The sequence below is a fragment of the Cynocephalus volans genome, chromosome 1 (assembly GCF_027409185.1).
Source record: "Cynocephalus volans isolate mCynVol1 chromosome 1, mCynVol1.pri, whole genome shotgun sequence".
In the NCBI taxonomy this organism is placed as follows: Eukaryota; Metazoa; Chordata; class Mammalia; order Dermoptera; family Cynocephalidae; genus Cynocephalus; species Cynocephalus volans.
Window position 1 is genome coordinate 85,630,075 of NC_084460.1, and position 72,089 is coordinate 85,702,163.

Below are 72,089 nucleotides of genomic sequence, written 5' to 3' on the forward strand. Positions count from 1 at the left end.
AAAGCAGGGAGAGGGCTGCACCTCTGCAGACGCATGTAATTGGAACATTTAAAAATAGTTCTGTAAAGAAAGGGAATGAATCGTGAATCCACAATGTCAGGCTCAGGAATTCCCGATTCTGGAGAACGCTTCCTGATTTCTCTCTTTCCCTGAGAACTGAACCTAGACCCTGTCCATTTTCTCGATTGAAGACTCAATCCTTGTCTCACTTTTCTTTCCTCACTGCCTTTTCCAGAGCCTCATGCTCCAGACACTCTCACCCCTGGATCTTCTTTTCCAAGATCCCTTCGTGACTCACTCCCTCACCGCCTCCTTTAAGTCTTTACTGCCCAGTCTCTCTCTCTCTCTCTCTCTCTCTCTCTCTCTCTCTCTCTCTCTCTCATATCACACACACACACACACACACACACACACACACACTCCATAATCTCAATTCCCTATGCACAAGAAGTTGTGTTTATAATGTGTCTGTGTCCCCTCCCCACTCTACTCCCAAGTTTAAAGATCTTTGTTATGTTCACTGAGTATCCCCAGAATGACTAGGACAGTGCCTGGCACACAGTACGAGTTTAATAACATTTATTGAATGAGTAAACTATTGCTCAAACAAAGCACCTAAGATGCCTTCACCATCTCAGCTTTCTTCCACTTCATTGTGTCAATTTCCAAACTTGAATTTACCCAACACTCATTTTCTCAGCCTCTGATGCTGTGGCTTCTGCTATTTTCAGGCTCCTGAGAGTTGCTGGAGAAAATCACAGATGTCTGCCCAGTGGATCCACCACAGTATCACATTGCCAAACCTCACGTGTGTTTCAGTCATGCCTGACAATCCTTCTATTTATCTCATGTTGCCTCCCCACCAGCAAATTCCACATGTGATGTTCTGAAACCCCTTTCCTTTTTGGATTTGCGTACTGGCAGGTTTTTGGCTTACCCACAGCCAATGTTCAGACTCCCACAATTGTTTTCGTTTTGGCAATAGATTCTTTCCAGCCCTCATTTTGTTTATGCTCTTATGGTCCTCTCTTTTCCTCACCCGTTTCTAATTTACGCAATCTCGCTGCATTTTAAGTGGATTCACAAGCTGCCTTTAATCATCTTTTTAAACAGGTTGTTGACAAGTTTTTATTTTTAATATTCTTAGGTAATTTTATTTTTTTATCTATTTTTTCTTTTTGTTTTTTTAAAAATTTTTTTCTCTCATGTAATTTTTTAAACTTCTTTGTAAGCTTAATTTTAACGGCCGCATGATATTCTATTTTATGATTATGTACTTAACCTTTACTAATGTTGGATATACATAGATTTTTCCATTTATTTCATTATGACAGAAACTTTGGAACATAATATTTATTTTGCATTTCTGCAAATTCCTTAGGGTAGATTCCTAGATTTATTTGGATCAAAAGAATTAAAAGCATTTACTTGGATCAAAAGGTACAAGCATTTTAAGAATCATGATAAATTTTGCCAAATTTCTTTTCAGAAGGTTTCTCTGATTTGTGTTCCTACTGTCACAGTCGCCATTTCATTATACCCTCACCAGAACTAGGTATTCTCATTTTATAATTTTTTCCAATTGGATAGATGAAGAATAATTTTTTCCAATTGGATAGTATTTCATTTTACCTGTATCTCTTTGATCATTTGTGTATATGACATTTTTCACATATTCATTAGCTATTTGTACCTTTCTTTTTGTGAATTTCTTATTAATACTTTTTCCCCATTTACCTACTAAGGTATTTATTTCCTTGATCATTTCATCTGTGTTCTTGATCAACTTCATGTAATAATTATGTGTAGCTTTTACTGGAAGTAATTTTCCAGTTTGATAAACATATGAAAATTACCAGATTTTCTGGATACAACTATAAAGAGTTTTCATCCTGTTTGTGCTTTTCTATACGTGCATACAATTTTAAAATCTTGTTAGAACTATGCATCTCAGCCATTGCTTTTAGTCTTATAGAGTCTTCCCTGATCCAGAAATTTGATATTGTCTTAGCTTCTGTTTTTAATAGTTTAACATTTATAAAAATTATTCTTCATATATAGGCACATATTATGATATAAATTTTCCTCCAGCTAGCCAACCAGTTACTCCAGTCTTGGGGTTTTAGCTGGTCAACAAATAACAACCCTTCCCCCTCATGAGTTAGAAACCATTAGATCAACATACAGCGTGGGTAGGTATTGTCTTCATTTCTGATTAAAGCTGAATAGAATGTATAGCTTCAGATAAGCAGCCAAAATAGTCTGCTAATATACCTTAACCCTGGATTAAGCTGCCTTGCCCACCCAATCCCAAGCATGCTATACCCCCAGGAATCCCCTAAGGCAGGGGCAGGAACTGCCTCTTTAAGGGACCACAGAACAGAGGGCAGACCAGCCTAAATTCTCTCTGCAGGCTGACATATCCAAAAGGGAGAGGAGTGGCTTGAGCCATGTATTGTATTTCTTCTAAATTTAATCAGATATTTCCCTCCTCCTGAACGAGGGAGGAGAGGGGGCTTGGGAGAGAAGCTGGAAGTGACCCTTGTTGAAGATCCTGTACACAGAAACACACACTCGGGAAAACAATTTCTCTCCTGTCTCCTCCAAGCTCTCTCCCACCCCCCTACATACCTACCACCATTCCCTGGAGAATCCTTCCCTTTCTTCCTGTTTCATGACACCGTCTTAATCATCATCAGCTTATATATTCTACAGGCTATTTCTGGCCTATCTATTCTGTTCCTCTAAACTATTCTAGCAGTAGAAACAAATCAATAACATTAGTGTTATTTTCTGTTGTTTTACTTTCTGGGACAGCTAATCTCTCTCTACCACCCTCTTTTTTCCCGCCTCAAAATGTGTTAGTTATTATTGCCTGTTTGTCCTCCAGATGCACTTTAGAATGATTTTACTATATTCCAAAAATAACCCAATTGGGAGTTTGATTGGAGTTGTATTATAACTGTAAATTAACTTGGTAGGAATTGGCATCTTTATAATATTCAGCTCTGTCCAAGAACACGGTATGGCTCTATTTATTGAAGCCTTCTTTTATATCTTCTAGCAAAATCTTGCCACGTATTCAGATAAATCTTTCTATACTTCTTGTTAAGTTATTCTAAGGTATTTCATCGCTATTGTTGCTATTGGGAATGAAGTACTTTTTTCCATTATGTTTCCTTTCTGGCTATAGTCAGTATCTTCTAGACTCAGGAATTTTCACATATTTATCTCTATGTGTGTATGTATCTTTCACATATTAAGTCATTTTTTCACACTGTTATTAACGCCAATGCTTTCTCATAGAATCCCCTCGGGTTTTCTTTCCAATGGGTGTGCTGCATGCCGTCCACTGGTGTGGTGAGATAGGGGGTCCTGGTGCCTGGTGAGATACTCACTGCCCCATTAAGCAAGGAAGGTATGGGGTGGCCACTTGCAGTTGGTCACCTACAATCACGAAGTTCCTTGAAGGTCCTCGAGAGAGCCCTCAGCAGAGTAGTTCTCACTGTGTGTGGTCATTAGCAATGAGCACAGCTAGCCACATTGCACTTCCTGCTTCGTGGCCACATGTTAAACACAGTCAAAGAGGTGCTCTACCGCCAAGACAGCTCCTTCAGTGCCAGCAGCAGAGTGCACCTCTGGGCAATGTGGTCATGAGCTATGGAGCTGTGGGAGGACACTGGGTTCCCAGATCACAGCCCAGGGTGCAGTTGGTTAGGGACTCAGAGAAGACACTTGGAATCTGTCCTGACCCTAAGCAAATACTGCCACTTATTTTGTGGTTGATAGATATTTTTAGAGACATCCAAGCCACTTGCAAGGTGCCTGCTCCAATAACACATGCTTTTTCTTCACATTAGTGTTCCGTCATTACTTTGAAGTACATGGTAGGAAAAAGTTCTGTTTTAAAAAATCTATTTGAATTATCACAACAAAGTTCAGTATCACATTTGTCTGTAAAAGGATGGAAGAGCTGTTAGATTTCTTGGCAACTATTATAAATTTTAAAGATGAAAAAATTAAATATTTTAAATTATTATTATTAAATATTTCAGCAATTAATATGAATAAGCTTTCTCATTCATGTTGACTAACAAAGGATGATCATTAAAGAGTCAACATCAAGAAATGTTTATAGCCCTCTTGAGCATATAATCTTATATTAAAGTTATGGCCACAGAAGTAAGCCTAAGTTTCTAGGTAACCAATTTGAGAATATTTCACTTGGAAGTTTTATATAAATGTGATATTTAATATCTTCCCTCATACTTTACACTTTATTTTTATCATAATTATATGATACAATAACATAATAAATTTTATCACTAAGCCACAGAAAATTGCCTCCAAATCCCCTATGGTTTACTCCAATATATCTTACAGATACTACCATTTTATTCATGTCGAAAAGGTTGACAATCACTGTCGAAGAACAGCAATCATGTTATCTGCATATCAGGTACTCTTGCATCTTCCTTAATAATAATTAGATTTTTAATTTCTGACTTACACCACTGCATCAGCAAGAACTTACACACACACACACTCACAAACGCTACCACAACAAAAAAACACCTGTGGGTTTGAGCCAATCACCTACTGTCCTCTGCAAGGCCATGTGCCACCAGCCATCTCATTTCTCTCCTGGATCATTATTCTCTTCCTCTCTACTGCTGCTTCCCTTCAGCTTAAGAAACAGGATCAAATTCTCCACCTTAAAAAAGAAAGAAATATTCCGTTGGCTATGCTTTCTGAAGCAAGTCTCACCACCACTCTTTGACAAAAATGTTTACACTGACTTTCTCCCTTTCTAACACTCTTAATTACTCAATTCAAGAAAGTCTGTGTCCTCCTCTGGCCATGCTACCAAAATGATCTCTGATGATCATTCACCTTGCAAAGCCCTGTGGTCTCTTCAGGGTCCTCATCAGCTGACCACACCTCATCTTTGCTGACTACACTCCTCCTTTTTAAAAAACTACTATTTACACTTACTATGAGTCAAGGAGTGTGCTAAGTGCTTTATTAGATCCTCTCATTCAATCCTTATGATATCCTCATTTTTAGCTTCATTCTACCCATTTTAAAGGTGAGGAAACTGAGACCCAGAAAGATAAATAAAATTCCCCAAGGTCATACAACAAGTAACGGACAGTACTGGGCATTCATATGTCTCAAACACTTTTGATCTTTGGTTGTCTTCTTTGACACCTTTTTTTTTTTTTTTTAATTCTGTACCTCTATTGCTCATTTTCAAAATTCAGGAAATTTTTAGTCACTATTCTTCAAATATTTTTTCTCAAGTTTATTCCTTCTACTCTCTTTCTGAGATGCTGATGATATGGATTTAGACCTTTGGTGTTTTCCCACAGGATAGAGAGGACTGCTGCTCCTTCCACCCCCACCTAGTCTTTTTTCTCTCTATTATTCAGATTGGATAATTTCTATTGATTTGTTTTCAAACGTACTGACTCTTTTGTTATCTTCATTTTACTACTCAGTCCATTTGTAGAGGTTTTTATTTTGTTCATTGTATTTCTCAGTTCTAAAATTTCCATTTGCTTCTCTATATATCTTCTATTATTTGCTGAGACTTTGTACATTTCCATTCATTTCAAGACTGCTTGTCCTTACTTCTTGGAGCATTTCTACAATTCTTACTTAAAAGTTATAATTCCAAAATCTGCGTCACCTCAGCCTTGGCATTTGTTGCTTATCTTTTCTTTGTATGCTGAGCAATTTTGGGTTACATTTTTGACATTCTGGTTGTTATGTTATGAGACTCAGTGTCTCATTGAAATCCTATAGGGAATTGTGATTTTTTTGTTTCAGCAGGCATTTGACCTGGTTGGGTTCAGGCCAAAAGTTCCAACCAGCTTCTGTGGATTGTATTCATAATGGCAGTTCAGTCTTCAAAGCCTTCACAAGGCTATTTGATCTGCCCCATGTGTGTACCACCCTATCTCATAGTTCAGTTCTCATAGTCTCTGGTAGTCTATGCAGGGTCAGATTTACAGATGTGCAGGTTTTTAGCTTGTCATATGGCCACCCAGGTAGAGTTGATTTTTCTCTTGCTACATGATATCATCATTGTATTAAGTTCTGGTTAGTGTGATGTAAGTAGAATGAAGTATGCAACTATGGGTCATACCCTTGAGGGAAAGGAACATGCTTTCCCCTTCTGTTGATCCCCTTCCCAGTGGCTCAACTGCAGATATGATGGCTGGAGCTGAAGCAGTAGACATGTTGGCACATGAGGTAGAATCTGCATGTTAGGACAGAGCAAGAAGATGAAAGAAACCTGGACGCCAACCCCATGTAGCCATCAATACCCCCCGGCTGTTTTCACCTAAGTATAAAAGTGAGCTAGATAAATTAATGTCTATCTTAAGCTACTGCGATCTTTGCCTTTGCCTCTATAATAACACCAGTGTTTACATCCTTAATATTACAACGCAGACCATCTTTATGGCCAGTTTTCCAAATAGAAAAACAAAAAGTATAGTGGTACTTTTTGAGAAATCCTACATGCACAGTCCAAATTTCTTGGCTACTTGCCGAGTGACAACACTTCTCTCATTTGGAACTTGCCATCAGAAGAGAATGGCATGGGCTATGGGAGCAAGATATTCCACTCCCCAAAATCATTTACACATTAGCACAAGAGAATTAATGCAAGCATAAGACATCTTGCAAAATTTTTATATCTTACTCTCTCTTGAGAAATAATGGATGCTTGCTACTTTGTGATATTTTTATTAAAAAATAGAGTAAGTTGACCTTTCAATATCTAAGTGAGAAAAGAAAAGTTGTAATTGGATGTCTACTGAGAATCAAGTTGGTTATAAATAAGGGATTATAAGATTGTTCCCATTTGGAACTTTGAGACAAAAGGAAAAAAAAAACCAGCAGTAACATTATTTATTATTTAATGTTACCTTGAGTCAATAGCAAAGGTGATTCTGTGGAAAAAAGCATTTTGAATTATATTTGTCTCTCAGAGCTCTGAATCTTTCATTCACTGCTCAATAAAAAGAACCAAGTACTTAATTTATGGCTTGGCAAAGTGAGAGAAATTATTTGAATTCCCTTAGAACACTTCAGGTGAGTACTGAGATAGTGTGATTTTAATTTAGCTGCTGAGAGGTTTGATTGTTTCCTCATATTTATACAACTTTTCCTATTTTATTTATTGTAATAACTTCATATTTTGTATTTTGGGAAAAAAAACAGTAGACATAGCATTCTAAGTGAAGGATATGACATGATATCACATTGTCCTGCATTTCATGGAGGAAATTATATCCTAGAAAGATGCATTTGACAGGCTAACAGAAGTCTGGGAATATTCAAGAGCTCACCTGTCCGTATTAAGACTTAATCTCTCTCTTCAGCAAGAAGCTTGCCTGGTTAGATAGACTATGTTCAGCAAGAAACTGGAATGGCTTCCTTCTATAGAGCCTGGGGTTTGTGGTGCCCGAAGGACCAAGTGAAGAGAAGATTTTTCGTCAGAGGCCTTTCATTCATCCTTTTGATAATAAAGAGAATCAAGTGTTAGTTACTGACCCCACTTTCTTACAAATCATTCCCTTGCTGAAGGGACAGGTAAAATACTACTGCTAGACCTGCAGTTGGGAAGGGATACGGTCGGTCAAGACACCTCAAGACCTCAAGCCTTTCACAGTGTGGCTTCCCAGAAAGAAGCTCCCGTGTGTTCATTGCTCTGTTGAAGAAACTAGCACTGCCAGGGGCACAGTAGGTGCTCAATAAATATTAAATACTGTTGAATGAATAAATAAGTAGGTTCTATGGATAATGTAAGAAAGCATGAGAAATATTTCCTGCCTTCAAAGAGATTACCAGTCATACATACATAATACATAAATAAAAATAAACCAGTTTTCTAAGAAGCAAGGGATTCATGCAGATAGTTAGTACCGTAACTCTTTGGGAAGGTGGTTCTCTAGGGTATGGGTGAAAAAGTCGAATGTGAGATGAGTCTTAAGAGAAGGCAAGGTGGAGGGGGAAAAATTCCAGAGAAAGAGCAAGACAGGCATTAATGCATAAGGTATGGCTGTAAGATGCTGGTAAGATACAATAGCAGGAGAAGAAGGGAATGGTTGAGGATGAGGTTAGAAAGAGAAGCTGGGCTGTGTGTGCAAGGCCTGAAACTGCCAGCTGAGAGACTGGACTCTCCTATGTGTCACAGGGAGCATGAGGTTTGCTGCATTGGAGGAGAGAGACAGGAGATGGCAGAAAGACCAGTGAGAAGGCAATTGCTGTCTAGTCTACATGACATACAAGGGTCTAAGTTAGGGCACTGACATGCGCAATGGATAAAAGGAATTACAACAGCGAGAAGCACTGCAACCCTCTCCTGTGGGGGCTGTGAATCACTGGGAGTGAGGTCTGTTAACTGGCTGCTTTAGTATAGGGTCAGCTAGAATAAATTAATTATAAAGTAGAAAAAAACTTTCTTCACTTATAAAATAGCTCTATTAGCTTTGTTTAAAATTTTTTAGAAATGTACAAGTTCACTTATTTTTAAACCGACACAAGAGTATACAGAAACAGTAAAATATACCCCAAATCCCACTCCTACCCACCAAGGTCACAGTTATTATTTTAGTAAATACCTTTCCACACTTTTCTGTATATACAGATACATACAGAATATGATAAGATCTTATTATAGTGCAATCATTCCATATATGCTGTTCCAGAATCAACTTTCTTCACTTGCTAATATTTCATAAACATATTTCCATGTTAATATATATTGATCTACGTATCATAATGTCCATTTGCCTTCATGAGTATTATAATGTTACATTAGTGGATAGTTAGGCATTTCTCTCTGTTACCACAAACAATCCCATGATTAACCTTGTTATGTACATCATTTCTCATGTGTATAGTTACCTCTTCAAAATAAATTCTAAGAAGAAGAATTGGCTAGGCCAAAGGTATGTATCATTTTATATTTTGATAAATATTCCCAAGCTGCCCTCCAGAAAAGTACATTCAATCATTTATTCACTCAATAACTATCTCTTGAGAACCTGTTGTGTACCAAGCATTGTTCTACAATGGTCAATAAAATGGCAAAGTCCCTGCCCTCGTGGAGTACACATTGTAGTGTATATCTATAGCAAGACGACAGCAGTAAACAAACAAATAAGCATAGCTAAACAACTGAACTTATAACTGTCAATAGTGGTAAGTGCTAGGAAAGCAAAACAAAACTGGGTAAAAGGCTAGTGAGTCTTGGGAGGAGGTATGTTTTAGACAAGGTGGTCGGAAAGGGACTGAGAAAGAGACGTGATCAGAGACCTGATGATGTGGGGGCAGTTGGCACAGAGAGAAGGAGCGGGAAGTGCAAACACTCTGACTTGGAAACAAGCTTGGCACGTCTAAAGAGCAGCCTGGAGGCTGGTGCCTCTGGAGAGAAGCAAAGAAGAGGGGAAGTCATGGGAAGTGCATTTGAAAAGTCAGGTCAGACCAGAGAACATACGTTGGAGGTGGTGAGGGGCTTCTCAGCAGTTTGTGGAGGTGCTTGGATTCACTAGGATACTAGCCGAAAGAATCTGTGTAGAGGATTCTTAAAGCAAATGTACTTCACAGGGCCTGGTTTTCCAAAGCCTTGCAGTTTCAAATATTGACCTTGCAAAGGACTGGAAATTTTCCTCGGGCTATAAAGTCTCTAGTGTAACATAAAGATTTGTGGCACAGCAAGGTTGCTGGCTCAAAGACAGACAAATTACTGATTGATACGTAAAGATACTGAGAAATTACTGTAAGAAGGAATGTTTGCTAAGATCAAGCTTTTGTTGGTGGATCACTTACTTGCCTTACTGGAATGTCATCTGGCTTGTTTCACTGAAAGTTACCAGCCTATATTGTTAAACTATAAACCCACCTATGTTCTCTTCCTGTAACTTCCTGGTCTGGAAAATAAATGCAGGAAGGGAACCCCAATTCAGGGTTAATTTCCCAAGGAAGGGGTGCCTCTAGCTTGAGGGTTCTGGGGGAGATTAACCACTTGGGGTCTCTCATTGCTCAGAAGAGATGTGCTTTGAGTAATCTTTGTGGCTCCATCACCCAGGGGAAATGAGGTGACAAATCCATGGGGGGCAAAGCAACAAATCTGAGATTCCAGTCTACTAAAAGGAAAAGGAGATATGGAACCAGATCTGCTTTTGTCTGTTTGTTGTTTGGTTAGTACTTCTCAGTCTGCTCTTCTGTTCACTAGACACTGCTTACAGGATGTCTTCCTCCCCACCCTTTCCCACCTACACCCGGAGTCTGGCAAGAATGGAACACAAGCAATATCCCTGGAGATGAGGTGAGATCTCCTTATGTCATTATGCACTAGTCTCATGGCTATACTTCCTAACTTCAATCAGATTTGAAAGCTCCTCTTGCCAGCCTCTTAACTAAACTGAGAGACCCTCTGCTCTGTCATCTTAATAAAAACTCAAGTAACAATGTGGACTTATCGTGGCTGACTTGTATTAATTTTCCCCACACCATTTGACACTGAGTCTTTAACATGGAAGTTCTGTAAATATTTGCCAGATGAACAAAAGAATGTATCCACAAATTTTCTTTGAAGGCACCTTTACAAGTGCTGTCTTCTATTAGTCTGATTAGCATCAAATTCAGAGGATATGTTCTGACCAGTTCTGAGCTATTTGATTATACTTCCTGAGTCCTGCCTTTGGGTGTCTTCTTAGCATCTACTGGGAAGTCTCAGAGAATTAAAATGTGCCAAAGGAAAGCACGTTCAAATCTCAGCACTTGCAGATGGTGCTTAGGACACAGATCAGAGTAAACACAGGGCTTCACTCTGCCCCCAAAGTATCTGCCTGACCTGGCGATTTCTCCTACAGATATTGCAGAAGAAGTTACAGAGGAAAAAACAGGTCTAAGTAAGAGCAAAAGAAATTTTTAAAAAAACTAACCCCAGGAAAAAAGGTGATTTTCTGATATTGGAAATGGCAACCTTGGTTAATTTGCTGTTTCTCAGTCTGAACAAAATTAATAATACATTTTCATCTGGTTCCAGAAGTAATTTATACTGATTGTAGAAAATTTTAGATATACAGAAAAGCATAAAGTAGTAGCCATGTTGACATTTTGCCGGGGTTTTTTCATTTTACAGAAAACTATGATCATACTATATATATAGTTTAATATTTTTCCTTTTCACTTGACAACAAATTGAGCACTTTCCTAATAGTATGGTTTTTAAAAATATTATTATTAATAGAAACATAATATTCTAACTATGCCTTTGTCATCATTTATATGATGTGCCTATTGTGAACAGTTAGCTATTTTCAACTTGAGGTATAATGTGAAACATGTTTGGCCTTTGTCCCAAAAGGAGCTCCTAAATCTCCTGTAATTTCCTGAGTGATAAGGGCGATAGGCACATCCTTTCTTACCATATTTGCTTCTTGTACAAAGTTCCTGAAACCCAGGGAATTTCCTGAGTGACAGGAGTGTCTCATTTAAGCCCTTTGATCACCCTTGAGCTTATGCTAATGAGTTGATTTAGGGTGGGCCCCTAGATGGCCTCAAGATGGGGCCAGTCAACAGAAAGTCCAAGTGATTAGAGGACTGGAGGGTTGAACTTTCAGCCCCACACTCCAACCTCCAGGAAAGAAGGGTGGGATGCTGAAGGGGAAGCTCTATAAAAACTTTGAACAACAAGATTTGATGAGTTTCGAGTGTGCCGGATACAGGCAGGTGCTGAGAGAGTGCCTCGCCCGCAAGGGCGTGGGAGCTCCGCACTTCCACCGCCCCGTACCAGACCCTATGTACCTCTTCATCTGGCTGTTCATCTGTATTCTTCATAATATCCTTTATAATAAGCCAGTAAATGTAAAGTATTTCCCTGAGTTCTGTGAGCCTTCCCAGCAAATTAATCAAACCCGAGGAGGGGGTTGTAGGAAATCCAGTTTGTAGCCAGTTGGTCAGAAGTATGGGTGGCCCAGACTTGTGACTGGCATCTGAAGTAGGGGTGGTCTTGTAGCACTGAGCCCTCAAACTGTGGAATCTGCCGCTATCTCTAGATAGATACTGTCAAATCTTAATTGAATTATAGGATACCCAGTTGGTGTCCACTGGAGAACTGGTTGTTGTGTAGGGAAAAAAAGCTGAGTTCACAGATTTGTTCTGTGTTGATTTTGTTGGAGTGAGTAGGACTGAAGCCATGTTGGCACCTAAAACCACATGGGCCCTAAAAGATTTTTAAGAAACAGTTTTTTTCTTGGCATGCATTTCTCTGATTTCTCTCTTTTCCCACGTTTATTTGATATTTTGAACCTTGGTTATGGAGCAAGATGACATTATTTACATAAACGTGAAGTCCTCTTCCAGCCAGCCTGAAGCTGCAGACTTGCACGTACTACCCAGACCCTGAGATAAGGAGGGGAGCAGAAATCAGACAAGGCCTTGGCAAGACCTTGCACCTGACTCATAGACATGGACCCCTCATAGCTCACGTTTCCTTCCCTCCTACTTTTTATATCCCACATTCCATTCCCTCGTCCCCCTCTTTAAAAACCCCTCAGTAAACCTGAGGTCTTTGAGATGGCTTTAGCCTGGCTGTTTTCCTTCAGGTTTACTGGAGAGAATTGTTTGCCTAACATCTCTCCTCAGATCGCTGGTATTTCTGCATAGAAGCTGACTTCCACTTTCACCAACATTTGACTTTTGTTTGTTTATGCTTTTGTCTGGGGGTAGGCAGCCACACCTGTGAGTTTGGTATCAATTTTGTGGAGCCTCAGCCAGGAGTTGAGTGTGCCCTGTAACAATTAAAAAAGTAGAGAGGAAAAACCATTTGTGTTTTTCCTCTTACACAATCTATATGGCAAAGTTTTGTAAATAATGTTACATTAACATTCTTACACATAATTATTGTCCAAAGCTCTCATTAATGCCTTAAAGTGGAACCTTAGAAGTGGAATTATTTAGTGAAAATGTATGCTATTTTTAAAGGTTTTTGATAAGTACTTCAAAACTGCTTTCCAAAAGAGTTGTCTTAATTTATACTCTCCTACCCTCCAGCATCCCCCTAATTCCATTATATTTTAAGCAAACAGCAAAAATATGCTGGGTTCAAGTCCCAGCTGTACCGTCTTAGGAAAGTTATTTAACCTCACTAAAGCTCGGTTTCTTTGTCTGTAAAACAGTGATAGTAATGGTATTGAGTTCACAGGGTTGTTATGAGGATTAAATAAAATAATAACATAAAATTGTCTAGTACAGTCTCTGGGACATAACACGTGGTCAATAAATGTTAGCAACTGTTACCAGTAACCTGTAATATCACTCCTGCTCAGAGTAATAATTGGGTGCAAAATCCCCTAAATACAGTTAGAAAAAGTACCAAGCTTCCCTGTTTAATAAAACTGTTTGACAGCTGAAGTCACTCAATTATTGTGTTCACCCGTGAGGTCTCAGAATTCTAAAAATAGTAGCCTGTTTGTAACAACTGGAAATAAAGAAGATCTTCTGAAAGGTGTTTTCCACCACCTATACATTATTTTTTAAATGATGTATTTTTCTTTATTATTCCAAGAGAAACAGGTTTATTTAAGGGGAAATGTCAGGTCTGCCACTGGCCAACCCGAACAGCCCTTGCCTCGCTATCAGTCTCTCCCTTGGTGCTCCTTCTGGTGGGTGAGTGAATTGCCCGGATTCCTCTTTCCCTCCGGTCCCCATTGGAAGGAGACGGGGGAAGAGAGCCAGAGAGGTGAGCACACCACCAGCCCCAACCAGCCCGTTAAAGGACACTCAAACGTGGCGGGGGTTCTGTCCAGCAGTTCCGTTTATTATCACACAAGCTCTTGCTTTTTTTTTTTTTTTTTTTTTTTTTGTCTTTTTCGTGACCTGCACTCAGCCAGTGAGTGCACCGGCCATTCCTATATAGGATCCGAACCCGCGGTGGGAGTGTCGCCACGCTCCCAGCGCCGCACTCTCCCGAGTGCGCCACGGGCTCTGCCCCAGCAGTTCCGTTTATTATCACACAAGCTCTTGCTTTTAAAGGCAAATGGGGAAGGGAGGTTTTTACATCCTCCAATCAGCTTAAAGGTTAGGAGAGCATGCATCCTGTCTCAATGCCTAGCTATTGCAATCACGCAGTGTTCACGAGCACGGAAGCGCTATTTGGCCATTAAGGGCTAAGGCAAGGTTCCCAAAGACACTCCCACCCTACCTCCTCCGGGCACCATCTTAGGCTGCCATGTTAATACGCCCTTGTGGGCCCATAGTGGCGCCGCTTGTAGTGTCACTTAAGGTGGCATTAGTTTTTAAGGCCCGACAGGGAAATGGCTCCAATTTGGAAAATACGCTTTTCCAGAAAGAGATGAACCAATGTAATAGCTTCATAGGACGTCATCATGAGGAGGCCTCACAGGAGTCAGTCTCTGCATTTGGTACTCATCCTCCCAAAAGAGATCTATGCTGCAAGTCTTTTAAAAAAAAAGTGTCCCTTAGCAATTTAACTGAGAAAAGACATTCCAATTAATTTGAAAGTCTTGCTGGAACTCTGTGTAGAATTCTGTAAATGTTTTGTTCAGCAGTCCCCAAACTGAATTGATCAGTTTCAATTTTGGGTTGAGATGATCCCAAGGTAAACAGAATCACTGGTAGGAAGCTGTTTGTCAGATGGATGCCCTGAAACAACTGCATGAAATTGGTTTAGCTCTATTTAAATACAAAATAGATCATTTTCTATTGCCGTGTGAAAATGCGTTTGCTTAATCTTTTTATGGAACTACATATTTATAGGGCATGAGAACATCGTATTCAGCTTCTAGAGAGAAACCACTCAGAACAGTTCCAGGTCCATTGTCTAGAAGGGTATTACTACCAGGGGGGATAAATATGCAGAATTTGCTCTTCTAGACTCCTAGGAGTTCGTTGACATTGGGTAAATTTGTGTCTTTATTTAGGAGAGAAACACTGGGGCATTTCATGCTATAAAAACAAGAGGAAATGAAATTGTAGGATATCAGAAAAGGTCCCAGCTGCTTTCACCTGGAATTTCTTCTGTAAGAATCTACTAAATGAAAAGCCTTGGTCTGACACCAAAGTAAGCATATGGAAACAGAAAACTGATTCAACGCTTCCCTTTCTAAAGTACAAATATGCCCAGTGTTTTCCTGTCCTATTTTCCTTCTCCTTACTCTGAGATCAGTGTCTTCAGACCCTGTAAATTTCTCACGAAGTGGGTCACCAAATAAACAGAGACATATGATAATAAACAGTTGGGTTTAAGCTGTCTTCCTGGCCAACTGTTTTGGCCAAAAAAGTAACTACTCCAGTGAGATGAATTAGGGAAAAATTCTTAGAGTTGCCCAGAAGCTGAATGAGAAAAAGTCACCACTTCCTCAATGCTGCAATAAGGATCACAGCTTGACAAGCAAAGCCCAGGTTAGACTTTGCCTCCTTGGCCTGTACTATGCAACTCTAAACTTCATTTTCACAAATGCCATATGTGTGGCTTAATTCCTGCAGTAACATAAGAAAAGCAGCAGGGACAAGTGGTAAAACACAGCTTTAAACCTCAACTCTAATCTGGGCACCAAAACATTTTTATTTTGAATTTCTATGTGCCCATATCTGTGCAAGGCCTGCAGGGTGTACAAATAGAGAAGGATTTTATGAGTTCTTGAAGGATGCTATGGTGTAAAGGTTTTGTTTGTTTGTTTTTCATGTTTCTCAGTGCTTGTCATAGATTTGGGGGCAGGGGGAGAAAGACTGACATACTGCCTTCTCAAAAGTAAGAACTTGTTTGAAAGTCTACCTTTCTGTTAGGAAAGTGACTTCAAGAGTCAGACCCCATGCATTCAAATCCCATTACTGCTTCTTACTGGCTATATGACTTTCAGCAACTAAATTAGACTCCCTGTTCTTCAGTTTTCTTCATCTGTAAAAACAGGGATAACAATAGTAATACTTTCGTCTAAGGTTATTATTATTGCTCTATGTCCATCACAGCTCTTCTAGTACCAAGGAGAGTATATTATCTAAAAAAGGATACCATCAGTTGTGTTATTATAACAGAATTCCTGAGACTGGGTAATTCATAAAGAAGAGAGGTTTATTTGGCTCACAATTCTGGAGACAGAGAAGTCCACATTTGGGTAGCTGCATTTGGCAAGGACCTCGGGCTCCTTCCAATGATGGTGGAAAATGGAAAGGGAGCCGATGTGTGCATAGAGATCACATACCCAGAGAGGAAGCCAGAGAAAAGGAGAGGTGGCTCTCTTAAACAACCAGCTTTCACAGGAACTAATAGAGCCAGCACTCACTCACCCCCAACTCCAGGGAGGGCATTATCTATTCATGACGGATCTGCCCCCATGACCCCACTAGGCCCTACATCCCAACACTGCCACTTTGGGAATTAAATGTCTACATGAGTTTTGTAGGGGACAAACATCCAAACCATAGCAAGTTGTCATAATCACTCTGAAATTAAAGCCTCAACTTTGGAACTTTGAGCAGACACTGTATTTAAAAGGGCTGGGTTTTTTTTTTTTTTTCTATTTCCAGCCATGATGGGCTAGCTTGTAGCAGGAAAATCCTCACGTGAGGACAACGAGAAGGGCCAAATAAAAAATCTTTTTAAAAAATTCTGAAAGCATTGTGGAGCTATCAAAGCAGCCAGAATTTGAAGGGTCAAGATCCCCGCAAGAAGGAAAACTCCATGAGATACACTTGACATTCTGCACTTTATTATGCTTATGATCAGTCATTTGTTCATGAGTATAATGGGTACAGGTGAAAGGACCAGGAAGCTGAGCAGCAAGGGGCAGTTAAGAAGCAGAAAAGGTAAGCAAAGGCTTTGGGAGACTCATTGGAGAGGGAAAAATTGAAAAATTGAAGCTCAGGGCCATCAAGGCAACCAGGACTTCAGATGCCAAGATCTTGAAGAAAAGGAAAGTGCAGAGAAGTCATTCAAATAGAATGAACTGCTTTTTGCCTCTACATATTTGCCAGTTAGTAAGCAAAACAGGCCAAGAGTTAGAGAGGCAGAACAAATCGTGGCTGCTAAGAAACTGAGAAACTAAACAGAGCTAATGACAGTCACACAGTGCTAGGTAAATAAACATTGGAATTCAGAGCCCACCAAAGCAGAGAAGCCTGGGTAGGCACCTCCTGCTTTCAGTAGGAACTCATGGGACTACACCCTAGACATCAGGGTAAATAGATATAGATTAGCATTTATAAGCATTGATACTCAGCCTCAAATGAGGAATTAGTCCCTGATTGGTTTAAGGATTTCTACTTTTATTAAGACTTCCTGCCAGAAGCTAACATGATTGAGAACCTCTACAACTTTTCATATGGAATGTCTAGCATTCAGTAAAAAGTTACCAGGCGTACAGAGACAGGGCAAGAGAAAAAATACATAATAGAAATAGGCACACAGATAATCCAGATCATCAAATCCAGATAATAAAAATAATGGAATTATCAGACACAGGATATAAAATAACTTTAAAATGTTCAAGAAAATAGATTACAAGATGAAGAATTTCACCAGAGAACTAAAATCTATTTTTTAAAAAGCCAAGTAGAAATTCTAAAACTGCAAAATACAAAACTACAATAATTAAAATTAAATTTTTAATAAATGAACTTGCAATATTTTAGACACCAGTGAAGAAAGCATTCATATTCTAGAAGACTGGTTGGTAGAAAATATCCAGATGGAAGCACCTACACCAAAAAAAAAAAAAAAAAGGAAGGAAAAAACAGAAAATATTATTTAAAAAACATGTAGGACATTTTGAAAAGGTCTGACATGTGTAACTAGAGTTCCAGAAGGGTAGGAGAATGAGATTGAGTTGGGAGCAATAGATACAATATTTAAAGAGTTAATGAGTGAGAATTTTTCAAAGCTGATTTAAAGGTGTCAAGCTATGAATCCAAGAAATGCCAAAACCCTCAAGCAGGGTAAATATAGAGAAAAATACACCTAGGAGTGTAACAACTAAATTGCTATGGGGGAAAAATAGATAAAAAGAAAATCCTATCAGCCACCAGATGATGCTTCCAAACAAATTACCTTCAAAGAAGCAACAAAGAGACTGACAGGTAGCTTCTCAAGAGAAACTATGGAAGCCAGGAGATATTGTGGCAACGTCTTGAAAATGCTGAAAGAAAATAACTGCCGAGCAAAAATATATTTCAAAAATTAAGGCAAAACAAAGATATTTTCAGACAAACAAAAGGTGAGAGAATTTGTTGCCAGCAGACCTGTGCTTTAAAAAAATCAAAAAGGCATTTATTCTTGAAGCAGAATAACAGTATGTCTGCTGGAAGAGCATGTAAATGTGCTATGAATGAAAAACACTACAAATTAAGCATGAACGAATGACTGTAATGACTGTATAAAACAATTTAAATGACTGTTTGGGCACCTTGCAAAGCTAGTGCCAGCAGCCTGCTTTTCAAGTCTCTTGCTGAGAAATTTTCATTTCTTTAAAAAAAAAAAAAAAAAAGCTTGTCCTTGACTAGAAATATTCTATTCTATCTCCTTTCATATTAAGGGCCCAAAGAATAGGGCTTATGATGGGACCCTGAGGAATTATTAAAGTCCCATCAGTCACTGCTTAGAGATCAGTGCTACAAAAGGAAACCAGCAGCCTGCTAAGACCAGGCTGCTTGTGATACAAGGCTCTACCCTCTGCCTCACTGTGTGTACATTATCCCAATAACTCCTCCCAGCAACCCACCAGGTAGGGGTTTTTTTCTCCCTATTTTACAGAAGTTCAGAATGGCTAAATAAATTGTCCAAGATGACACAGTTATAAAGTGATGGGAGCTGATTTTTAACTTAGGACTGCAAAGTCCATGATCTTTTCACTCTACAAGGCACAGGCCAGAAAGGTTCTAGCCAGAACCTAACTCTGTATAATAGAGTTAAATGTACATAGAACACATACAGAATATTTGCAAACAGAGTGAGAAGATGGATGGGTGGATGGATGGAGTCAGACAAAAAAGCCTCTGGCTTGGGAGTAGAGGGTTAATCCACTTACAGACATGATGTTTGTGTGGTAAGTTCTGCAAGAATGCTGCAACCTAGAGGAAATTCTGCATTCAAATCTGTCAAAATGGCCCTAGCAGCTGTCTTAGCAGTTCACATCACCTAGTCTTTTAAGATGTAAATAAAAACAAAGCAAAACAAAAACAAATAAAGCTATAATGTATTTGCATGTTAAATAATTCAAAAGTACAGAGTATATTCAATAAAAAGCAGATTTTCCTCCTACTTCAAAGATCTAAAAATCTCCTTCTCTAGAGGCAGTAGTCACTGATTTTCTATGTTCTTATGAGTGTTGATCTATATATACATTATACCTGCATCTATGTGTGTATATATATTTTGTGTGTGTGTGTGTATATATTTACATCTATATGCATAAATTTTTTCTCTGCACAAATGAAAGCATATTATACACTGGTCTGAATCTTGATTTTTCACATGACTTCTTACATAATGAAAATCTTTCCTATCACACATATAAATCTTCCTCAATCTCTTTTTTTTTTCTTTTTTGGAAATTTGAACATTTATTAGACATTTAATGATATAAAGGAATTACTGATAATTTTTTTAGGTTTATCATATTTTGTCATTTTGCTTTAAAGAGCCCTTATCTTGGAGAGAGTTATTCTGAAATATTCATAGAAGAAATAACCCAATGCGTGAAATTTGCTTCAAAATAACACACAAGGGGTTGTGGACAGTTGGCGCTCAGAGCTGTTCAATAGAGTTCAGGAGAGCCCATTGTAATATTCTGTGAATAGTTGTGGATGTTGGAAACTTTTCATAATTCAAAGGCATAAAAAGGGACTTGGCAAACCTGACTTCCACTCCTCCTTCCTGTCCCACTCAAACTTCCCCTGGGCCAACCTCACAATTTGGGGAGCACTCATGTCTGAATTGTCCCTGCTCCCCAGCTCTCTGCAAAAACAGTGCCAGGCAATATCTGAGGTGAGGGAAATGCTTTAATGGGGTCCAGCCAGCAAAGTCACACTTCTCAATGGCTCAGTGACTTGTGGCCCTTGAGCATGTGGCAATGGATGACCTGGACTCTGGTCATCATGCTCAGGTGCCAAATCCAGCCGTACTTGTGTAGTGTTTGACAGTGATCAGCTACTATTGGTTCCGTGCACCTTGCCACGGGCCCGATGCGGGCCGGGGAGAGCCCAGGCATCCGTGGGCCCCAGCCAGGCTGGGGGGCTGGATCCACCTGCCACCCAGAAGCTCTGCTGGCCTACCCGCGGGTCCTAACAGGGCCCAGCCAAGAAAGCCATATCACGCCATCCCCACCGGCCTACCTCAATCTTTTATGTGTAAGTGCAAATAGTTTTTTAGGATAAATTCCTAGAAGTGGAATTGCCAAACAAAGTGTATGTGAATTTTTTATTTTGATGGCTATTGCCAGCTAACCCACCAAATAGACTGTAGTAGATTACACTCCCTCCAACAAAATGTGGCAGCCTGTTTCCACACACCCTCACTTGTTCTATAAACCATCAAACTCTTTAGCTTTGCAAATTATAGGTTAAAATCATATTGATTAATTTTGATTTGTATTTTATTATGAGTACAGCTGAGTATTTCTCATGTTCATAAGTAATTTTTATTTACTTTGAACTGTCTTTTCATATTCTTTGACTATTTTTGCATTGCATTGTTGGCCTATTTCTTACTGATATTTGTATTTACGAGAGTACTTCAAAAAGTCCGTAGAAAAATAGAATTAAAGATAATATGAAAAAAAAAAATAATACGGATCTTTCCTTGAACTTTTTGAAGTACCCTTATATATGATAAGGACATTAGCCTTTGGTCTGTCATATACTGTTGTGAATGTTTTTTCTGGATTATCATTTATCTTTAAATGTTGTCTATGATATTTTTTCTCAGAGAAGTGTTTGATTTTTATATAGCCAAATTTATCAAACTTTTTCTTTAGCATATCTGGACATCAGGTGATCTTAATCATTCATAAGATTGCAATGCCGAAGAGCTGTTTTTTATTTAGAGAGTTTGTTAAAATGAATCAAGATGAAGAAAATTTGCAACAGTATTCATAAAATCTTTATTCTAGAGCATCAATAAGCAATAAATGACACCTTTCCTGAATTTTTTTCTTGAAGCCCATTGTCAATATTTTTGAAGTTCTTCAAGACAGTAGAAATTTCACATGGATGCTGCCTACAGAAACTGGGTTGTGAACATTTAGGACTCTCCTCCCCTTCCATTGGGAAGTTGCCACTTAACATTTCAAAGAGTGCAAAGATGCAGTTGTAGAAAAAACTGGTTTGTGGGTGCCTTAATCCAGAAATAATACCTGTATTTCACACTGTAGAATGATATGTCATATTGATGACACTCTACCACCTTACAAAATTCTTACCTGTTCATTATGTAGTCTGATCTGAATGACAAAGCTGGGATAGCCAAGGACTACCGTCTCCATTTTGCAGATATGAAAATTAGGAAGGCTGTGGCTTGTCCAAGCTCACACAGCTACAAGTAACAGACAGGGGCTAGAACTTAGGTCTTTGGATCATAGGTCTAAAGTTCCTTTAGCTCTACAGCCTTTCTGGCTCAGCTCACACAGTATCTTTCCTCCCACTGCTGAAACACTTCCTCACCAAAGAAGAAAGTGCTCTGTAGAACCAGGCTCCTCAGCAGGTCAGCTGGGTTGGTATTGAACAAGGAACATAAATCTCTGTTTGTTACCCCTGACAGGCCCCCTTTCAGGATGGGAGCTGAACTGGACCCCAGATTGTCTGATGCCATGTGGGCACCAGCTAATTTATGCTCAAGTTCAATAACATCTATGGACTAGAACTGCAGGAAAACTGACAGCAGATCTTTGCTGTGTCATGAGGCACCCTAGTGTCTACAGTCCTGACCTACACATGCAAATTTAGTCTCAACTCATCACCTGCCTCTTCAGGGTCTCACTTCTTCTAAGGAAGAGCTGCCAACCTAAATTAAGGAACCAAAGATATAGTCCAAAGTCTTCTGTTCAGGGTCTCTGACTATGAACTTGTCTCCTTACCAAGAAGAATAACGGTAAAGGTAGACATACTGAGCTACCTTCTCACATAGGCCAGTGTTTCTCTCCTAGAACTATTAATATTTTGGATCAGATCATTCTTTGTTGGGGGCACGAGGACTATCCTGTGTACTGTGGGATGTTTAGCAGCATTTAGCAGCATTTCTCTACCCACTAGATGCCATTAGCAACCCCCATCCTCCAGTTACAACAACCAAAAATGTCTCCATACATTGCCAAGTGTCCCTTGGGGAGCAAGATCATCTCCAGCTGAGAACCACTGATACAGACCCTTAATATATTCTGCCAAATTCTTGAAACGACCCTTGACTCCCAGTGATGCAAGATTCCTGATTGGCATGTTGCTCAAATTGAGTGGCAAAGGAGTGACTAACAGAGAAACTACCTGAATGTACCAAATGGCAACCAAAGTTTGCAAACAACTGTCTTGATCTTGAGTTATCTGCTTAGAAGGATGTCTTTCTTTATACACCTTTTGGAGAGATAAAAGACTTCGAGTGAAGAGGATTGAGTTGATCTCATTCTTCAACCCATTGATCCCTTCTCCTATACACGTGTCTACACGTATTTATACATTTTCTTTATCGTCATTCATCATTCTCATTCCCCCTCACTCCCCAGTGGGATCTATCCCAACGTGTTTAACATATGAGGGTACTTCAACAAGTTCATGGAAAAACACAATTGAAAGATAATAAGAATCTTTCCATGAACTTTTTGAAGTATGCTCGTACATCCTTTTGTTTGTGTCTTTGTATAATGTGTACTATTTTGAATATATTCTTCTCATGTAAGTAAATAAAGGTCTATAATCATGTATCCACAATTCTTAAACTTATGCAGCTCTGGACTCCAAAAGTTTTTTCATAAACACAGCAGCAAAATCTGACCGAAGTAAAGTTATTTGTGTGTCTTTGTCCACTTTGTGTAACTATTCCTACATTTTGCTGCAGAAATATTGTATCATGGGATGCTGCCTCTTCTCTTTCTAAAATCCAAATTTTTTGAATTCCAAAACAACTCTGACGCCAAGGGTTTTAATTGTCTACCTACAATATTTTATGCAGATCTTATTCTGTTTTCACCTTTACATTTTTATCCAGTATTGTATTTGTAAGATATGTCCATGTTGCCATACGTACATCTAGTCCATTACTGTAACTGCTGTAGAATACTCTGTGAAGTGGATCCCTTCTACCTCCTACTCCCCCAGTGGTGGGCAGCTAGATTTCTTCCAGCTCCCCACCACTACTAACAATGACTTAATGAACATCACTCATGTCGCTTTTCGGGCCTGTATGAAAATCTTTGGGGGATACACACTCAAGGTAGAACGGCTGGTTCACTGGCTGTGCATATACCTAATCTGACCAAGTAACACCAGAATGCCCTCCAAAATAGCTGTGCTGTACTACTCATATTGTCTGACAGATTCTGGAATCCCACCTTTCCCCAACACTTGTCAGCATCCAATGTTCTAGTTTTGCCAGTCTAAGAGATATAAAGTGATATCTCACTCTTGTTTTCATTTGTATTTTCTGATCACAATATATCTGATAATTTTATTGTGCACATTAACTTTGGGGTTTCCTCTGTAAGTTGCCTGTTCATAAGCTTTGCACATTTTCATTAGGATTTCTGTCTTTTTCTTGCTAATATGCAGGAGTTCTTTGTACGTTCTCTTATTGGTTTTATTTATTTATGTTTGGCAGCTGGCTGGTGTGGGGATCTGAACCCTTGACCTTGGTGTCACCAGCACCATGCTCTCCCAACTGAGCTAACCAGCCAGCCCCCTCCTATTGGTTTTAGACACTGAAAAATATCTTCTTCATCTTGTCAGCTGACTGTTACCTTGATCCATGGTTAACAGGAATTCACATAACAGAAATCCTTAATTTTTATTCAATCCAATTTATTGATGTTTTGCCTTATGGCTTGGGGCTACTGATGCTTTTAAGAAGTCCTTCCCACTCCTGGGTGAAAAAGATGTCCTCTACATTTTCTTCTACTACTGTAGCAGTTGTACTTTTCACATTTAGTCTTTAATTCACTTCCAAGGGGATTCACCTCTGTATGTTGTTTCAGGTTGGATTCCAGTTTTATTTTTCACCACACACTGAGCATTTTCAACTAAATATTCCATGCTTCCTCATATCATCTGTACCTTATACTAAATACCCATGTATGCAAATCTGTCTCTAATTTTCCTATGGTCCATATGTCTGTCTTTTGCCAATACCAGTATTTTTATCTCTATTACTTTTAATTATGTCTTTTTGAACCATGTCTATATCTGGTAGGGCTAGTCCCCCTTATCATTATTCCTTTGCAAGTTTAACTTAGCTATTCATAAACTTTTACTCTTACATATATATTTTAGAGTAGGTTTATTAAGTTTCTCATAAAATTTATTTGTAGTTTGTGTTGGGGTTGCATTGAATATGTGAATTAATTAAAAGAGACTTGAGTTTTTGTAGATATGGAGACCTTCCACCCAAGGGTATGGAATTATTTAGTTAAATCATTCTCTGTTCTTGATCAGACTTTTAAATTTTTCCTCAAAGACTATTCTATAGTTACCCTAACTCATGTAATAATCACAACAACTCTATATTGTAGGTACTTTTAGTATTGTCATTTTCCAGATGAGGGAACTGAGCCCAGACACAGCAAGTAAGGAGCAGAACCCATACTCAACAGTTTAGAGTCCATACTCTTAACCACTGCACTGCTTCTCTGTCTACAGGCAATTATGTTACAGGTTGGCTGCTCCTGCGAATGGCCTCTTCATTACTGTATTTTTTGTAATTTGCTATCAAAGATGTAGAAAAATTTGGTTGATTTTTTAAAGTTGATATGTGTGTCTAGTGAAGTTGCTGAATTCTCCTATTAGTTCTAGTAGTGGTCATGTGTGTGTGTGTGTGTGTCTGTGTGTGTGTGTGTGTGTGTGTGTGTGGTTGAATTTTTTGTATATCAACTTTAAATAATGGCAGTGTTACCTTTTCCTTCCTGATGTTTAAATCTCTCATTTATTTTTCTTTCCTTACAGCATTGGCCTAGACCTCCAGGACAATGCTAGACACTATGTAGTAGCAACCTGAGGCAAAGAATGTCTCTTCCAGAAAAGTAATGTTACCTCAGAAAAAGTTTTCATTTCATCTTGGTTACAATATGTGCAGCATATCAGAGAACTATTTCACAAAAGTGTAGGTTAGAAACTGTGTCTGGTGGCCAAGAAATCCATTCTGAACAGAAGCCCTGTGCTCATCTATGCAGCAGAAATTACTTTTTCTTAGGAGATGGCCCTTCCAGGGAAGAAACAGCTCAGTTGTGATAAACTTGGCTTTGTTCTGATATAAGTACATTTAACTCCACCCTAAACCCCTGTGGCACAACACAACTCTGCACCTGTCATTTGCTTCACACAAACTGCTAAACATGATTGCTTCTGACAATAGCTTGGTTTGTATCCCTGTCGGGAAATTCACAGGCAGCAGCACTGGAAGGGGCCTTACAGATCCACCGTCTCTTTGACTTTACACACATCTAAAAGTCCCCGTGGTAGTGCCTCTTCACATTCCAGCAGATGGTCCACCTGGAAGGGCTGATGCCAACAACTGAGCAGGGCCTGAGACAGACCCTACAGTTTTCTCCTCATGGCCTTGTCACCCCATCTTCAGCAGAGGTTAGCTCTTATGGTGGCATGTCAAGGCTTACAGGGACCTCATCCACCCAGACGTCAATAGGGACCCAGAGGAGAGAAGAAGGAAGCACCCACTTTTCTCTCTTTTATCCCCAAAGTTTTCCCCCTCTCTAAGATTGGTGCTTCTGCACAAAGGTGTGCCCGGGGCAGCTCCGGTTGTGTCTGGGTGCAGTCAGCTCCCTCAGAAGCTCTGAGTCAGTGACCAAACACACCCTGCCCTCCGACACACACCCAGGCTGACTAACACTTGTGGGAGAAATAAGTGAACTGAAAAGTCCCACAGGAACCTCAAACCCAGCACATCCAAAATGGAACTTTTCACCGTCTCCTCCAGACTTACTCCCCTTACAGCAGCACCTGCTGCAGGAACTGGAACAGCTCCTCTCCCTCCCACCGGAGGGACTGCCACACCTTGGCCCATCCCAACAGGAGAATCCCCCCTGCCCATCCTCTGCTCTCCATGGTGAGGGGGGACTTGGCTGCACCTTGCCAACTGCTCCCTCTGCTCCACTCCTGACCCTGGGATCCATCCTCCACACTCCTGATGAGGGGATCTTCCCATCAGGCAAATCCAATCATACCTCCCTGCCTGAAACCCTGGAAGGTTCCCCACCACCCTCAGGACAGAAGGCATTACCCTCCCAGCAAGGCCACATCCAGCTGTCCACCCTCAAACCCTGCCAAGACCCTCTGATCCCCACCCTCCTCTGCCCCCCTGACTGTGCTTCGGATTGATCCCTGTATTCTCTGGCTAGGAGCCTCGTCCCATCCCACTGGAAGTGGCCTAATTCCTGCTTGTCCTTTAACACTCAGGTCGGGGACCCCCTGCCCTTGGGAGCCTTTGCTGCCTCCTCCACCTTATTCCTCCTGCTGAGCAATGTCCTCTCTCTGCGCCTTTCCTCGCAGGACCCTGTGCACCATGCCACGAAATCCTAACTGTCCTCTCCTGGACACTTTCAGAAAATAGATTAAGAGAGTAGTTATGGCATCGCCAGGCAGTTTTCATCCCTTTTCGTACTTAAGAGAAGACCCGTGAACAAAGCCCATTGAGTCACATTTGGTGTGGGAGTGCCCCCAAAGGGTCCTGGTGTCCTGCACCCGGCACACAGGGGGCCATCTGAATGAATGGATGGTGAATGAACTATTTGTCCACCCAACCCAGAACTAGGCGGGAGGTCCCCGTGAGGGCACATCCGGAATAGAGGAGATGGAAAGTGGGTGGCACTACTCGTGCGCTGGCGGGGCGGGGCTGGGTGGCACAGTGGCTGGGGCGGGGGGGGCTTCCAGCAGAGAACGGGGGACCGAAGGTGGGGGCGGAGGCGGGGGCTTGGGCCTGCGCGGGGACCCCGCGCTGCAACTCCGCGCGAATTTCGCTTTCGCTTTGGGCCGAGCCGGAGGCGGCGGGGCCGTCCCGGACGACTGCAGCCGGGCCCCCAGGAGTTAATTCGAAAGCGCCGCAAACCCGCGGGCCGGCCTGACTCCCCGTGTCACCGAGAAGCTGATGTAGAGAGAGACAGAGAGAGAGAGAGAAAGCAAGAGACCAGAGTCCCGGGAAAGTCCTACGCGCCGTGGGGCAATTATAAAAATGTGGCCCCCTGGGTCAGCCTCCCAGACACCGTCCCCCTGCTGCACCCACCGGTGCGCGTCCAGCTGCCCGCCCAGTGTCCCCGCGCTGCCGGCCCAGCATGCGTCCTCTGCGCAGTGAGTAACTGGGCGCGGCCTTGGGTGGGGAGGGGTGGCCTCCAGGGAAGAGGGGGCAAAACTCGGGACTGGCTAAGGGGAGACTGGAGGACAATTAGCAGTCACCGGCAAAAGGGAAAGAAGTGGAGGGAGAGGAGGATTGGGCGCTCACCATGCGCTAATAGGGCATTGTGCCCACTTCACAGATGAGAAACTGAGGCCCAGCTGGGAAGTTTGTTGCCTAAGGTCCCTCAGCTACAGTTACAAAAGGGTAGATCTCAGCCAGCTCCAAAGGGAGGCTTTGAGACCCCACCGTCTCCAAACCACTGGGTCCTATGTCTGAGTTAGTCACCTGGTCACCTGGCCTTGCCTTCACTTTTCAAAAAATGGGGGCTGTCCGTGCACTCTGAGTCCAACACCATGTCGGAGCTCATCAGGGCCCTCACAGCCAGCTGGCTTCTGGCTCTAGAACAGAGTGCTGCCGTGCAATAGCTTGGTTCATCTCTCAGGTGTGGAAGGAAGGTGTTGTTGGAAATGGGGTGAGGGAGGCTGTCACCAAGAAGTGATGGGTGGGCAAGGATGGCCAGAATGGCTGCAAGGACCCAGGCTGACCGGCTCAGCCCTCCCCTCACCTCCCTCCCAGGCCTCCTCCTTGTGGCCACCCTCGTCCTCCTGGACCACCTCAGCTTGGCTAGACACCTCCCCAGGACCACAGCAGGCCCAGGAATGTTCTCGTGCCTTAACCACTCCCAGAACCTGCTGAGGGCCGTCAACAACATGCTTCAGAAGGTGAGCTTTTCAGTGCCCTCTTCCCGCTTGGCAGCCTCTGTGCAGGAAGGGCTTCTCCCAACCCATCCACTGGTACCTCAAGGAACTGTGGTGGGGGAATTGTGGAAGTTCATCAGTAACTGTCAAGGCAGGAACAGGGAACTTTACAAATGGCCCAACTATTAGCTAGAGTCTCAGTGAAATTGCGTCTGCAGAGAAAGCAAGAGTGGTAATAAATTATAATGGTGTTCATTGGGGCTGTGTCTACACAGAGGAAAGTGAATATTTACAGTGCTCCCTGAAGCCTGCCAACAGAGATGGAATTGTGTCAGTTTCTTGGACATCACTTGTCAACCCAGGAAACAGTTATTAGGTGTAGACTGTGCCTCAGAACCTACAAAGATGAATTAGATTTTGCCCTTCCCGCTGCTCGCAGCTTCCAGTCTGTTGACTTAGTCTGTTGTCAAAGCAGCACATCTCAGGGACGGCTGTGACAGCACTTCGCCCTTCGTTTTCTGCTGCAAGAGTTAGCTACTTTCACTCAGCTTCATTCATTTTATTAGGTTTCATATTTTAATGCAAACATTTTTTTTCCTTTTTAAAACTATTCCCATAGTTATTGCTTTTGCCACAAAGACTAAAGACCAATATTTTAAAAGATGTCCTTTTGCCTTCCTGCTCTCCAGTAAATCTTTCTTATTTTCTAGTTTATTTCCTTACGAATATGTTGAAATAAGCTCAATGCCACTAGGCCTTAGAAAACTTTTTTTAAGTTTTTTTCCCTTCTAATCTTTCATAATCTACTGCCAATTGCTCCTCACGGTTCAATCAATGTAATTAAAAAGGGGGATCACCAAGGAAAATTGCAGCGATAAGTGCTTTGTTTCCCGAAGAAAGGTATAGCATGGATAAAATGTAGGAGCTCCAATTATGTGGATGCTTTATGTGAAAAAGCTAAGTCTTCTGCTCCCAGTTATAGTACTAAAGGTCAAAACATTACAGAATTCAATTTGATATTTTTTATATCATTCCTTTGTCAAATTTGCCAGAACAAATCAACAAGCTGCCAGGCTGCTGCAGAAAACAGGTAGCAAATGTATGTGATTCACAGACCTTGTCCAGCCCACAGATTTGTAGAGTTTGGTCCATTTTTGTTGTTGTTGTTGTTGTTTGTGTTTTTTTTACTATTTTGAGTTTTTGGTTTGATGCCATTGAAAAATTGGACATCTCATATAAGATTTCACATTTCTAGCTTGTCTTGAAAAGATCTGAAAAACTGGAACACTGGGGCCACATCAGCAAATGTAACTCTTTACAACCTGCTGGAATAGTGGTTGTCCAGGTCTGCTTAAACACCTCCAGAATGGTGTATTAATTTCCTATGGCTGCTGTCACAAATTGCCACAAACTTAGAGGCTTTAAACAACACAAATTTATTATCTTACAGCTCTGGAGGTCAGAAGTCCAAAATGGGTGTTACTAGGCCAAAATTAATGTGTCAGCCAAGCTTGTATTCCTTTCTGGAGGCTCTAGGGGGGATCTGTTGCTCTGCCTTTTTCTGCTTCTAGAAGGTGCACACATTCCTTGGCTCATGGCCCCCTTCCATCTTCAGAGCCAGCAGTGACTAGTCAAGTCTTCCTCATGCTGCACCACTCTGAACTGACTCTTCTGCCTCCCTCTTCCACTTAGAAGGACCCCATGATTACAGTGGGCCCACCCGCACTGTCCAGGATAATCTCTCTACCTTAAGGTCAACTGATTAGCAACCTGAATATCGTCTATACTTTAATTCCCCTTTGCCATGTCACATAACATAGTGCCAGGTTCCAGGGGGTTGGGAGTGGCTATCTTGTAGGGCAGGGGCATTATTTACCTACCACAGACAAAGATTTTACTACCTGTGCCCGAATGTGTTCTGCACTTTGAGGCCTTGACTCATGGCTCCTGCAGTTCCTTCTGCCTGAAATTCCCCTCCTGTATCCTTCAACGTTCTAATCCTCTTAAAGCAGATGTCCCATCTCCAGTGAAGCCCTGGCTGCCCTGTCTGCCCCACATCGGCACCTTCGCACCCTTCTCAGCACGTCTTGCCTGCTGACACGTCTCCTAGTGGCACTTGCCTATCTCCACAGTACACTTGGAATCTGGAAGGGCATAACACCGTCCTCTTGTTTGTCATGTTCTTAGTACCTAGAGTAGTGCCTGGCACACATCAGGCTTGTAGAATGGAAACATGATCTCAATCTTCAATGTTGACTTCTTAAGATACATTTCATAATTCTATTCAACAATGCTTTTCAATATACTTGTAAGATGACATTTCAGTGTGTGTGTGTGTGTGTGTGTGTGTGTGTGTGTGTGTGTGTGTGTGTACTACAAATTAAGTCTCAACTTGTCTTTCTGGTTTGCATGTTTGTTATATCCATCAAGCTGTGACCTTAACAGTTCCCCCTTTAGAAGTTATTCTTGAAAAAGATATTCATAAAACACAGGTGCTTTGGCAAAAGAAAAAAACTGCTTTCACCAGAAGCAAGTGTCACACTGTGTTGTAGAAGCTGATTGGCACAGCCTGTTGAAATGATTTATAGTGCTTACATAATGGAAAAAGATGTCATCCAGAGAAAGATGTCCTAAGCAAAGGGAGAGGAGGGAGGGAAAGAGAAGGGAAACGGCCTATTTCCTTTAACCTTATGAAGATACCAGATTTCCTACAGGTCAAAGAGACAGAGATCAAGGGAAGCCAGCTCCAGCTTTGCTGGGTCCTGGGGAACCAGCCTCATGGGGAGCTAGGTGCCTTATTTATACTATCAACTGAATTTCTCCTTATGTTTTTTACAGGCCAGACAAACCCTAGAATTTTACTCCTGTACTTCTGAAGAGATTGATCATGAAGATATCACAAAAAATAAAACCAGCACAATAAAGGCCTGTTTACCACTGGAATTAACCACGGTACAGAGGATTTTTCTCCCAAAGCCTGTAATACAGTTAGAACTGTGCATCAAACATCAATGCTTCCAAAAATGTGGATATTTCTGGTGTACATTATTATACAACTTTAACAGGCCTCACTTCAGAAGTTAGATTTGGAAAAAAATTATAAAAACACATATGTTTTTTCAAACAATTTGAATATACTTAACACTCCTGAACCATACACATAAAAATGGTTAAGATTGTGACATTTATATGTTTTACCATAATAAAAAAAAACCTTTGAGATAAAAAGGCAGAAAGATTTATATTAAGAATTCATATCTTTGATATGTGATTATTTTTCCCTCTAGAACGAAAGTTGCCTGGCTTCCAGAGAGATCTCTTTCATAACTGTAAGTCAGAAAACTAAAGGTTTTACTCCGTATGACGAATTCATACTATTGATGTCCGATTATTTTTTCTTCTAGAATGGGAGTTGCCTGGCCTCTGGAAAAACCTCTGTTATGATGGTAAGACGCACACGCTTTGTTCAAATGCTGTGGAGAAAACGTTTTTAGCCCATCTCCATGGTTTCTTCCCCATTTTGTCATGCCTCCCAGACCCTGTGCCTTAGTAGTATCTATGAGGACTTGAAGATGTACCATGAGGAGTTCAAGGCCATGAATGCAAAGCTTTTGATGGATCCTCAGAGGCAGATCCTTCTAGATCAAGACATCCTGGCAGCTATTGATGAGATGATTCAGGTAAGTTATCAGTGAGAGCACCTTCTTCACCCTGAAGAGAGCCAGCCAGGGTCTTTAATGAAGAGACGTAATATTAGCCCTTCCTGGATTAGGAGAGGCCTGGAATTCCCCATTTTGAAGCCCCCCGCAGAACTGCATTTGCAGGGAGACAGGCTTGATGGCGCCCTCTACAGGAAGGGTGTGCATGAGCAGATCATGTGAAGAAAAGCAGCCTCCCATGTGTCAACTACATGGTAGGCACCAGGCTCTCTGCAAATGTTTTCATGCATTTTCTTATGTCATCCCCACAACAACCATATGGAGTCTGTACAAAGGAGGAAAGTGAAGATTAATGGAGTTAAACCACTTGTCCAAGGTCACACAGCTTGTAAGGGGCAGAGAATTGAAATCCCTTCTAAAGGATCCCACTACACTTTCTTTCTCACTCACTTCCAAAGGCTCCAGGATATGCCTGCAAGAGGCCAGCATGCATATCTACAAATATTGCTAGAGAAAACAAGCAGAGCTGGTACCTGGTTATGACCCATTTTGAACCAAAATGTGAACAAAATGAAAGATTGACCTATCACCTGGGGACAGCCACAACGCTACTCATAGGCAAGAACTTGCTTTGTAATATTCTGAATCACCATAGCACATGATGCTAATACAAAACGTAGAAATAGTCACATAAGAGAGGGTGAGTGCCTTGGTGACCAGAATGTGGGGTAAAAATATGGCAGCAGAAATCATTATCTGAAAAGTGATTGGTTTACTGTTATTTCATTATTTATTTTATTTTATTTTATGTGTTCATGTGTGCATGCCAAATTACTTGTTTGAAAGGCAGTGAACTTCATGCAAGTATCAAGGAATGTTACCATCCAGAGAGTTGTAGTTAATATTTCATTTTTTAAAGACCAAGAGTCAGGCTATGTGGGCACTGGAAATCAATTCTGCTAGTATCTAGCAACTATGCCCAAGCTACTTAACCCTTCTGTGCCTCAGTTTCTTCCTCTGTGAAATAGGATGACTTTACCTACCCTACAATTTTTTAGCCTTTTTATGAGGAACACGTGAAAGTACTGATCTTTGTGCAAATATAAGGTCTGTAATGTGGAAATGGGAAAAGGTCTGTAATGGAAAATCCATTGCCAAGTTTATTTATTTAATACAAAGTCATGTCTTTAGTAAATAGGACTGTTACTGAGAGAAGGTTATGATCAACAGCAATTTATCACCTCTCTGTTCTGAAAAAGACTGGGATTTTTAATGTAACATATATAAAAATCAATTAGATATTGTTGCAGATATCATCTCAACAGAACTGTTCCTTTCTAAAACGCAGCCCCCACAGATGATTTTCTAAATAGCCTTAGGGGTCTTTTCAGAGCTCTCTGAAGATGTGCTTGGATAATGAGTGTGTCTTCCCTCAGGTTCTGCCTGGCTAGCTGGCTGGGGTAGATTTGGGTCGGATTTAGGAACATAGTGAGGAACTGAGTTGCAGGCTCTGAGACATGTATTGGCTTCACCCATATTTATGGATGAATATTTTAATTTTGGAATATCATATATGTCATGCTCAATATTCATTTTCTTAGGCCCTGAATTTCAACAGTGAGACTGTGCCACAAAAACCCTCCCTTGAAGAACCGGATTTTTATAAAACTAAAATCAAGCTCTGCATACTTCTTCATGCTTTCAGAATTCGTGTGGTGACTATCGATAGAGTGATGAGCTATCTGAGTTCCTCCTAAAAAGCTGAGATCCCTCCCAACCTTAAAGTCATTTTTATAAAAATTTGAACCGAAGAAATTATAATAGGATGTGGGTTAAGAACTGGGGAGGGGGAGGCTTGACTTGTTCTACTCAAGCTCGTACAGAAATCCTCATGCTTACATTTACGTTAACACACCCCTCAAAATTTGAAGGATGGGACTGTGACTTTCACATGAGCCCTTAGATCAAGTGTCTTTCACATTTACTATGGATAAGTTGTTTTTAAGTTTTCATGAGCAAATTGCAAAAAAGGGACTATATCCTCCCTGAATGTGTTTTCTTTCCCTTTAATAGAAGAGCAAGAATTTATAAGCTATTTATGTACTAAAGTGTTAGTAGAAACAAACATTCAAATGTTATTTATTTTTAAATATTTATTTATATAATTATGTGTTCATGAAAGCATGTGAACTAACATATTTATTTGTTATATTTATTTAAATATTTCTTATCAATGGATTTGTAAAATATCTTTTTTAAATGTTCTAAAAATAAAATGATTAAATGAAAGTAATTCTCATATTTTTTCTAATGTGAATTGGAATACTTTAAGTGTTTAAATATGCATTGCAGGGAAACTGAAAACTGATGGAATTTTAACAAAATGACCTTGGAAAGAATGCCACAATATTCTCATTCATTTCCTAGTTCCCTTAATCTCACTTTTAAAGGGAGCCTAGTAGCACTAGATAAGCTTTAATACAGGGGCAACTGAGCGAGTTATGGTTTTTGAGAATAAGCTTTGTTACTTTTGTTTCACATCTGACTCTAAAAGTAAGTTGCACATTAGACAAATACATCATAATATTCTTCAACTGGGAAAAATGTCACTAAGAGGTCATCTAGTAAATTATTCCCATTTGTGTCACGCTTTAGACACTGAGGGGGAAGTCATTTATAAATTCCAACCAGAGAAGCTCTCTGTTTTCCTAAAATTATACAGAACTTTTGCCTGAACCACATGGATAATTGCCTTGCTTTGGCTTAAGAGATTTACTCTCAATGAGCTAAACGTTAAATTCCATCTTTTTAATTCTCTAAACCATGTGAATTTCAGAAGATTCATGACTTAGTCTTTTCTGTGCTGCTATAACAGAATACCTGAAACTAGATAATTTGTAAAGAACAGAGATTGATTTCTTACAGCTCTGGAGGCTGGCAATCCAAGGTCAAGGGGCTGCATCTGGTGAGGGCCTTCTTGCTTCTTCATCCAGTGGCAGAAGGCAGAAGGACAAGAGAGAGAGCAAAAGGGGCCAACCTTTTTCTGTGAGGAACCCGCTCCCGTGATATGGCATGAACCCATTCATGAGGGCAGAGTCCTCATGGCCTAATCACCGCAGAAAGGCCCTCCCTTTTAACACTGTTACAAGGGCAATTAAATTCAACGGGAGTTCGGGAGGGGACAAACCATATTCAAATCATAGAAATTTGCTTAACACTACTATATAATTTCAGTTCTTTGAAAATCCTGTTCCTCCTTAATATAAAAAGGCCATAAAAAAAATATTTACAGTGACCCCCTTTCTTCAGTTACTCCTCCCCAGCAGATCCCAATCCTTATCCCTGTGCCCCAGGCAAGGAATATGTTTGGCCACCCCAGGTCCTCCCCTGTGTGGCAAACTGACTCACTTTTCAGATTCTCAGTCCACTGGATATTCAGATAGAGATCATCAGAAGCCAGATCCCATCACATATCTCCTTTCTGGAACGATTCCTCCACAAGCTCAAATGATCTGCAAGTGGTTCACAGACCAGGGTTTCTTTCCTTTCAGGTGTCTAGCTTGTGGTTGCAGCAGCTTTGACTGTGGGAAGAATCTAATGCGGCTGTAGAATTGCTGCCACGCCCCACTCGGAATGGCTACTGCTGGGCGTGTGGGCCCAGAAACAAGGAGGGGTGAGATTGTTGCTTCCATGGACTGGGTTTATACGGAGGAACACAAGTGTTACTTTGGTTCTAGAAATTACCATGGGATATGCTTCAAAACACGACTGGCCCAAGAAACATCTTCACAACTAATTCCATTCTTTATACATTATTAGTTTTCCACTTCTTTTTTCTTCTAAGCCTGGGTCTGCTATTTATAAATGGTATAGCATGACCTCATTGTTTAAACATTCCCTATATATTTCCTCTTCTGAGAAGTGAAGATAATGCCAGAACCTACTCAAAGAATCAGAATGAGCATTAAGGGGGACAACTCACATTTGAGCACTAGCATTGTGCCTGGCACATAGTAAGTGCACTGTAAACATTAGCACATTTTGAAAATTACCATTAGTCTTTGGGCTTGGCAACTGGGCCAAATTGGTATGATCCACTTTACTACTATTTCCTCATCTCTGAAATTCAGAAAACCAGAGAACCTAGTTCACGGCATTATTGTGAGGATTAAATGACACAGTCCAGTGCTGGCAATTGCTTGCTATCAATTTATTAAAGCTATTACGTTTGTTTGTTTGAAGAGCTCACCTAAACCCTGAACTTCCGCAGCACTCAGCATTTGGAGCATGGACACGATGAGAGGCTGCCTGGTGCAAGATGCAAGGGCAAAAAGGCAGGGTCCCTGCCTTCTGAGAACACAGGGCGGGGAGCAAAGTAACTTAGTCAGACCAAAGCCCCCATAACAACACTCCCCGGCCACAGCTGATTAGAGATTCATTTGACCAACAAACTACTTTATTTAAAAGGAGATAAACTGTGAAAGTGTTTATCACACCTGAAAATGATTAAATCAAAGAACTAACATGAAAAACATTAAGCTAGTGTCTTCCAGATTCCCAAGCTTGCTTGAAAAGAAAACACTGTTATAAATGTGTAGAGCATTCTCCCTTCTGAAAATGAAACTCCACAGGTTAGAGCAAACAGCAAGATCAGACTTCTGCAGAATAAAGATGATTGACTAACCAGATTTACATCAGGATTGGAACAAATTAGATCTAAATCCACCAGAGGGTTTCAGGGTGGAGCTGGAGGTCCCAGCTAAGAATCAGAAAGAAACTTGGAACTCAGAGCCCAGAATTAAACCCCAGGACATCTGATGTATTTTAGCATCAGCAGCTGCAGAGCCATAATCAGAACTTCCCAACGCCTGGTATGTGGGCAGTGAGGCCAAGAACTCCTGTCACCTGAAACACACAATCCCAGCAGTAAATCCCTGGTTACCCAGCTGGGGTCAAGCACTTCAGCAAGCCATGTGCTGCTCACCCAAGAGGGACTTCCAGAAAACAGGCAACAAGATAGGCTGACCGCGGAAAACTGCCATTCTCATAAGAACACATTTGACAATTAGCAAACATGGTGGCCTCTTCAGAGTGGAGTAAAATGTGTGTTCACTTAAAAAGCAGGGTAGGAAACTTTTCCCCTGAAGCAATATGGCAAAATAACCAAACAAGCTCCATGACGTCCAGAAAAAACCCTGTAAAGAAAGATGTGCAGGTGAGAAACTAATATGAACCTCCCTGATTTTAAATAAAAACACATCTTCCCATCCCTTTTGGGGAGTAAACTGTAATGATTCCTTAAGTGAAAGGGTTAGGGAGACTTACAGGTTGTTCCAAACCTGTGCAAACACTTGGGTGAACTAGTTGACTCTGGTTTACACTCAGCTTCAGTCCAGACACCAGAGAGCTCGGATGAAAACCAGCTGTTGCCCAGAAAGCCAAGGGAATAACAATCAAGGAAGAAGATGCTTTAAAAAATGACTTGTACATAAATAATAGTATGAAAAAGACATGAGCATCATCGAAAGGTTGCTCTATTTTTCTTCCATTCATTGTAATGTATGGCTTCTTCAAATTAGTTACACAAAACATATCCAAAATGTTAATCACCACACGCACAATGTCTGTTAGCAACAATCTCTACATGCACCAAAAAACACATTTCACAAGTTAACAAGAGCCAGCGTGGCCCAGCATTCCCTGGCGCAAGTCTTCTTCAAGAAGAGAAGACAGCTTCAGCAGCACCAAGGGAAGACTGTGAGTAGTGCTCTTCACTTCCCCCCACAAAGTAAACGATCCCAGGGTGAAGCCTAAGTGATTCCTCGCAGAAGGTGGTGAAACTCGAAGGGACTCTCTGCACACCCGGTTGAACTTCTCCAGTGACAGAAGGAGACCGTCTCTGAGCGTGCACACCAAGGGGGCCACTGCAGGGGGCAGAGAACCACAGTCCCTCTAATCCCTTGAGGCTGCTGCATCCAAAGACTGGAGGGTGGGAAACCTCAGCAGCCCTCCTGGAAGAGCAGGCCCCTCACCTACCACGTCTGAAAAGCATCCAGAGATCCCAAAGCTGTCACTTTTGATGTAACTTTTTAGGATCTTTACACACTTGCACATTCTTTAAGGGATAAAAAGTCTAAGAAGAATTCCAAATGCAGGTAGAACCTCTCCCAGACTTATCCTGGAGTCTGAGAAGGAACACTACATTCGTAACCATGGTAACAGTATACAATAACCCAAGTTTTGAATTGGTTTGAGCTCGGGTATAACAACGTGCTAAGTCCAGCCACATAAAAAAGGGGTGGGTGAGGGGACAGAGTGCTTAAAGACAAAGGAAGGAAACTGAGGTTTTTGGATCAAGACCAGAGACAACTGCCTCTGCCCTCTTTGGGCTCTGCTCTCTCCCTTCTCTTTGCCGCGAGAGCGTCACCGGCGCCACCCAGTGGACCCCGGGCACTGCTTCAGCGCAGGGAAGGCCCAGAAGGCTCAGTGCTAGCTCATGTCTCAAGCACCAGGAGGACATCGTCTGCCCCTCTCTGAGCCTTACTGCCTGCCTGATACATTACCTACTTTATCTCCTTTCATTCTCAGCACAAGCACAGGACACAGGAGCTTTGCATGCATTTGGCAGATGGGAACAGAGAGGCTTAAAGTTAGGTGAAGAATTTACTTACAGTCACAGAGCTAGCTAGCACTTGAGCTGGGAGTCGAACCCTGCCTCTGACTCCCCTGCACAAATCGTCTTTCTTGAGGTGATGCAGCCCCCAGCTCACTGCTGCATTTGCATAATTCTCTGAACCCGAGCTTAGAAATAACCAAGCAGCACTGTCTGTGGTAGACATTGGCTATGCCCAAAGACGCAGCTTGATCCCAAGTAGAGGACTAATCGAAATAAATTCTGCTCACCTTCCAGCCCACCTTGGACTTCCACAGAGATGATGTCTTTCAAGCAGTTACAATACATACATTCTGGGCTGTGGCATTACTTTGCTCCTTTTCTTGCCACTTCCTCAGCATCCTAAACTTGCATGTGGGAACATCTTCTGTCCTCTCCCTGATACCATCAGTATCAGTAATCTTCACTCCAGGTCAGCAATGGCCACTTTTATACACTCTTCCTTTCCCCAGCTTCCCACCAAGAGTAATGCACATAGTAACTATTAACAAAGTTTTAATCTTTTTCTCTACCTAAAGGAAGATGAAGCATTCAGTAGTTCCTCTCAATACCTCAGTCATTATAGTAATTCACAATAAAAATATTCTGTCCTTATTAAAACTGAGTATACCGCAATTTGTCACTTTCACCATTATTGAAATAGATTTAACTGCTAATATATTCACTGCTTTTCAAACTATTTTAAGGACTAAAGAGTACAACAGTATTTCATATGATAACATTAAACTGTTAGGGTATAAGTTCACAATGAAAATTTAGGTAATGAGACTGTTTTACAAGGTAGCATAATTTACAATGAAATGAAAAGATCAAACACCAAAAATAATTTATGAGGCTCAAAAAGAAAAATGCACAATATTGCCCTTGCCCACCTCTGTGTCTTTATCTAAATGTTAGCGGCAAACACAAGCACTACCTCAGTGGCTGCTAAAGAGGACAGCAGGAGATCTCAATCCTAGTCTGTATTATACCATTTCTTGACATTGAGAGAAAAAGCACGTTCCAAAAAAAAAGTCATAGCAGTCAAAGTAATATCGCTACTGTATCTGATTTCTAATATCTGTTGATGTCTTAGAAACAGTGTCATCAACAATCACAATTCCTTGAACTTGTTAAGACAAGTAAACAGATATGAGGTTGATGGGAGGGAGTGGGGAGAGGGAGGGAGAAGGGAAAATTTGGTATGGGCCACAAAAATCAACCACATTGTATACCGATAAAATAAAATAAATTTGAAAAAAAATAAATAAATAAAATAAGATACATTCTGCTTGATCCTATAATTCTACTTATAAAAAACTATTCTGCAGAAATGCTATTTAAAAAAGAAAGAAACAGTTTCATGCACTTAGAAGGTATTATTTTCAACATGCAAACCACTGGCTCCATAAAACTCCTAGCCCTATTACTGAGCTAGTGTTTCTACTTTCTCGTTTTTTTAGCTGATTGTGCTACAGCGCAGCAAAGCGCACTGGTTGCAGAGTTTCAGTTAAGAACCTTCAAGGCATTACAAACACCGAGGTGACCCTAAGGGAGAGGTGAGAGGAATATGTCCTGCCCTTCTTCAAGGACCCCAACGCCTAAGCTCATCGGCAGCCAACAACTTAATGATGTGCATCTAACATTTGTACTTGGACTCTTCCCCACTTCCGAGGTCTCCTCTTTGACAACTTTCTAGATGGAAGAATGGGTTCTAAGAGATGGCACACGCCATCTAGTGGTTTCCTGACGCGTGGCGGATTGCTGCCGGCTCTGCTAAGGCTGCTGCAGTGAAAGGTGCTCGGGGAACCCATTAAAAAGGGAAGGTCTCAGGACCACCTCAAAACCTGCTGTATCGGATTCTGAACTTAAATTTTTAACAGGATCTCAAAGTCATTCTGTTAAGGTTGAGTCCTGACCATATTTTAAAAAGCACCACAGTGATGTACAGAAGCTGAAACTACCAGAAGAGTGACTCGATATCTCAGAAAACATGGTAAAAATACCCAAAGAAAAGTTAATCTTCATTACTTTGTCGATTTAGATGCCACATTTTCATCTCCAAATAGGCTGAAAATCCTTAATCTTCCTGAGCCGGACGTGGCTCCAGGAAGACTGGCCCAGCTGCACGGGCGCAGGATGAATGTCCATGGGGGAGACGCGGGGGGATTAAAATTCCAGCAGGTGGAGGAGGCAGGAGGGTGGGTCCAACTCATTTACTGTCCAGTTACTGGCAGTCACCACTCAGCTGCTTTTCCAAATGGTTCTCTTCTGGCCACCTTGAACCCAGTCACCTGAACAAGAAGCATCAATTAGCAAAAGGGGTGTGAAATGTGAATTACAGAAATCAACCTGTGAAAACGTGTGAAACTCTAGAGTCTTGGGGACCTCTGTAAAGTTCAGATATGAGTTTGGGGTTTAACATGCCTTCCAACCCTTTGCCTACCACTGCTGTGTCTTATGCAGTACCCATATGCCAGCTGAAATGTGATTTCCTCCGTATTTTCTTAAATCTGCAACTACTGCAAACAGTCATTGGTGTCACTTGCCTTATACAGAAAAAAGCCATAAAAATTAAACACTTTTTATTTTAAATATGTTTATAGAAATTTGATCTAAAACAATCTCCTATAGCGTCATTCTGTACTTTGGAAAACACTGTACATGAGAATTATTTCTGGACACCTCATTGTGATTCGACACTACTTTGCATGTTTGAAATTTAGCCCCCTCTTTTGCAGGTGTCTACATCTCAGGCAGGACTTCCCAGGTCCCTTTAGTGAAGATGCCTTAATAAAGGTGAATAATCTCAATTAGCCACTGGCCAGAAAAAAGAGCAGAGACCAGAAACATCTTATCATACACAGTATCATTAAAGGAGTTTCTAAAAAATTGAATTTGAGGTCTTATAAAGTGGTTTTTTAAATGACCGTGAAATTCATTATTAAATAATCTGGAGGAACATCTGTTATTCTGGTTGCTACAGGTAAAACACATCTATTATCATGGCACTTGCTATGATTAAAAAGTAACATCTTTCAGGTTTATTTATTTGAGCAAACCGGTGAATACCAGGAAAACTAAAACAATCTCCAACATACAGAGTCCCAAGTAGGACTCTTTTACAGGTCAGTAATTATACCTTGGATTTTTAAAAAAGCCTGTTTTAAACTGGCTAAATGAAGGGTAAAACGTTGAGAGTAAGAGTCAATTATTTCTATAGAGAAGGCTCTTCTTAAACAAGAACTGAGAATTCCAAAACAATTAGACAGGGTCTCATTTCTGAAGCTAAAGACATGATAGGAAATACAGACTCAAATGAACATAAGTCTGCATGTTGGAAGGACAGACATCAGCATATGACAGGCACACAGCCCTCCTCTCTGTCATCACTGGTGGTCACCAAATTCATCTGTCCACATGTAACCTAATGGAAACAATAGAAATAAGTTGAAAAGGATTCAAAAGTTATTTAAATGATAAAGAGATGTACAGGATACTAAACAGATCCCTGATGGCATTACATTTATGCAGGAAAGTAAACATTCTGGATGATGAAATAGAAGAGTGGGTTAAAACTCCTTTAATGTCCAGCTACTTAACCACATGTGCTGCTTCCTGGAAAGATACAGTCAACACTGCATTATGTGTGATACTGGGAAAGGGGTGAAGTATCATAATCCTAGATGCAAATGACACAGAAACACTCTTATTACAAACCTATGGCGTTGGCAGGAGGGACCTGAGTGCCATTCGCAGATGAGGACACTGCAGCCCACAGTGGGTTGGGACTAGCCCATGCTCCCACATGCAGTTAATTCCAGGCCTGGAATACAACCCGTGTGACCTCACTTCCAACCTGCAGCTTCTGCCTCCCTTTAGGTTCCAAAATGTGTTCACTGTAGGCATGTGTGTGGTTCTCAGAACTTCCATCAAAGAGAGTCCGAGGTCCAGCTCAGATCTGCTGCAGGAGGAGGTGAGGGGGGCATCTGGAGCTCTCTGCCATGTGCCCCCTCCCACAGGCGGTCCCCATGGGCTGCAGCCCTCTCCAACCTCTTCCCCACGGCAGGGGAGGATGTTTAGGGGGGGTTGCCACAGGGCTTCCCAGCACCAACGTATGAAATGGGAAATGTGGTTCCTCACCAAGGCTGTAACCACACAGAGCAGGTGCTGCCAGTTCAAGGCCAAGTAGGCAGGGCCAGGCTAACTAGACGGGTCACCAGCGGAGTGCAGATCTACTCCAGGGCATGGAAAAGACCTTGTCCCTTCACATTAAAATATCTAAGAGCCAAACTTCTGTGCTGTTAGAAGAAAACCAAAGTCAACTCAGCTGCTGGCTGATCGCACCCACTATTTAAAGTGTCCCCACACTGGCTGTACCACCACCGGGCTGGCCCCTGGGAATTGGACTGTGGGTGCCCATGAAACCAGAGCAGGCACCTCTGTTCCAGCAGCTGGGGCTTCTGTTTCTCCTGGTCAAGTCTTTAAATGTGATAGTGATGGGACAATTACTATATTTGCTTTTGCAGCCCTCTCTACCCCCACCTCCAACCCCCCCGCTAAACCAGAGTTTTTAATTCAAGATACAAAACACTTATCTTCTCACCTCAACGGAACACTCATTCTACTTTTTGGAATGAGTTGTTGCTGGATTCTAGAATCGCAAATAAAAACCAATTAAGACCTTTAAAAATAAATTCTTTGGGGTTTTTTTGTTTGGTTGGTTGGTTGATTGGTTGGGGTTTTTTTGGGGGGGGGGGTTGTTTTGTTTTGTTTTGTTTTGTTTGACACCTGGTTAGTTGGTCTGGGATACCACATCGGACTTTGAGATTTGGGAAACTCCCCGGGTGATTTAACATTCAGCCACGTTTGGGAGCCACTGGTTAAGTCTATCATTCTTACAGGGTTGCGGGGGGGTGGGGGGGGTGGGAGGTGGAGGGGGTCACACAACTGTTGAATCAGATGAGAGCTGTGATCTCTCGTCCCAGGCACCTGCATTTAGATACAAAACCTGGCAGAATTTCTGGGGTTGACAGAACCCAAGAAGGAAATGAGGGAATCCCTGGGGGTCTCGTAGTCTCCAGGTGAAAAATCTCCAGATTCATGAGGGTGCAGCCCTCAGTCCTGATCACGTCCTAAAGGCCCCACCTCTTGGTACTGTTGCACTGGGGATTAAGCTTCCACATGAGTTTAGGGAGGGACAGAGACATTCAAACCAGCGCACCCTTCCACTTCAGAGAGGCTCCAGCATTAGTGTCACCAGGCCGGGCACCCGCAGGGCGAGGGCGCCGACATGCCCCGTGCGCGGGCAGGTGGCCTTGCAGGGGCACTCGCGCGTTTCCGTCGGAGTAGCCCAGCTGCCCCCGCCCTCCCGCCGCGGTCACCTGCCTCTGCATCAAGGTCGGCCTCCGGGTGCACGAGCCTCTCCGCTACCGGCCCGGGCGCCAGCCAAGCGCCGAGAGCGGGTGGGTGCAGCCCTCGGGCTGGCGTCGGGGCGGTGGGGCCCAGTGTCCCCGCGGGCGTGAGGGGCTGTGCCCCTTCAGTAGCCCCACGCCGGGCTCTGCCCTTGCCCTCTCCTGGACATCCCCGTCGGGCGGCTGCAGCAGAGCGTCCTTCGGCCGGCGGTACCTGTCCCGCCCGCAGCCCCAGCAGGGGGAGGCGACGCGCCCTCGTCCGGACCCCCAGCCGGGCCCGGCAGCCGCACCTGGTTAGGGCGGACGCCTCTCCAGCCTGTGCAAAGGCAAGCGGGAGTGCTGGGGTGGGAGAAAGGGCACCTTAGGGGGTGGAATTTCTGAGTTCTACTTCCAGCTCCACCCTTTCCCAGCCTGTGTGGCTTTGGCCAGGTGACTTAACACCTCTGAGCTGTAGTCCCTCATGTGCAATACTTGTCCAGCGTCATTGCTGGGAGGAGCTGGTGCAGTCAGGGGTTTTGAAGACGCGCTGGGAGCTCTAAGGTCCTGTGTATACGCGGGGATTGGGTCCTGCTCTGTCTCCAGACTGTAACTAGCTCAGATAGGCGGAGACCTCGCTATGTATTCACCTTCAGTTTAGATTTCGTTTCACTGCAGCCATGACTTAATAACAATAGTTGGTTTTACATATTTGCTCATGTTTTAATGTAATCCACATTTTTTTCAAGAAGCATGCAGCAAATGCCCTCATTTAATATTACCTGAGATCTAAGGTCTGTTCTTTCAGTCTTACAATTTGCAGCTCAGAGATTTTACTGTGCCATGGTGCAGGGGTTTTTTTTCTTCTTTTTTTCTTTCCACTATGACTGAGGCCTACAGTACAGTGGTGTCTGGAAGCTGATAGGCATGAGGTGGCATTTATATTTCATGTCGGTATTGGAACTGCAACGAAGTTCTAGCTGGTAATAATGATTGAGTCCAGATCGAAAGGTACTGAGCTTCAAGTGCTTTTAAGTAAACATGTAGGCCCCCTTCCTCTACTGATCTGCAGTCACTAAACTGCATTGAAAACTTTTGGGTGCAACCTCTCAACAGGTTACCTTATAACAACCCAGGTGGGAAAGGCAGAGAGGATGACAAGCTGTGGAACTAGCGTCCAAGTGGTGGCCAGTCTGGTTCCTCCACTTGGGTTATAAAAGTGGAGCTGGCTTGTGGGTGGGCTGCCCCATAACTGTCAGGGGTTGTTTCTGTAGGGAGTGGGTGGCTGTCCTACATGCCACCTTGTTAATGTCATCTTGGGCACCTCTCACTCTCATCTACTTCATGGAGAAAATAAGGGTTTTCCACAGAGTTTTTTTGGGTTTTAGCAGAAATTCCAGTATCTCAGCCAATGTACAAATGTGTGGGAATAGAGATAGGCAGCTGTAGAAAGAGGAACGTGAAAGTCCTAGTTACAAGAAAATAATAAATGCCATTTTGCCTTTGAGGACACAGAAGTGGGTTTTAATCAGACACATTTTGTACAATAAGGAGGCTAACTCCCAATTCATGCTGTTGCCATTTTTAAATTGAAAAACCATGTTATAACAGGTATGCGTCTCTAGACAGATGGAACGATTGGATTGTTCTTTTGTGCCTTTCCCTGAGAACCATATTTTAGCCTTTCGTGTTTCTTGTTGCATCTCCCAGCTTCGGGTTCACCAACCCCCACCCCACCCCCAGGCCTTTTGAGTAGGAATTTAGGACTGGAAATTGAGAATACATATATTTCCTAGAGTCGTGGAACTTAGGAAATGACAAACACTTGGTAAAGTTTAACAGTGCACTTATGAACGGTCAAGGAAGTTTATGACACCTGGGGGTCCCCGACTACCGTAGAAGGGAAGGGAAAGGGCAAACAGTCAGTCGCTGCTTTTGCCATTTTCTTCCTCAGTTTGCTACCAGGGTTGGGATTATGGGGTGGAGGGTGGGCAATGAGAGAAGGCAGGGTACAGGCAGGCACTCGGGCTTTGAAGTTTTAATGGTCCAGAGTCAAATGCTCCATTTTTTATTCGCTAGCTGTGTGACCTGGCGGAAGTTAATCACCATGGGCCTCAGTCTCTGCATTTGTAAAACGGCCTTCTTAGACTTCTGGGGATGATTAAATGAGAACAAGAAGATTTTAAGTACCCATAGGTGCAAACAATATCGTTGTTGTTTTCTTCCTGCCTTATTATTCATTCATCAATAATTCCTATTCAGTGGGCCCAGAAACACTGTTTTTAGAAGGCACCCTACACAGTTCTCATGCTGGGGTCTTCCCATCACCCTTGGGAAATGCTATTTTTGAAGAATGAGCAGGAGTTTGGGCGTTAAGGGGAATAGCAGGGCTGTCACACAGTTCTTGAGGCCATGCACAAGCTAGTGCAGGGGTGCCCCAACATCATACTACATGTCCATAGTATACCCAGAGTTGGGGTCCATGACCTGCAAGGCCACGGAAAGTGGCCTTGGGGGAGGATGCAGAGTGGAGGGCATTTCAGGCAGAGTGCTGGTGGCTGGCGGGGATGGGGGGACGGTCTGTATTGGTGTGAGTGTGTCTGGTGTGATGCAGGGTGTGTTGGGGACACTGAAGATCTGCTGTGGGGGAGCACACAGGATGGGAGACAAGGGATGAGGGCTGTAGATACTTGGGTGTCATGTCAAGGAACTTGCACTTTACCTGGAAGCAGTAAGAGCCACAGAAGGACATAAGCAAAGATGTGACCAGACCACACAGATGAAGGATGAGCCAAAAGGGTGGGGCAGTCAGTCATTGGGGATTCTGATAAACCAATCAGGTGACAGCCAGCGAGAGAGCTTGAACTGAGGCAGAAATAGAGTGTGTGTTGGGGAGGGGACAGATTTGAGAAATGTACAGGAGGTTCAGGAGGACCTGGATTGGATGCTGGATGGGGAAGAGGAAGCAGCAGCTGGAGATGACCAGCAGGTTCCAGGTAGGTGACCAGTGTGTGATTCTCAACATAGGCTAGTCAGGAACAGCAAGTGTTCGTGAAAAAAGAAAGCAATGATTAGTTAAGTGCTGACCGTATTGAATTGTGGGTCACATCAACCCCCAGGAAGCTGGAGCAGATGGCGCCAGGAGATGGAGCAGGCTGAGAGGAGAGGTGGGAGGAGAGAGCAGACCAGGCCAGAGGGCACGTGGAAGCCACCGAGAAGCCTGCCTCTTCGTCTGTGAGAGCCACCACTAAGCACTGAAAAGAGGGCGCACTGGGTCTGCCAGGCCCTGGCTTTAGCTGGAGTGGTTTTGGTAACATGGGAAGGCAGAAGCCAGATGGCTCTGCCTTTAGGAGGGAACGGAGAGCAGGAAAGTGGAGACCAGGAGTTCTTTAGTGAGCATTGTGTTCTCATTTTTTATTTCCCTATTTCTAAGAAAGCAATGGTTTTGCTGACCTTTTAGCTCCTTCCAAAAATGCTGTTGAATTTCAGAATTAATCTGCAACCATTGCAAGAGTAAACTAGTCTTTTTTGCTTAAAAAGAGTTTTAATTTCTTTTGAATTTTTATTAAATTTTCCAAACCTCATTACTGTCAAAGGGATAAAAACACAAGTTTAATTTTAAGTCGCACAGAGCATCACAGGTTAAAGGGGAGGAGTTGCTAGCAAGGGATACTGGGTTTTTCTTCCTGGAAAGCATTTGAATAGTTTATGGGAAGAAATTATCATTAGATTTACTCTTACTCTCTGTCCATGCCATGACATTTGTAAGTGATTTTGGTTTCTTGTAAATGACTGTTATTTTTAAAACTTATTTTCATGATGTGTTCTGAGTCTGTGCCATAGCTTACCTAGCTTAGAAGTCTACATGGAAATTCCTTTTGTACACCTCTTTTTGTTCATTTGTTTCATAGTTTATGACAGGTTAAAAGCATCTTTTGATTCAATTGAATTAAAATATAAGGCAAAAGAGTTAATTGCCATGGTCCATATTGTAGTCCCCTGTTGAAGCCGTCAGGTTGTTCAGAGTCTTCCTCAAGCTTTGAGGGCAGATAGTGCTTTATAGTTTCCAACAGTCTATTTGCACCTGGTGTCATTTGAGCTTCACAAAGGTGCAGCTGAAGAAATAAATATGCAAAGCAGACGGGTGATCTGCCCAAGTCAACGCCCAGGTCAGCAGTAGGGCCTGGCCCACAGCCCAGTCTGCCCCCGGCTACCAATGCCACTTTCTTTCCATGCATGGGACAAGCAGCAGTTGGGATCTGAGAGGTTGATTCTCGGTCCTTCCAAGCTGATCAAGCCATGGCAGATACATCTGGGGAATCATAAGAAGCAAACTGCAGCCTTGCTCAGGAAGTGGTATTCAATTTGAAGGGTTTGCTGGCAGTAGTGAGAGTTTGCTGCATAATGAAATTACCTGGGTTGCTTTTAAAAAATGACTGTGGCCTGGGTCCACCCCCAGAGATACTGGTTTATTGCTCTAGGAATGGCCTGGGTATTGGCTTGTTAAAGCTCTAAAGTGATCATAATGTGCTGCCAAGATAAAGAACCACTGGGAGAGGGAATAACACATACTGAATGGGTGAATCTACCCAGGAAGAGGACCGGCAAGGGATGGTCCCAAGAGCTCTTCTTAAAAAACACGTTGATTGATGGCCAGTTCCATCACTAACGGTGTGCTTTCTCCTAACCAAATTTCTGGCCTATAAAGTGAGGATAATCTCCTAGGGTTGCTCTAAGGGTCATATATAAGAATAGTTTTGGGGTGCTCTGAAAGTTGTTGGACTCTGTGTAAGTAAAAGGTGTTCTTAAGAGTTTTATACGATTGATAATTTGTTTTATAGACATTGATCAGAGTGCCTATTACGAAATGCAAATCAAAACAACAATGAGATGCTACCTCACTCCAGTTAGAAAGACTATTACTATCAAAAAAAAAATAATAATAATAAGACAAGTGTTGGCGAGGATGTGGAGAAAAGGGAACACTTGCTCACTGTTGGTGGGAGTGTAAACTATACAGACATTATGGAAAACAGTGTGGAAGTTCCTCAAAAAATTAAAAACAGAACTACGTACCATATGATCCACCAATTCCACTACTGGATATATACCCAAAAGAAACAAAATCAGCATGTCAAAGGGACAGCAGCACTCCCATGTTTATTGCAGCACTATTCACAAGAGCCAAGATGTGAAATTAACCTAAGTGGCCAACAACAGATGAATGGGTAATAAAAATGTGGTATATATATATATAAATACGATGGAATACTATTCAGCCATAAAAAAAAAAATGAAATCCTTTCATTTGCAGCAACATAGATGGACTTGGAGGACTTTATGTTAAGTGAAGTAAATCAGGTACAGAAAGACAAACACCACATGACCTCACTCATATGTGGACTCAAAAAAAAGAAGCTGATATTATAGAGGCAGAGAGTAGAATAGTGGATACCAGAGACTCGGGAGGGGTTGGGGGAAGGAAAAACAGAGAGAGGCTGGCCAACAGGTACAAAATTATAATTAGATAGGAGGAATAAGTTCTGGTGTTCTATTGCACAGTAGGGTAACTATGGCTAACAGTTAAGTTTCATATATTACATAATAGTTAGAGGAGAGGCTCTTGAATGTTTTCACCACAGAGAAATGACAAATGCATGAGGTGATGAATACATTAACTACCCTGACCTGATCATTACACAGCATACATATGCATCAAAAATCAGATTGTACCCCATAAGCATGCACAATTACAATGTGTCCATGAAAATAAATAAATAAATAAATATATTTTTTAAGTCCCTATGGCAAGTCAGCCTGGGATGAGAGCTCAAAATTGAAAAATGAGCAAGTCACAGGCTTTTTCTTCAAAAGACTCCAGTGCAGTGGGAGAACTAGTACATATATGTAAATAAACAATTTTCACATAATGTGGTACTATCATATGGGTACAAAGTGCAGTGAGTTTCCAGGAGAGCTTCACACATGTGCTGACACATCACAAGTGGTTAACATGGGTGATGTTTGTTCCAGGCTTGAGACTGGGAAGAGCCTTCCTGGAGAGGGAAGTGCAGTGCCTCAGTGAGAAGACGGGAAGGTATCATTGGGCCCAGGCTCCTGGGATAGTTCTGGGAAAACGGGAGCATGGTGGGCTTTGGGGAGAGTGGGGCCACAGGAGGCATTGACTCGGCTCTACTGGCCCTGGTGATCATAAAGGTTCTAAGATCAAAAGACTCTTAGAGCTGGTTAATAATTTCAGTAATGTTTCCGGATACAAAATCAAAGACCAAAAATAAGTTATGTTTATACTCTCCAAACATGAGCTAACAGAAAGAGAAATCAAGAAAGTAAGCACATTTACAATAGTCACCAAAAAAATAAAATACCTAGGAATCAATTTAACCAAGGAGGTAAAAGATCTCTACAATAAAAACTACAAACAGCTGCTGAAAGAAAAAGAAGACACAAGAAGATGGACAGACATTCCATATTCTTGGATTGGAAGAATTAACATTGTGAAAACATCCATACTACCCAAAGCAATCTACAGAATCAATGCAATCCCCATCAAAATACCAATTACATTTTTCATAGAAATGGAAAAAACAATCCGAACTTCATATGGAACAAAAAAAGACTCTGAATAGCCAAAGCAATCCTGAGGGGAAAAAAAATTAGGAGGCATAACACTACCTGAATTCAAATTATACTACAAAGTAACCCAAACAGTATGGTACTGGCATAAAAATAGACACAAAGACAAGTGGAACAAAATAGAGAATCCAGAAATCAACCTACACACTTACAGCCAATTGATATTTGACAAAGGCAATAAGAACATACATTGGGGAAAGGAATGCCTCTTCAATAAGTGGTGTTGGGAAAATTGGATATCCTCATGCAGAAGAATGAAACTAGACCTACACCTACACATATATTAAAATCAACTCAAAATGGATTTAAAGACTTAAGAATAAGACCTGAGCTTGGACTTCCAGTCAATATGGCAGAATAGACAGTCCTCAGTGTCACTCTCTCCCACAAATCAACCAATTTACAACTATTAAAAAGCAACAACAGCCAAGCTGGGGCCACTAGAGCTCAGGGGAAGAGGAGGAGAGACCTATAGAGTTCATGAAGGCAGGAGAAGCCATGATGAGAGAAAGAAAAAACCTCTCTGACTGTTCTGAATCCTGACCACTTCCAGGCTGGAGCTGCTAAGCACACAGAGCAGGAGCTGGCAAAACCACAGCTGTGCCCTTTGGATGAAGTTACTTGGAGGCAGCAGGGGAGAAGAGGGGGTTGGTGGCTCCCAGGCCAGGAAGACCACTAATAGGGTTCCTGTGGGCCCACACAGGAGTGAAGAGCCAGAACAACTGAAAATAGGAGCCACTCTGAGGACAGTGAGTCATTGCAAGGGACTGGAACATGGCCCATCTCAGGGGAAGTGTTTGGAACACAGGTGATGGCTGGGGGGAAACTGGGATACAGCAAGGACAGCTGATCTGTCCCCCAATCAGTGTAAGACCACTCAGAGGAGACTGGTCAGGAATGTAGAACTGCATGGGGTGCAGATTGATGAAAAGACTCAGGCCCAGACTAGAGTTTCTACACAACTCAGGTGCACTGGATTTCACTAGGCCCAGAAATTCCTATAAAGTCAACCATTTAAAACTTGAGCTGCACAAAAAGCCTTCCCTAGGGAATCAGCAGCAAAGCAGCAATTTAGCTCAGTACTGGTCCCCTCAGGAAGTTCCCCCATTTTAGAAGTAAGCAAAGGATAACACCAAAGTTGTCCCAACAAGCAAAGTTCCAGCACAGAGTTTAAGTGGTGGGAACAGCAAATAATCCAACACAGAACTGGAAGAAAAAACAAAATACCCACAACCAAAGATAAAATTTGATATTAACTAGTAAAGGTCTCTTTTCCCCAAAGAACACCTATAACACCTAGAAGGACTGGAAGTCCCCTGGGCTACCAAGCCAGAAAGAGGGGAGGGCCAGGGGCCTCAGCCATGCCCCCTGATACCCACAACCATTCCCAAGGGTGAGGCCCCTGGCCTCGGACACAACCCCCCAACACACATAACCACCACAGCAATGACCACCAAGCTGCTGCAGGAAGTGCCCCAGGCTCTCCCGAGCTATGATGGTAGGGGGCCGAGGGCCTCCTTCACGCCTCCCTGACATGCGCAACCAGCCCAGTGATGACCACTGAGCTGCTGCAGGAAGCACTCTGGGCTCTCCTGAGCCAGGGGAGTAGGGGGTCAAAGGCCTCAGCCACACTCCCCTGATCCCGCAGCAAGAAGGGCTCTGGGTTCCCAAGCTGGGGTGGTGGGGGGCTACGGCTTTTGCCACACCTGCCTGACATCTGCACCCAGCCCAGCAATGACAAAGCCACCACTGGAAGCCCCTTGGTCTCCCTTGTGGGAATGAGGAGGAGCATAGGCCTCAATCCCACCCCTCTTTCCTCCTCTTCCATCCAATTTCCTACCCCTTTCCCCTCTCCGCCTCCCTCCCAAATGCTCTGCAGCAATATCATAGAATGTAAAAAAATAATAATAATAAATAAATAAATAAATAAATACAACCTGAAACTGTAAACCTACTAAGGGAAAATATAGGTGAAACACTTCAGGAACTAGGAGTGGGCATAGATTCTATGAACAAGAGCCGAAAAGCACAAGCAACAAAAGAAAAAATAAACAAATGGTACTACATTAAACTAAAAACCTTCTGCACAGCAAAGGAAACAATCAACAGAGTGAAACAATAACCTACAGAGTGGGAGGAAATATTTTCAAACTATACATCTGACAGGGGATTTATATCCAGAATATACAAGGAACTCAAGCAATTTACACACTAAAAAAACAAATGACCCAATTAAAAAATAGGCAAAAGAGCTGAATAGACATTTTTCTAAGGAAGACATATAAATGGCCAACAGGCACTTTAGAAAGTGCTCAATATCACTTATCATCAAGGAAATGCAAATTAAAAGCACATGAGATATATCATCTCACCCCAGTTAGACTGGCTATAAACAAAAAGATGGAGAATAAGAAACACTGGTGAGGGTGTGGAGAGAAAGAAATGCTCCTCGTTACACTGTCGGTGGGACTGCAAATTAGTACAACCACTATGAAAAACAGTATGAAGGTTTCTCAAACAACTACAGATAGAACTACCATAGGATCCAGCAATCCCACTTCTGGGTGTATATCCAGAGGAATGGAAATCATCACGTTGAAGGGATACCTGCATCCCATGTTCATCGCAGCTCTGTTTACAACAGCCAAGACATGGAACCAACCATCCATTAAATGTCCAGCAATGGATGACTGGATAAGGAAACTATGGAATATATACACCACGGAATACTACTCAGCCATAAAAAAGAAGGAAATTCTGCCATTAGCAGCAACATGGAAGAGCTTGGAGAAAATTATGTTGAGTGAAATAAGCCAGACACAGAAAGAGAAATACTGCATGTTCTCACTCATAAGTGGGAGTTAAGAGAGAAAGAAGGAAGGAAGGAAAGACCACAGTGGTGTGTTGAACTTCTACACACGGAGAGAGCATACCTAGGGTTGCAGAGTGGAGTGGGGGAAGGGGACGGGGAGGGAGGTCAGGGATTAACTGGGTGGGGGACATTGGGAATAATCGCAATCTGTAGTAATACACATGCTGATAGTATTGATCTGGCCATCACATCTTGGGCACAAGTGGTGAAGGTCAGCTTTGTACTCCATGTATATGCGTAATCAATAAAATAAAATAAAAGATTCTAAGGATCCTTTAATGGTTGCTAGTGACTTGGGATGGAATGCAGAAGAACCAGGTTTTGATAGCACTGCCCGGTGCAGTTAAGTGTTCTTGTATTTCCGCCAGACTCACTAGCTTTCTGGAGGGAACAGAGGAGGAGACAGGCAGGAGGCAATCTGTGTAGTGTGTTCAGAGCATGCCCTTTGGAGTCAGAAGGTGTGGGCTCCAACTCCAGTTCCACCACTTCCTAGATGAGGACTTTGGCAAGTTGTCTAGCTTTTCTGAAATTCATAAAATAGGGATAAGAGGATTTGTGGGGAGAAGGTGGAGTATTCAACAAGGGAAACCAGCTGAACTACTAGCACAGTTCTATAAAGGTTGAATCAATTCTAGATCGGGGAATGATCTAAGCAAAAGAGGGTGAGGCCGTTTACACGCACTTAACGACGAGAGGGTGGTTGATGGGTGAGCACATGTTCCAGTCTGGGAACATGAAGCCCTGAAATGAAGAGAGGGCTGAAAAATTAGGCCACAGAAAAATAGGGCTGAGGGGCTGGAGGCCTCAAGGAAGTACAAAAGCCTGGTGGAGAAAGGAGGGGCTGGGAGTAAAAGAAAAGAGGGGTGATTCCAGACTGGGGTTTCCAGGTCGAAGTTTCAGGTAGCATCCAGGCGAGCACCAACCCTTCTAATTGTCATTAGGCCGTATCTCAACATTTTATGTTATCAATTAATGCAACTTCTTAATGTTAAAAAATTCCTGTTTTCTTAAAGGAAATTGAATTTTTTTGATGGCTCACTTTTAAAATTGAAAATTTATTTTGGAGTTTATCTGGGGAAACCAGTGGAGTTTGAATTGCTTGTGGTTGAAAAGGATTTTGAGGAAATTGATTGGACAGCAAAACTGAGAGGATATAAGTGTTTTGTATCTTGAATTAAAAACTATGGTTTTGGGAGTGGGGTGGGTGGAGGTGGGGGTAGAAAGGGCTGAGAAAGCAAATATAGTAATTGTCCCATCACTATCACATTTAAAGACTTGACCAGGAGAAACAGAAGCCCCAGCTGCTGGAACAGAGGTGCCTGCTCTGGTTTCATGGGCACCCACAGTCCGACTCCCAGGGGCCAGCCTGGTGGTGGTACAGCCAGTGTGGGGACACTTCAAATAGTGGGTGCGATCAGCCAGCAGCTGAGTTGACTTTGGTTTTCTTCTAACAGCACAGAAGTTTGGCTCTTAGATATTTTAATGTGAAGGGACAAGGTCTTTTCCATGCCCTGGAGTAGATCTGCACTCCACTGGTGACCCGTCTAGTTAGCCTGGCCCTGCCTGCTTGGCCTTGAACTGGCAGCACCTGCTCTGTGTGGTTACAGCCTTGGTGAGGAACCACATTTCCCATTTCATACGTTGGTGCTGGGAAGCCCTGTGGCAACCCCCCCAAACATCCTCCCCTGCCGTGGGGGAGAGGTTGGAGAGGGCTGCAGCCCATGGGGACCGCCTGTGGGAGGGGGCACATGGCAGAGAGCTCCAGATGCCCCCCTCACCTCCTCCCGCAGCAGATCTGAGCTGGACCTCGGACTCTCTTTGATGGAAGTTCTGAGAACCACACACATGCCTACAGTGAACACATTTTGGAACCTAAAGGGAGGCAGAAGCTGCAGGTTGGAAGTGAGGTCACACGGGTTGTATTCCAGGCCTGGAATTAACTGCATGTGGGAGCATGGGCTAGTCCCAACCCACTGTGTGCTGCAGTGTCCTCATCTGCGAATGGCACTCAGATCCCTCCTGCCAACGCCATAGGTTTGTAATAAGAGTGTTTCTGTGTCATTTGCATCTAGGATTATGATACTTCACCCCTTTCCCAGTATCACACATAATGCAGTGTTGACTGTGTCTTTCCAGGAAGCAGCACATGTGGTTAAGTAGCTGGACATTAAAGGAGTTTTAACCCACTCTTCTATTTCATCATCCAGAATGTTTACTTTCCTGCATAAATGTAATGCCATCAGGGATCTGTTTAATATCCTGTACATCTCTTCATCATTTAAATAACTTTTGAATCCTTTTCAACTTATTTCTATTGTTTCCATTAGGTTACATGTGGACAGATGAATTTGGTGACCACCAGTGATGACAGAGAGGAGGGCTGTGTGCCTGTCATATGCAGATGTCTGTCCTTCCAACATGCAGATTTATGTTCATTCAAGTCTGCATTTCCTATCATGTCTTTTTCTATAGAACTGAAACTGTTCTGGAATTTCAGTCATTTTGGAATTCTCAGTCCTAGTTTAAGCAAGAGCCTTCTCTATAAATGTAACTTATTCTTACTCTCAACATTATATGCTTCAAGTACCCAGTTTAAAACAAGCTGTTCTATCCAAGCTGTAATTACTGACCCATAAAGGGTCCTAGTTGGGACTCTGTATGTTGGAGATTGTTTTGATTTTCCTGGTATTTGCTGCTTTGCTTGCATATTTGAACCTGAAAGATGTTACTTTTTAATCACAGCAAATGCCATGGTAATTCTTGTATTTAACCTGTAGCAACCAGAATAACATATGTCCTAGATTAATAAGTTTTTGCAAGGTTTTAAAAACCACATCATGAGACCTCTGGTTTAACTTTTTAGAAACTGGATTTCCAGACAAGATGGTGGAATAGACAGTACTAGCGTCAGTCTTTCCCACAAATCAACCAATTCACAACTACTAAAAAGCAATGACAGCCACGCTGGGGCTGCTAGAGCTCAGGGGAAGAGGAGGAGAGACCTATGGAGTTCATGAGGGTGGGAGAAGTCACGATGAGAAAAAGAAAGGAAAGTTCCAACCATTTCGAGTCCTGGCTGCTTCCAGGCTGGAGCTGGTGAGTGCACGGAGCAGGAGCTGGCAAAAGCTATAGCTGTGCCCTTTGGATGGAGTTGCTTGGAAGCCACCAAGCCCCCGGGCCAGCAAGACTACCAATAGGGTTCCTGTGGACCCACATAGGAGTGAGGAGCCACAACAACTGCAAAAAAGGAGCCACTCAGAGGCCAATGAGTCATCGCAAGGGACTAAGGCAAGGCCTGTCCCATGGGAATTTTTTGGAGCATGGAGGGTGGAGGAGATGGGCCCATTGGGAGAACACTGAGGCACAGCATGGACAGCTGGTCTGCCCCCCAATCATTGCAGGACCACTCAGAGGAGACTGGTCATGAATACAGAACTACAGGGGGTGCAGTTTGCTGAAAAGACTCAGGCCCAGACCAGAGTTCCACACAACCCAGGTGCACCAGATTTCACCAGATCCACAAGTACCTATGAAGTCTACCATTAAAACCTGAGCTTCACAAAAAGCCATCCCAAGGGAATCAGCAGCAAAGCAGCGATTTAGCTCAACCACAGAGCTCAAGTGCTGATCCCCATAGGAAGTTCTCCCATTTTAGAAGTAAGCAAAGGACAACAAATTAGTTCCAGTGCAGAGTTTAAGTGGTAGGAACAGCAAATAACCCAGCACAGAACTGGAAGAAAAAAGAAAATACCCATAGACCAGAGACAAAGTTTGATATTAACTAGTAAAGTTCTCTTTTTACCAAAGAAAACCTATAACACCTAGAAGGACCGGATTTCCCCTGGGATACCAAGCCAGGGAGGAGGGAGGGCCAGGGGCTTCAACCATGCCCCCCAAGACCTGCAACCAGCCCAGCAATGACCACCGAGCCGCCATAGGTAGCACCTCGGGCTCTACTGAGCTAGGGTGGTGGGGGCAGAGGGCCTCAGCCACACCCCCTCTACACCCACAGACAGCCCAGCTGCGACCACCAAGCTACCAAAAGAAGCACCCCAGGATCCCAAGTTGGGGCAGTGGGGAAGCAAGGGCTTCAGCCACAGTCCCCTGACATCTGCACCCAGCCCGGCAATGACCAAGACACTGCTGGAAACCCCCTGGTCTCCCCTGTAGGAATGAGGCAGGTGCCACAGGCCTCCAACCTATCCCTCCTCATTTCTCCTTCTCTCACCCAATTTCCCCCTTCCCCTCTTCCCTCTCCCCGCCCACAATGCTCAGCAACAACATCATAAAATATTAAAAAAAAATAATACATAAATAAACTTAGGGAAAAAATAAATAATTATTATTTAGAAACTCCTTTAATGATACTGTGTATCATAAGATGTTTCTGGTCTCTGCTCTTTTTTCTGGCTAGTGGCTAATTGAGATTATTCACCTCTATTAAGGCATCTTCACTAAAGTGACCTGGGAGGCCCTGCCTGAGATGTAGACACCTGCTAAAGAGGGGGCTAAATTTCAAACATGCAAAGTAGTGTCGAATCACAATGAGGTGTCCAGAAATAATTCTCATGTACAGTGTTTTCCAAAGTACAGAATGACGCTATAGGAGATTGTTTTAGATCAAATTTCTATAAACATATTTAAAATAAAAAGTGTTTAATTTTTATGGCTTTTTTCTGTATAAGGCAAGTGACACCAATGACTGTTTGCAGTAGTTGCAGATTTAAGAAAATACGGAGGAAATCACATTTCAGCTGGCATATGGGTACTGCATAAGTCACAGCAGTGGTAGGCAAAGGGTTGGAAGGCATGTTAAACCCCAAACTCATATCTGAACCCTAGAGAGGTCTCCAAGACTCTAGAGTTTCACACGTTTTCACAGGTTGATTTCTGTAATTCACATTTCACACCCCTTTTGCTAATTGATGCTTCTTGTTCAGGTGACTGGGTTCAAGGTGGCCAAAAGAGAACCATTTGGAAAAGCAGCTGAGTGGTGACTGCCAGTAACTGGACATTAAATGAGTTTGGACCCACCCTCCTGCCTCCTCCACCTGCTGGAATTTTAATCCCCCCGGGGTCTCCCCCATGGACATTCATCCTGCGCCCGTGCAGCTGGGCCAGTCTTCCTGGAGCCACGTCCGGCTCAGGAAGATTAAGGATTTTCAGCCTATTTGGAGATGAAAATGTGGCATCTAAATCGACAAATTAATGGAGATTAACTTTTCTTTGGGTATTTTTACCATGTTTTCTGAGATATCGAGTCACTCTTCTGGTAGTTTCAGCTTCTGTACATCACTGTGGTGCTTTTTAAAATATGGTCAGGACTCAACCTTAACAGAATGACTTTGAGATCCTGTTAAAAATTTAAGTTCAGAATCCGATACAGCAGGTTTTGAGGTGGTCCTCAGACCTTCCCTTTTTAATGGGTTCCCCGAGCACCTTTCACTGCAGCAGCCTTCGCAGAGCCGGCAGCAATCCGCCACGCGTCAGGAAACCACTAGATGGCGTGTGCCATCTCTTAGAACCCATTCTTCCATCTAGAAAGTTGTCAAAGAGGAGACCTCGGAAGTGGGGAAGGGTCCAAGTACAAATGTTAGATGCACATCATTAAGTTGTTGGCTGCCGTTGAGCTTAGGTGTTGGGGTCCTTGAAGAAGGGCAGGACATATTCCTCTCACCTCCCCCTTCTAATGTCACATGTGGTATTTATAATGCCTCGAGGATCCTTAACTGAAAATCTGCAACGAGTGAGCTTTGCTGCGCTGTAGCACAATCAGTTTTAAAAAGTTTGAAAGTAGAAAAACTAGCTCAGTGATAGGGCTAGGACTTTTACGGGGCCAATGGTTTCCACATCAAAAATAATACCTTCCAAGTGCATGACACTGTTTCTAAGACATCAACAGATATTACAAATCAGATACAGTAGCGATATTACTTTGACTGCTATGACTTTTTTTTTGGAATGTGCTTTTTCTCTCAATGTCAAGAAATGGTATAATATAGACTAGGATTGAGATCTCCTGCTGTCCTCTTTATCAGCCACTGAGGTAGTGCTTGTATTTGCCATTAACATTTAGATAAAGACACAGAGGTGGGCAAGGGCAATATTGTGCATTTTTCTTTTTGAGCCTCATAAATTATTTTTGGTGTTTGATTTTTTCATTTCAATGTAAATTGTGCTACCTTGTAAAACAGTCTCATTACCTAAATTTTCATTGTGAACTTATACCCTAACAGTTTAATTTATCATATGAAACACTGTGTACTCTTTAGTCCTTAAAATAGTTTGAAAAGCAGTGAATATATTAGCAGTTAAATCTATTTCAATAGTGGTGAAAGTGACAAATTGCGGTATACTCAGTTTTAATAAGGACAGAATATTTTTATTGTGAATTACTATAATGACTGAGGTATTGAGAGGAACTACTGAATGCTTCATCTTCCTTTAGGTAGAGAAAAAGATTAAAACTTTGTTAATAGTTACTATGTGCATTACTCTTGGTGGGAAGCTGGGGAAAGGAAGAGTGTATAAAAGTGGCCATTGCTGACCTGGAGTGAAGATTACTGATACTGATGGTATCAGGGAGAGGACAGAAGATGTTCCCACATGCAAGTTTAGGATGCTGAGGAAGTGGCAAGAAAAGGAGCAAAGTAATGCCACAGCCCAGAATGTATGTACTGTAACTGCTTGAAAGACATCATCTCTGTGGAAGTCCAAGGTGGGCTGGAAGGTGAGCAGAATTTATTTCGATTAGTCCTCTACTTGGGATCAAGCTGCGTCTTTGGGCATAGCCAATGTCTACCACAGACAGTGCTGCTTGGTTATTTCTAAGCTCGGGTTCAGAGAATTATGCAAATGCAGCAGTGAGCTGGGGGCTGCATCACCTCAAGAAAGACGATTTGTGCAGGGGAGTCAGAGGCAGGGTTCGACTCCCAGCTCAAGTGCTAGCTAGCTCTGTGACTGTAAGCAAATTCTTCACCTAACTTTAAGCCTCTCTGTTCCCATCTGCCAAATGGATGCAAAGCTCCTGTGTCCTGTGCTTGTGCTGAGAATGAAAGGAGATAAAGTAGGTAATGTATCACGCAGGCAGTAAGGCTCAGAGAGGGGCAGACGATGTCCTCCTGGTGCTTGAGACATGAGGTAGCACTGAGCCTTCTGGGCCTTCCCTGCGCTGAAGCAGTGCCCGGGGTCCACTGGGTGGCGCCGGTGACGCTCTCGCGGCAAAGAGAAGGGAGAGAGCAGAGCCCAGAGAGGGCAGAGACAGTTGTCTCTGGTCTTGATCCAAAAACCTCAGGTTCCTTCCTTTGTTTTTAAGCACTCTGTCCCCTCACCCACCCCTTTTTTATGTGGCTGGACTTAGCACATTGTTATACCCGAGCTCAAACCAATTCAAAACTTGGGTTATTGTATACTGTTACCATGGTTACGAATGTAGTGTTCCTTCTCAGACTCCAGGATAAGTCTGGGAGAGGTTCTACCTGCATTTGGAATTCTTCTTAGACTTTTTATCCCTTAAAGAATGTGCAAGTGTGTAAAGATCCTAAAAAGTTGCATCAAAAGTGACAGCTCTGGGATCTCTGGATGCTTTTCAGACGTGGTAGGCGAGGGGCCTGCTCTTCCAGGAGGGCTGCTGAGGTTTCCCACCCTCCAGTCTTCGGATGCAGCAGCCTCAAGGGATTAGAGGGACTGTGGTTCTCTGCCCCCTACAGTGGTCCCCTTGGTGTGCACGCTCAGAGACGGTCTCCTTCTGTCACTGGAGAAGTTCAACCGGGTGTGCAGAGAGTCCCTTCGAGTTTCACCACCTTCTGCGAGAAATCACTTAGGCTTCACCCTGGGATCATTTACTTTGTGGGGGGAAGTGAAGAGCACTACTCACAGTCTTCCCTTGGTGCTGCTGAAGCTGTCTTCTCTTCTTGAAGAAGACTTGCGCCAGGGAATGCTGGGCCACGCTGGCTCTTGTTAACTTGTGAAATGTGTTTTTTGGTGCATGTAGAGATTGTTGCTAACAGGCATTGTGCGTGTGGTGATTAACGTTTTGGATATGTTTTGTGTAACTAATTTGAAGAAGCCATACATTACAATGAATGGAAGAAAAATAGAGCAACCTTTTTGATGGTGCTCATGTCTTCTTCGTACTATTATTTATGTACAAGTCATTTTTTAAAGCATCCTGTTGGTTGATTTTTATTCCCTTGGCTCTTTGGACAACAGCTGGTTTTTTTGGCTGGCTGGTAAGGGGATCTGAATCCTTGACTTTGGTGTTATCAGCACCACACTCTCCCACGTGAGCTAACCGGCCAGCCCCAACAGTTGGTTTTGATCCCAGCTCTCTGGTGCTTGGACTGAGGCTGGGTGAGTATAAACCAGGGTCCACTAGTTCACCCAAGTGTTTGCACATTTCAGTCCACTCTCTCAAGAGGCCACCATGTTTGCTTATGAGAATGGTAGTCTTCAACAGTCGGCCTATCGCGCTGCCCATTTTCTGGAAGTCCTTCTTGGGGTGAAGCAGCACGCTGCTTGCTGAAGGGCTTGATCTGGGATGGGTAACCAGGGATTTTACTGCTGGGATTGTGTGCTTTCATGAGACAGGAATCTTGGCCTCACTGCGACATACCATGGTTTGAAAAGCTCTGATAATGTCTCTGCGGCTGCTAACACTAAAGCAAAGGCCCTTGGGTTTAATTCTGGGCGCTGAGTTCCGAGGTTCCTCCTGCTTCTTAGCTGGGACCTCCAGCTCCATCCCAGAGCCTTCCAGTGGATTTAGATATAATTTGTTCCAATCCAGATTTATAGCAGTGTTTTCTTTTCAAACAAGGTTGGAAATCTAAAAGATAGTTTGTTACTTATAAAGACAACTGCAGGGAGGGGCTGGGACTAGTTCAGTGTTTTGAACTTTTTCTTAGCCATGGAAGCCATTTGTGAAAGGAAATCTCACAAGGAACCTCTATCAGCAAAGGATTCAGAAGTGTAGCTGCTGGGGGTGGGGAGGGGGAGGACTTAAGGGATGGGGGCATTTGATGGGAGAGGGTTTTGAGGGTTTACTGAGTAGCCTTGCTGTATCCCTCACCTGCTCTTGTCGGGCAGCTTGGAAACCAGCAGTTGAGACGATTGCTTGGGTCTCTTGACGCTACTGTCCAAGAGCGTGCTTCTGAGACAACCGCAAGGTAACAGAAAGTAAAGCACTTTCCAGTTCCCCGGTGTAGTGGGTTTTGTTGGTAGGTTGTTTCTAAAGGATAGTAACCACTTAATCCCAAACTGTAGATATTTAAGTTATTTTAACTAAATCAAGAGGGTTATGAATTTTGGATTTCTCCCCCCATTACGAGCTGGCATAATTATTTTGAACAAGGTAAGCATAGGTATTTTTAATATTTAAACTTTTTTTTTTTTTTGTAATTGGCAATTATTTCCTTTTGAAAGACTTTCTTGTTTATTTCTGGATTAGAAGCATAGCCTGGTGTGGGGAGCTGAGGGGGCACAGCCCGTCCTGCCCGCGGGGCCGCTGGGCCCGGCTGCTCCTCGCAGGCGGCTGGCGGCTCCGCGCTCCGCTGGTGCCCGGGACGGTGGCAGAGGGGCCCGCGCCCCGCTCCGCGCCGCGCACCCGAGGCCGACCGTGCTGCAGGGGCAGGTGACCGCGGCGGGAGGGTGGCCGCTGCGGGCAGGGGCGGCCCCGGCTCCCGGAACGAAGACGTGCGCAGCCCGCGGCCCCGCGCCAGTGCACGGGCGACACCACCTGCCCGCGCACGGGGCTTGGGGGCGCCCTCGCCCTGCGGGTGCCCGGCTTGGTGACACTAACGCTGGAGCCTCTCTGAAGTGGAAGGGTGCGCTGGTTTGAATGACTCTCCCTACCCAAATCCATGCAGAAGCTTAATCCCCAGTGCAACAGTACTAAGAGGTGGGGCCTTCAGGACATGATCAGGACCGAGGGCTGCACCCTCGTGAATGGATTAGTGTCCTTGTCAAAGGGCCTGAAGGAGGGAGTTTGGTTTCTTTTACCCTTCCCCCATGTGAGGACACCTAGACTTCACCTTGATGTTAGACTTCCCAGCCTCCAGGAACTGTGAGAAATAAATTACTGTTCTTTATAAATTACCCAGTCTCAGGCATTTTCTTATTGAGTCAGAAACAGACTAAAACAAAGGACCAGTACCATTCTAGAGGGGACAGAGAGCCTCTGTCACCCTGATTGGGGCTGGATATTCATACTTCTGGGGATTTTTCGCCTGGGGACCATGAGACACCCCAGGAGTTCCGTTATTGGATTCCTGGGATCCGTAACCCCCTGAAATTGTAGGCCGGGTTTTGTATCTAAATATAAGTGCCTGGGATGAGAGACCATAGCTCTCATCACATTCAACATCCCCTACACACACACACACACACACACACACACACACACACACACACACACACACACACACACACACACACACACCTCTGTAAGAATGATGGATTAAAGCAGTGGTTCCCAAACTTAGCTGCACATTAAATCACCCAGGAAAGTTTCAAAATCTCAAAGCCTCAAGTGGCATCCAAGACCATATAACTCAGTTGGGTGGGATCCCAGTATTTTAAAAGATCACAGGTGATTCCAATGCACAGGAAAGTGTGGGAACCACCACGTTAGGCTGAGGGTGGCCCTCATCCCATACTGGTTGCTTCTACCCCATTTTTCAGCATGATTGTTTCCTTGTCTGTCTTTTCCACGGGTGTCACAGCAGCTAGCCCAGGTCTGGCCCACACTACATCTTTGCTACAATAAAGGAGGCACAGGCAGCGTTCAGGACAAATCCTCTAACTTGCAGACCCCTCTTTGCTATTTCTGAGATTCTCTGCAGGCAGATACACCCTTGATCTCATGGAAATGGACTTATATATAATGTCTGAAGCTCGAGAATAAATGGGTCATTGCAGCCTGAAGGGACATCTGTCTTTTAGACTGCTGCTTCAGAATGCACCTACTTTGTCCCTGTGACTCAAAGGTTCAGTGCTGGCAGTGTGGGTAAGCACTGTAAAAGCCTTAACCCCTGTGAATCAAACACCCAGGAGTCCAACATGGGGATAGCCATTGTACATTCTGAGAAAGGGCTGGCCTGGCACTATCCCTGGGCCTTGGTGTTCTGTTCATCGTGAACATAAACAGTTTTCTATAACATCTACAGCTGACAAGGCCCCTCTGTGACCAGGATGGACCTAGCCAAGAAAAAGACCACTCCATCATCATGTCTGAAAACAGACAAAACATGAACACTGTCCAAACCACAAAATACCAAATATGCAGCTGTCCTGGATGATAAAAGTGGCTGTCTCTTCATTCCAATTATGGCTTTAGCCTCACTGTAGTCTGCCCTCCCTCTGGATAAGAGTTATGAAGACACACGTTTGCAAGTATTTACCCCAGCTTCCTGACACCATACAATCCAAAGCAAAGCCCTGCTTTCTTAAACTTCTCCCAAGTTAGCCAACAAAAGCCCACATCCTTTAATATTTTCTAACACCCTCTCACTGAGACACCCCCAGGGTTTCCCGTTGTTTGTGTTTCCTCCATTGCAGTGAGCAATAAACCTAACTTGCTTAACTATAGGTGCTTTCCTAGTGGTCCTTGGCTGGAGAGCTTGCCAGTAAATTACCTTATTTAGTCATAACAAGGAAAACGTTACACCCTTCACACATGAGCTAACCAGGGTTCTTACAAGATTATGCAACTGGCACAGGGCATCTGGGCGGTAAGTGGGGAGCTGGGGCTTATATTCACATGGGCTGTGGGAGGCCGAGCTGGCACATCGCTTGCTTGCACAGACCTTCACTGCCAGAGGGCTGGAGTTCCAACCCCAGCTCTGCCCTTTTCTACCTGTGGGAGCTGGAGCAAGCCATTTAGCATTTCTCAACTTCCTTACCTAAAAAAAATAAAGGAGAGGGAATAATATTCCAATCTCCATAATCTCAGTATGGAAATTACAAGATAAAACCACAAAACCTGTTGATCACAAAGCTATGCTTGCACACCTTCCCCCTGGAAAAATATAAAATATGAAGTGGGGGAGGTCAGCGGCAGAACCACCAAGCCTATTCTGCATGCTTCACTCCAGCTGAGTCTTGCTGATTTGTACTTAGCAGTTGTAATGGCTGATTTTAGGTGTCAACTTGACTGGGTTAAGGGACACCCAGATAGCTGGTAGAGCACTATATCTGGGTGTGTCTGTGAGGGTATTTCTGGAAGAGACTGGCATTTGAATCAGTGGACTAAGAAAGATCCTCCCTCACCCAATGTGGTTGTCACCATCCAATTTAGCTGAGGACCCTGATAAAACAAATAGGTAGAGGAAATGTGAGTTTGCCCTCTCCTCTGCAGCTGGGACACCCTTCTTCTCTTGCCCTTGGACATCAGAACTCCAAGGCCAGTTCTCTGGCCTTCTAACTCTGGGACTTACACCAGAGGCACCCTGGTTTCTGAGGCCTTTGGCCTCGGACTGAGAGTTACACCACTGGCTTCCCTGGTTCTCAGCTTGCAGACAGCATATTGTGGAATTTCTCAGTCTCTATAACCTCAGCCAACTCCCGTAGTAAATGTCCTCTCATATCTCTTTCTCTCTCCAAACGCACGCACGTGCACAAACACACACACACACACACACACACACACACACACGGATACTTCAATAAGTTCGTGTAAAAATAGAATATAAAAAATATACAAATCTTTCCATGAACTTTTTGATGTATCATGTGTGTGTGTGTATGTGTGTAGATGTCCAAATGGTTCAAACTTTAAAGCTTCTGCATTTGCATAAGAAGTTTCAGGAATCCAGAGCATCACTTATACCCCCTTCCACCCACACCTCCCGCACCCCCCCCACCGGCATCACCTGCACTGGGGAAGACACCTACCATGCTGTGGAGAAGTCTGTCTGGTATGGCAAGCAACTAAGGCCTGGCAAAGAACTGAGGCTCTCAATCCAACAGCCTGTGAGAACTCAAGACTGAAAACAACCAGGTAAGGGGCTTGGACGTTGATCCTTCAGACCCAGTTGAGTCTTTCAATGACAGCAGCCCTGGCAGCAGCTTGACTACAACCTCATGAGAGACCTTAAGCCACAGCCATCCAGCTAAGACACTTCCAGATTTAAGACACACAGAAACTATGAAATAATAAATGCCTGTGGTTTTAAGCTGGTAAATTTGCGGGTGATTTGTTATGCAGGAATAGATAACTAATACAAATGGGAAACAAGGTAAGGTCCTATAGCCGGTGCCATGGAATCATGGAACTTAGGTAAATACAACCACACTTGTTCTGCAAAAGAGGGAAAGAACAATTTACAGTGTTGATGATTCTGCCTGCTGTTCCAGTGAAATGGGAGGATGACATGAAAGAGATGGTTCTCGTTTCACAAGTCAGTATCTCTCCTAGCTGTGGGTACCTCTCATGGAGAGAAAATCTTGATATTGACCGTGCTTCTCTTATTTAAAAATTGCCATGTTTTGTACAAAATGGGAAGAATGAGGCTAATGTTCATTTATTCGCTGACACAGCAAATTTGCCCATATGAAATGGAAGTCAAAATGACCCTTGAAATACCTTAAATCACTGGTACTGAGCCCAGGACTCCCCCAAACCACCACCTTTATAAACAGGACCCCAGCCCAGGGACCCTTGCTTCAGAGGCCTACCGTGGCCCTCTGCCAACTTCCCCTACCGCAGGGTGAGGGGTCAGTTAGGCCCAAGGGATGAGCCCATCTGGAGCCTGTGTGCCCTCCTGGCCCCTCTTCTAGACCAATCTCAGGGATGACAGTCCCCAAATTCCCTGTACAAATGGCCTGAGGTCTAGGGCCTGCATGGGCCTCCAGGTCCAACTTTCCCAGAGTAGACCACACGTCTGGCATGCACAGGCCAGGACAAGGGGTGACCAAAGGGCAGCTGTTTGAAGGGGTGTGGTTGGAGCTTGAAGGGGTATGGATGGAGCTTGGGTGTGCGAGCTGGGCGGCCCACACACATGCACCAAGCCCTTCGCCATGCGGATGAGCCAGCAGTGGAAAATGAGGAGGGTGGCCTGCGGACCCTGGGCCAGCTGTCCTGATCCTGTTCACATCAGCATAGGACTCTGAGGAGTCTGAGACCTTCCATGCCATTTTGTACGAATGTTTGTCAAGGCAGGAGGACAGAATCTATTTCATTGCTCGTTTTATTTACAACTTTAATATTTAGGCATATTACATATGAACATTCATTTGTACTCTAGCCCAGGCTCTTACACATGATCAGGAGGCCCTGACCAAGACCTAATCTTTATCTTTGTTTTACTTTTTAGTTTTGGCCTCTCTTTGCCTGCAGGAGTGGAGGCAGGGGTGTCATTTGCATGGAGAAGAGGGCATTGGACGAAGTGATTATTTTCCACCCCTCTCCTTGTATTTCAATGTGTTTGTTCATACTCTCCTAACACATTTGGCTAAATCCATGAAAATAACACACACACACATGGACTGTCTTCTCTCTCTGAGGCCCAACTGGTGGTGGCTCTCGGGGATCCCTGCTAGCAAAGCCCATGCTTGGATTTTTGCATGTCTTTGTGGTGGTGGTGCTGGTGGTTGATGTCACTTTTTAATCCTTTGCCCAGGGTAATTACTGATCTCACTTGGGGAATGAACTCTTCCAGACTATTTTCCTGCATCTTCATATCAACTGTAGAGAACATTGTTTTTTGTGTGCATGTGTTTGTCTCAAAACTGGTATGCACTATTCTTCAATTTGTTTTTATTCTACAATATATTTCAAAGATCTATTTATCTTAATGACAAAATTTGCTATTCATATTTTTAGTACCATGTCATTAATACAGCATTTTACTTGTCTCATTTTGATACTACATGTACTATGTGAAATTTGTACTAGAGTCATTCATGGTTTTAATTTAAAATGTAAGTTTAATTATCCTAATTTTGGAGAATAGAGTGTCAGTGAAGAGGGATTTGAGAAGGGAGGATTTCCTGAAGCCATCTTGTCATACTTGGAGAATTCCTTAAATGCTGCAATACTGGAGTGAGAATTGCTTATCTGAGCTGTGAACAAGACGACACCAGCTAGTTTCTGATTTTAGTATGGCAAAGACTATTTGATTTTCTCTCCATGTCTGTTTTCTCTGTATCTAGACTCCTGTCTTTTGTTACATTCCAGGCCTAGAAAGGCAGATGCAGCCGAGAAATTAACGCTACAAAGTTCTTTAGATGCTGATATTAGCCAGTGGAAATGTTTAGTTATGTATTCAAGCAGGTCTTGGTTTTCTTCCGAAAGGCCATGTATTTGATGCCTTGTCTTTAATTCTGAACTGCCTTAGAGCTTGCAATGCTCGTTTTCCAGACGGAGGGATCCCATTTTTCCTTTTGGGTACTGTTCTCAGGCTTGCTGTGCATCTGCTCTCAGATCTGACACACGTGCCATACTCCAGCTTCCACAGAGAGAGGGGCCGGGTTGCCCTCTGCTCGGCTGTCGGTCAGTACCCTCCATGGTTGGCAACAGGGAACACTGCCCAGAACTGACAGACTCCTGGCATCAAAGCTAAATTATTTATATAGAAGAAGCCTTAGCTGGTTGTTATGGACCGAATGCTGTGTCCCCCCAAAATTTATGTATTGAAACTCTAATCCCCAACACGATGGAATCAGGAGGTGGGACCTTTGGGAGGGAATTAGGTTTAGATGATGTCATGAGGGTGGAGCCTCCATAATGGGATTGGTGCCCTTATAGGAGGAAGAAAGACCGGAGCTCTCTCTCCTGCTCCCACAGAGGAGAGGTCGTGTGAGCACCTGGGAGATGGCCACCGGCCATCTGAGGCTAGGCAAGGAGCCCTCGCCAAGAACTGAATCTGCTGGCACCTGGATCTCAGACTCCGGCCTCTAGAATGTGAGAAATAAGTCTGTTTTTTAAGCCACCCGGTCTGTGATATTCTGTTATGGCAGCCCGAGCTGACTTTAGACACCAGTCTCCAGACTTCTATGGTGGACAAATGTTACCGAATTGTGGGAGGAGGACTGCTCTGCTTCTGATTTTATCTCTTGCTTTGGTTACTTAAAGAGATGGGGAGGGCATGAGGAAGGGATTCCAGGAAAGTCTGTTTGGCCAGGAGTCATAATTCCGCCTTCTACGTCCTTACACCCCTCTAGTCACGCACCTGCATGTGTAGCCACCTCAGACAGTGATTGCCAGATCCCCTTTTATGATGCGTTCCTGCGTCTCCAGTTAACTCTACAGTGGTTACAGGGCAATAAAACATTGTTCGGGTTTGATTTTAAAAATTAAATATCATCTGGTTTTTGTTTTTCAGAAAAGAATAGATACTATAATTCCAGAAAAACTGGAAAATTTCCTCTTAGAGTGTTTTGGATTGTTTATGTATCAATGCTACCTCTCCATACTTGGAAGTTATTTGAAAGCAGAATCGGTATGTATCAGTCGGGTGTTAGTTTGAGCTGAAAACAAATTCAGTAAAATCTTTCTGTGTGAAACGTGGTCCACTGGCCAGCGTCAGCATCATTTGGGAGCTTGTTAGGAATGCAGACTCTCACGCCCACCCAGACCTCCTGAATCCAAATCTACATTCTAACACAATCTCCCAGTCATTTGTATGACTACTGTTTGAGAAACACTGATTTAAAAGCTCCTGGGTAGTTCACAGACTCTCCAGGAGGATCAGAGCCAGATTTGAGGATGTTGTCATCCAGAACCACACCCAAATCACTCCACAGAAGGATGAGCCCAGTGCCCAGGTCACCGGGCAAGGACAGCAGCCTGCGCTGCTGACACAGGGCAGTGGACTTCACCATCACCAGCTTCCCCCGCCACACCCTGGAGCCCACAGGCCTAGCCCCTTCTTCGTTCCTCCAGCCTCCGACCCAAGGCAGGTGCAGAGGGTCACTGGGGTCGCTGGGGCCCGGGCCGCAGCCTGCCACAGCTTCGGGGAAACCAGGAGACAGAGTGGCCTTTGCAGCTTACGTAGTGAGAGTTTAAGCAGTGACAGGAGGGGTGTACCTCTCAAGGGGAGGGGGTCCACTGCTGTGTGGCCAAAGAGGGTGACAGACAGCCACTCCCTACATACGAGGGCACTTCAGAAAGTTCGTGGAAAGATTCGTATTATCTTCTAATTCTATCTTTCCACGAACTTTCTGAAGTACCCTTGTATTTCTTTTTGGAAGAATGGTGTAGTCCAGCTCTGCACCACCTGCCTGGTCACCTTTACCAAGGCCAGGAACATCTCGCGGCCTCTGCTTCCTCATCTTTAGTTTAATGTGATAGTTTTTTATTTACACAGAGCTTTACGGTTTGCAAAGCATTCCCTTACATGAGTTTTCTGTTGAGCCACAGGACAACTCTGTGTGGAAGACGAAGAAAGTATGAGATCTCCATTTTACAGATTGGAAAAGAGAGGCTCGGAGCGACTGGCCTGAGAGTGCTGAGACTCCAAGTTTTTAGGCTCCTTGTGCTGTCACCCCATAATCTCAGTCACATGGGTTAATGTATGTGAAAGTAAATTGAAAACTGTGATGTATATTCCCATAAAAGGCGTTCTTTATCACCCTGCTAATGCTCCACGAATACACACCTAACAGAACTGAATCACTTACTGAGATGTTGACCCTTGAACAGTAACACTCTTTCCCTCCTGTGTGTGGTAAAACGGTTACCAGGAAAAGTTAATAATTAATGTCGGTTGTGAGGTCCACACTAACGAGTAAGAGAGGAATGCCAGAGAACCCAGATGGAAGAAATTGGTTAAAATGGTTTCCTTGTTAAGAGTCTTCTGCGGAAAGAAATTTAGAAAATCTCAAGTGTTTCTTTTGAACTACTTGAAAGAACAAAAATGAGAACCATTTCAATGGTTTGTCATTTGTCTTCTACAAGAACCTACATCCACTATTAGGTAAAAAGGTAGCTAAAGCACTAGGACAATGACAAAACCAGAATTCAGGTCTTCTGGTCTCAAAATCAATGTTCATTTTAGGTTTCTCAAAAAATGAGTATATTCTATTTTTTTTCTCTAGAAAGATATAATAGTTTCCTTTTCTCTCTCTTTTAACGGTAGGTCACACCCTATGGGTCTTATATCATCCGTTATGAATTCCACTGACTCTTCTTTGTTAGTGATGTGACATGAAGTGAAAGCCTTTTCAACAAGGTTTTAAATTGCGTGAGGCCTCAAATGTGTCTGGCAAAGCCTGCCCAAGGAAATAGGGTTTCAGCTAAGGCACTAGGAAAAGGATTATTACTTTTTTTTTTTTTTTTTTTACTGTTATGAAGTCCCTGTTCTGCAAACAAATAACACCATCCCATCTAAACTGAAATTTCTTTATTCACTTTCATTTATTTGACTTTTTTGTGGGAGAGGGGTTCTTTCTATTTTGAAAAATATATGTTGGTAGTAATTACCATTTATGGAGTGTTTACAATATGAGGACTGTGCTAAGCATTTTAAATATAGTATCTCAAATTCCTGTTGCTGTTTTCAACGTTTTACAGTTGATGAATACCTGTCATAATAATAGTCACTAATTCTTGCTGCTCTTTACAACGTAATAGGCTGCGGTGCTGGCTA

The 72,089-nt window shown here is 42.9% G+C and overlaps 1 protein-coding gene and 1 non-coding gene across 2 annotated transcripts; one reads left to right on the top strand and one right to left on the bottom strand.

Moving 5' to 3' along the window:
- Positions 1-23,843: 23,843 nt before the first annotated feature.
- TRNAT-GGU (transfer RNA threonine (anticodon GGU)) lies at positions 23,844-23,917 on the bottom strand. The gene has a single exon. It is a non-coding gene; the product is annotated as a tRNA-Thr (tRNA).
- Positions 23,918-27,418: 3,501 nt separating this feature from the next.
- On the top strand, positions 27,419-33,694 carry IL12A (interleukin 12A). The gene is given in 8 exon segments (XM_063078939.1): positions 27,419-27,450; positions 27,452-27,534; positions 28,157-28,302; positions 31,117-31,230; positions 31,566-31,607; positions 31,683-31,724; positions 31,815-31,958; positions 33,539-33,694. Coding segments are annotated over 8 exon segments (759 nt in total).
- Positions 33,695-72,089: the final 38,395 nt, after the last annotated feature.